At 43.7% G+C, this 62,500-nt stretch overlaps 4 protein-coding genes across 10 annotated transcripts in view; 2 read left to right on the top strand and 2 right to left on the bottom strand.

Annotated features, from left to right (window-relative positions):
• Positions 1-8,296, bottom strand: part of LOC105906638 (voltage-gated potassium channel subunit beta-2-like) — a 16,703-nt gene extending 8,407 nt beyond the window's left edge. Inside the window, exons 1-2 of one of the 2 annotated variants that reach the window (XM_031572499.2) lie at positions 7,619-8,296; positions 6,835-7,538 (exon numbers count right to left, since the gene is read on the bottom strand). In XM_031572499.2, the coding sequence (XP_031428359.1) occupies positions 6,835-7,097 (263 nt within the window). In that variant the 5' untranslated portion in view covers positions 7,098-7,538; positions 7,619-8,296. Of the gene's footprint in view, positions 1-6,834 lie in introns of both variants that reach the window. The other variant, XM_031572498.2, reaches the window with a different exon arrangement.
• Positions 8,297-20,677: 12,381 nt separating this feature from the next.
• Positions 20,678-44,300, bottom strand: kif1c (kinesin family member 1C). 3 transcript variants are annotated; one of them, XM_031572497.2, is made up of 24 exons: positions 43,709-44,300; positions 39,092-39,223; positions 37,826-37,899; positions 37,435-37,614; positions 36,557-36,622; positions 35,594-35,772; positions 35,040-35,151; positions 32,454-32,531; positions 32,200-32,265; positions 31,759-31,837; positions 31,462-31,540; positions 30,901-31,088; positions 30,467-30,639; positions 29,739-29,818; positions 29,489-29,564; positions 29,189-29,268; positions 26,815-26,909; positions 26,577-26,660; positions 26,065-26,245; positions 25,363-25,435; positions 24,872-24,970; positions 23,519-23,831; positions 23,233-23,435; positions 20,678-23,000 (listed from the first exon to the last, which is right to left on the bottom strand). In XM_031572497.2, the coding sequence occupies exons 2-24, from the start codon at positions 39,195-39,197 to the stop codon at positions 22,074-22,076; spliced, it is 3,591 nt and encodes a 1,196-aa protein (XP_031428357.1). In that variant the 5' UTR covers positions 39,198-39,223; positions 43,709-44,300; the 3' UTR covers positions 20,678-22,073. The 3 variants fall into 3 exon arrangements, 1 of the variants encoding a protein (XP_031428357.1); XR_006152549.1 differs by having other exon boundaries at positions 22,747-23,000; positions 23,233-23,831; positions 39,092-39,218; positions 43,709-44,299; XR_006152550.1 differs by having other exon boundaries at positions 22,747-23,000; positions 23,233-23,831; positions 30,940-31,088; positions 43,709-44,298.
• Positions 44,301-46,442: 2,142 nt separating this feature from the next.
• Positions 46,443-49,997, top strand: LOC116221375 (protein INCA1). Of its 2 annotated transcripts, none has more exons than XM_031571249.2 (7): positions 46,443-47,496; positions 47,585-47,676; positions 48,155-48,277; positions 48,371-48,416; positions 48,569-48,792; positions 49,206-49,404; positions 49,598-49,997. In XM_031571249.2, the coding sequence occupies exons 2-7, from the start codon at positions 47,633-47,635 to the stop codon at positions 49,760-49,762; spliced, it is 801 nt and encodes a 266-aa protein (XP_031427109.1). In that variant the 5' UTR covers positions 46,443-47,496; positions 47,585-47,632; the 3' UTR covers positions 49,763-49,997. The 2 variants fall into 2 exon arrangements, with proteins under 2 accessions (XP_031427109.1, XP_031427108.1); XM_031571248.2 differs by having other exon boundaries at positions 48,349-48,416.
• A 1,116-nt stretch (positions 49,998-51,113) lies between these two features.
• Positions 51,114-55,536, top strand: tnfsf13 (TNF superfamily member 13). Of its 3 annotated transcripts, XM_031572494.1 has the most exons (7): positions 51,114-51,269; positions 51,359-51,445; positions 52,085-52,178; positions 53,106-53,153; positions 53,374-53,492; positions 53,810-53,942; positions 54,463-55,536. In XM_031572494.1, exons 2-7 carry the CDS (start codon positions 51,383-51,385, stop codon positions 54,570-54,572), a joined length of 567 nt encoding a protein of 188 aa, XP_031428354.1. In that variant the 5' UTR covers positions 51,114-51,269; positions 51,359-51,382; the 3' UTR covers positions 54,573-55,536. The 3 variants fall into 3 exon arrangements, with proteins under 3 accessions (XP_031428354.1, XP_031428353.1, XP_042564504.1); XM_031572493.1 differs by having other exon boundaries at positions 51,114-51,445; XM_042708570.1 differs by lacking the exons at positions 53,810-53,942; positions 54,463-55,536 and adding an exon at positions 53,626-53,700 and having other exon boundaries at positions 51,114-51,445.
• Positions 55,537-62,500: the final 6,964 nt, after the last annotated feature.

Raw genomic sequence — 62,500 nt, 5'->3', positions numbered from 1 at the left:
ACAAGGGGGGGGAGTGAATCCACAGAGCACATGACATGAGGGCAAGTATATAAAGGCAGTGACACGCCAAGCCCTTTGCCTGTCGAGTGGGCGCACGCTCACACACCAGGGCATTCATGTGTGAGAGCGTTCATGTATGCAAGCGCTCACATAGAAGGGCGCACAGGCACCGAGGCACGGAGCTCACACATTAAGCCCTGGTACAGGCGTGTGCATCAGGGCATGGAGTCTAAGCACAAGGATAACAGTGACAGAGCAGACATTATAAATCAAGCCACAAGTATACAAACAGATGATTCTTAAAAAAAAAAGAAAACATATCGTCGCATGCAGACGTGTGCACACACACACACACACACACACACACACACACACACACACACAGGCATGTCAAACGCTCAGCTGAGGGAATGCTGCAGTGCACCACAGTTGTGATGGAAGGGTGTGGAGAACGGGGTAGAGAAATGAAAGAAACAGTGTGACGAGCGGAAAGGCTTAAATGCAGAATAAGATAGAGAGAGAGAGAGAAAGACAGAGAGAGAGAGAGAGAGAGAGAGAGAGAGGAAGAGATGATGAAGAGAAAACGGGGAGGCACTGAGCAATCATGTGCAAGAGGGAGCGATTCAGAAGACGAATGGAAAGAATTATAAAAGACAGAGGAGAGACACCGACTACATCAGAGATTAATGTGTGCGTGGATCGGCCGGGGTGAGGTGGGGTGGGGTGGGGTGGGGTGGGGTGGGGGCAGAGCACAGGAAAGACAGGGAAGGGAAGGGAGGCACTACAGGAGGCAACAGGGAGAGGGTGTGGAGCCTCGTCAGGGTAGGCTGCATGGGAGAGAGAGAGAGAGAGAGAGAGAGAGAGAGAGACAGAGAGAGAGAGAGAGAGACTGACAGGAGAGAAGAGACAGACAGCCGCCAGTGGGCACGGGAGAGGAGTGTGAGTGCACTCGCCCAGAGCATCACCACAGCCCTGGCACTGACAAATGCCCCATCTAATGAGTTAGCATAGGCAATTACAGAACGCGCAGAAGAGAGAGAGAGAGAGAGAGAGAGAGAGAGAGAGGAAGAGTGAGAGAGAGAGACAGAGATGACGGTAATCAGAAGCAGTGGGATAAAGGGGGAGAAACGACTAACTCTAGCTTCCGTCCCCACCCGTGTCTAATGCACCACCATAGATCAGAGCCCCTTGTTGCGCCCAGCGGTCTCCTATAGAAGCGGGGAGGAGAGGAGAGGGTGGAGGCAGCTCTGGATCAGCAGAAACAGAGACCATTCCAAAACAGATTTTACAATTCAATCTACAAGGGAGCAGTTTATTTTCTAAAGTGCAAAATATACCGCAACATCTGTTCCATACTTGCATCCACACCCCACAGGATTAGCACTGTTTTTATTTGTATATATTTTTATTTGTAATTATTTTTTACTTGTAACTGCTCTTTTGCATAACTGGTACAGTTAGCATGACAACTGGATATGACCGATAGGTGACCTGCGAAACAAACCGTTGCCGTGTTACATACGGGAGGAATGTGACGGTAAAATCAAGCCGGTGATTAATGAGACATTAATGAGAACTTGACATTTCAAATGCAAACAAAGAGTGGTGTTTGGTGAGTGCTCTAACCTCCAGTTTAGTTGTAGGTATGGCTCTGCGTGTCACTGGCCCTGCAGGCTTTCTGCTGTCATTATGGTTAATCTGTTATGCAAATGAGTGTTAACAAACAACGCACAAAATACCCAAGAGCTCTTAGCCCCTAAAGGAAATGGAGGATGTCACACTCGGTCAGGTTTACACTAGCCTGTACCGTCTTGGCTCCCCCCCCCCCCCCCCCCCCCCCCGTTCAGGTTTACACTAGCCTGTACCGTCTTGGCTTCCCCCCCCCCCCCCCATCGGTTTGTTGTCTCTGCACATCACAACAAGCAAATACGTATGTTCTACCATGTTTTGCCTTCTGTTAGTTTCAAACAAAAAAACTTGAAATGACTAAATGCACTAAATCTGACGCAGTTTGTGTTTGTGTGCTTATCTTCCATGTTAAATGCTCACTTTGAGGGGTCTGTCTGAAAAGCTCTGGGGAACATGAGCAGGAATAAAATGCATAATCACTTATCTCAACAGCCAGTCATAAGTGTCCCTGCAATGATTGATTTATTACCGTCGCATACTGTGACTGAACAAAAAAATCCACAGCAAGGTCAATAGTTTTGTAACCTTGACCCTGCTAACTGACATTCACAGCATGCAACATATAACAGACTATTTCTGCTTGTGTACATGCGTGCGTATTTCTGTCTACTTTCCCTTTTGCCACAAGCAACCATTGTCTCTTGTCAAAATGTGGACATTTCTTCAAGGACATCACAGCGCTCTGTGTCTCACTGTCTCCGGACCCCTGATTGACATGTAAGGTGCGCCCAGGGTCCACTCAACTCAGCCCGGAAGCATTTTACAACTGCAAAAACACGGACGAAAGGGAATGACGACGACCCGGGGCTGTTTTGAGCCTCAGCTCGCTGAGCAGTCAAACCTGGATTACCATACGAAACAGCCCGCGATCGGTCGCGACGAGCCACAGCAACTGAGGCCAAATGAAACAGAACAAGAAAAAAAGCCCCACAGTGTTTGTGAATGGACATTATGTGCTAATGCAATTCAAGCACACGTTCAGGGCCATGCCGTCACGAATCAGCCTCAAAAAAACACCACAGCCTCTGCGTTTATGTGTTCAGATTCACCGACGCTGGGGGGTTGGATATGCCAGTGTTTGGGAACAGGTGATTGCTACGCAGTGAGAGAATAATAAAAAAACCTAGTACATTCATCACGGTGTAGTTAATCTGAGTCCAACTGCATGCAACTCACAAACAGTGTGCAAAAGGCGGTAGTTATGGAGACAAGTTTGCAAAGCGCAGGCCCATTCAATGTCAGGTCAGCCACGATGTTACAGGCCATCACACAACACGCCTAATGCATTTCTATAAATGGCTACTGCTCAGCCAGTCCATTCTGTATATAAGATTATCTTCACGTTAATGTGCGTAAATGTGTCTAAGCCTATATGCCTAAGTCTATATGTGTGTGTGCTCGTGTGTGGGTGTGTGTGTTTGTGTGTGTGCGTGTGTGTGTGTGTGTGTGTTTGTGTGTGTGTGTGTCTGTGTGTGTGTGTGTGTGTGTGTGTGTGTGTGTGTGTGTGTGTGTGTGCTCATGTGGGTGTGTATTGCGTGTATCTGTTATATGGTGTATGTTTTGGCCTTCCCTGTGTGGGAGTACAGTGTATGCGAGTGACTACGCGCATGTGCATGTATGTGTGTGCACTTGTGCATGTACATGTGCATGTGTGTGTGCGTGTGTGTGCGTGTCTCTGTGCATGTGTGTGTGTGTGCATGTGTGTGTGCGTGTGTGCGGCGTGTGTGTGTGCATGTGTGTGTGTGCATGTGTGTGTATCTGTGCATGTGTGTGTGTGTGTGTGTGCGTGAGCGAGCAAGCAAGCGAGAAAGCGAGGAAAGGCCTGCTGCCTCTTAAATAAGGCAGACACGCACTGCTGCACCGCACACACACACACACGGGGCTGCATCAGCCTTCCAGCCCTCCAGCCAGCCAGCGAACAGCCCTACGCAGCCCGTTACCATCGGCAACCAGCTCTGACCGTGCCCCTCTGGCTGCAGCATGTATCTCACAGCTTTGTTGTGTTTTTTTTGTTATTTTTCTTCTCGAGATCAAGACAGCTCAAGAAATGGAATAGCCAGAAAATTAGACACGACACGATCTCTAAGATCATCTCAGCTTTGCCCCAATATCTCCTCTCTCACACACACACACACAAGCACACACACACACACACACACACACACACACACACACACGCACACAAAAAAAGTCTTTATACTGAACACCCCCCTCTAGCTTTCTGGTTTCTCTCCACATATCCCATTTAAAACAGGCCTCTTAAATGAAAACTTAATTGACTGAGGAGAAATGTGTCAAGGCTGAGCTAAGGGGCGTTTTCTTCCCCCATCCAGAAGAATGGGGACACTGGGCTGCTACAGAGGCTTCTCCTATGATGGAGATCTCAACCCAGCCCGGCACACTCACTTTATGTATCGCATTTCTCCTCCACATTCTGGCTGGATTAAAGAAGCAATCACTTTCGACGCCTTTACCTTTTAAGATGTGAAATTGGACAGAATAATCTGAATCCAGAATCCAGACTCTTAAAAACTGTCCATATAGAATAACCTCTAATGTCCATGAAATGCTTACCCACACGGAAATGCAAACACAGTCAGACAGAGCCTCATAACTAGGCACACACACTGAGTCTCTACAACACACACACACACACACACACACACACACACACACACACACACACACACACACACACACACACACACACACACACACACACACACACACACACACACACACAGACACACACACACACACACACACACACACACACACACAATGCATGTCTAACTAGAGAGTAAACACGTTCTGTCTGCTAGTTAGGTTCATACAGTATACAACAGGAGTGAGTACACCCCTGTGCAATATCACTTCAATGTTAAATGATTCAAGACTGTACCACCTATCAATGATTGACATGTCGAGTGTTTCATTTTACGAACAATCAAAAGCAAGACTATATTGAAAACACAGGCCTCAAAGTAGAAACTCAAGGCAACAAAAGTGAACACACCTGTGATCACCGACACACACGTTAGAAAACCTGTGATTATTGAAACAAAATGGAGTACGCCTGTGATTTCCAATGAGCCTGATTGCATGAACGTGGTTAATGGAATGACCCGTGAACACCAGAACCTTCTCAATGTTGGACCTCTGGGCTGTGTCTCTCTGAATGTCTCTCCACCTGTCTATCTGAATGTCTATCTGCATGTCTCTCTGCCTGTCTCTCTGCATGTCTCTCTGCATGTCTCTCTGCATGTCTCACTGCATGTCTTATTGCATGTCTCTCTGAATGTCTGTACCATACCTCCACATGGAAAAGAATTGCCAGTGATGGAAAAAAAGGATACAGGAAGATCATTGACCAATTAAAAATCAGTCAAAACCCAGTTTTGCAGCGGTAATCATTAATAGAACAAGCCATGGTACCACCCATCTGGAGCCGCAGTGGCTGTCCTCCTAAAATGACGCCACAGACGATGCGCTTCTAGCTCTATAAAAACGGACGGGCAGGTGCTTCAGACTTGGCAAAGGGTTATCAATGGAAATTGCCGTTTCCGTGACTGCTCAATCAGTGCTAAAGGACATTGCATAACATCAATCTCCATGAATGGCATCCAAGAAAAAAAATCCTCGCTTGCTCTACGGCACAAAACTGCCAGATTAAACGTTACTAAAGAACACGAAAAGAAGCCTGATTACTATTGGAAGCACATTCTTTGGTCAGATGAGACCAAGATAAATTGGGTTGGCTCAGATGGGGTCAGGTATGTTTGGCCTGAGCCTGGTCCGGACTACCACAGCTAATGCACAGTCCTGACAGTGAAGCACGGAGGTGGGTGTGTGGTGATCTGAGGCTGCAGGAGTGCCAAAGGTGTTGGGGGAGATGACATTTATAGATGGCACCAGGCATGCTGTGGACTGACGTGGCTGAGAAGAGGAATATGCCAGCAGGGTAAATGAGCCAAAGCACACTGCCAAAATCACACAAGAGTTCCTAAACGAGAAAAAGGTTAACTATGGCCTGGCCTATAGTATGTCACCGTACTTGAATCCAATAGAACACCTTTAGGGTATTTTGAAGAGAAAGGTAGAGCAACACAACCCCTCCAGCAAAGAGCAGCTGAAGAACATTTCTCTGAAGAATGGCAGAACATCTCCAGAAATGTCTGCAACACTAGTATCGGCAATGCCGAGGAGGACTGAGTCTGTTATCAAAAATGAAGAAGGACATACGAGGTAAAATAATAATAATTATTCATTTTGTTTGATTGTTTTGGCACTATATACTGTATATATATATGAATAAAATGGAATTGAACCTCAGTAATGAAAGGTGTACCGACTTTGGTTGACTTGAGTTGCTACTGTGGGGCCTGTATTTTTCATATAGTTAATCTAAACTGTTTTTTATTTGACATGCGAGCAAATACACTGTTAAACCTAGATTGTACAACTTTGATTTACAATTATACATTTATTTGATACTGCACAGGGGGTGTACACTCTTCTATAACTGTATGTTATTGGGCTAATTTCTTATGTAATACCTGAAGTAGCAGTGAGGAAAATTTGCCAACCTTGCAGTTTTTATCCGTAACACAAACACACACACACAGACACACACACAGACACACACACAGACACACACACACACACACACACACACACACACACACACACACACACACACACACACACACACACACACACACACACACACAGGTACAAGCACTTCAAACCATCTCCTCCCCTTCTCACTCTATCAAGTATGCAATATTTACATGAACAGCTGCAAGTGATCCTGCTGTAGTATCCCCATGGTGATAGGGAATGACTCCCTGTGAAGTGAGAGTGAAAGAGGCAGTGGCAAGGGTCACTGCAGGAGGGGGGCCCTCCATGTGGAGTGGCCTTGTCCTCTGCTCCCGTCCGCACTCGTTATCCCTCAGACACTACACTGTCAGTCAGTCATCCCATGGGGCACTGTGGTAAAGTGGATGTCAATGAGCCTTCATAAATCTTTAAGCACGTCATGGCTGGCTCATTCACTGGATCAGACAGCGCTTCAACAGGTCGCCTCTGCTACCCTGTGTGGTCAAAACTGCCCACAATCCCAACCAAGACCAAGACTATGCTCACCGGTATTTCATGCTGCTGTGTCGGCCGATGGCCTCCTTCATGTGGGCGTGGCCTTGCGGAACAAGCCGGGACCCCGACATCTCCCGGACCTGGGTCTTGGGTCCGCTCTGAGAGTTGTAGTTCCCGTTGTTTCCCTGGCCGCTCCCCCCTCCCCCTCCACCCCCACCGCCACTACCTGGTGGCGGGGCGTTGCGGAGGCCACACAGCCGGTCCTCACTGCGGCTCTTAAGGTTGTGTTCGGTACAGGCGAATGACACCTGCATCCTGATGTTTTCCCTTGTAAATGTCTGCTTCTGGTCTGTGGGTTGGCTTCAGGTCACGCACCTGCAGACACTGGCTTGTTACTGCTTGTTGCCGCGGAAGAGGGATGCCGTCCAAACAAGCAGTCCCCACACGGCGATGGTTTGTTTGCTGGCAGGAGCCAAGAGTCACGATTGGCGCAGGTCCAGGCCTTAACCTGCCGGACGCAGAGTCAGCGTCTGTGCCGGCGACTAGGGCACTCCTATATACGTCGCCACGGGCTGAGTGAGTCTCTAAAGCTTATTCACACACGCGCCTTCCAAGAAAATAGCTTTTTCTTCATAGAACACGGGTAATGGCACTGTAACTTGGTTGGCACAAGTCCTCGTCTTCAAACTGCGTTACCTGCGGTGCCACCCAGGGCTCGCCGGGTCTTTCGATGCGCAACAGATTCTTCACCCGTTCTGACTTGCCAACACATTGAACACAAGTTAACCCTGTTCAACGATTATATATATATTCAGAAAACTGAATGATTCTCTACCTGCGCGATGTTCGAATCCCTCCGATGAACAGGGCGACGGTGACTGCCCCGGCGAATGCTGTACCGTTGACTGTCGAGCTTTACGGGCATTGAGCGTGCATTTCCCCTAGCCTCGCCATCTTCGGTCTCGAACCAAATGGACACAAATCGAATGACAGCTCACCAACTCGCCTTGACACAGTCACTTACTGACACACTCCGTACCTAAAGCAGAGCGCAGAATATTGCGACCAGACGCATCAGCAGACCTAAACAGGAGTAACACTATCTGACACAGTGTTCGCGCTCACGCAACATGGAACTGATACAAACAGCAACATGAGCGGCGCCAAATCTAGTGTGGTTATTATTAACAGTAATTGCCATCGTGATCATTACCGGGTATTACTGATAAGATGGAACGAGTTCGATTCATTGCACACATCTTTCGCTGACAAACAGAATGACATGCTCAATTATCGTTTAATAACATCACTAACGGCGGTAACAATGTTATGAATTACTTGCCATTCGATGCATACTGTGATAACGTTCCGCAAAGGTTAAGAAACACTCCCGTTTATGTGGCGGGCAATCTCATACATGTTTACTCAACATATGCAGAGTCTGATTCCGCACTCCTCTCCGCCTTCTCTCTCTCTCCCTCACACACCTCCCAATCCCACCCCACCCCCTTTCACACATAGGCACACATACACTGTTATTGGATATTTGTCTTTTCAGTATAGTTTCAGGTGGCGTGAGGTGATAAATGGCAAAGATAAATGTTCTAATCTGTATTTCCCTTCGCTCACATTTTCTCCTTTTAATATATCATGTGTAGCCTACTCGATACACAGATAGATCGATGAACTTGACCAGCGTCGCATGACTTGGGTAGGATTCACTCGATTATTCCGAGCGTAAGTAGTGACCCTCGCCTTCTCTCTCTCAATAAAGGCTAATGACCACTCCCTTTTCAATAAACACACACCGTGCGCTGGGCCCCCTCCCCCTCCCCTTCATCATCTCTCTCTCCCTTTCTCCCCCTTCCCCCCTTTTCACTGCACTGAGCACTTCACTGACTAAGCACAGCAGCCTGTGAGATTAACTGAACCAACTAAACTCGCGCGCGCACACACACACACACACTTTTGGCTGGACCCCATAGCAGGTGTCATGAAATGAAAAGTTGCCAGTGCCTGCGGTAAAATCCAACTTTTTAATCCAAACTTTCACCATTCGTATGGGAAATCCTGAGTGGAAACGCTTACAATGTGCATAAAATCTACTGAGTCGAATAAGAAATGAATTCATTAGAGGGGTTGGATTGACTCTCGAATCGCATGTAGTGTATGCAACAAAGTATATCGGAAACGGGTTTATCCGCGTCAAATCTCATTTGTTAAGCTTTTATTTAGTGTTTCCGTTAAAGTGACCCTGACACACTCAAGGTTTGAACCCACAGTTGTTCACATCTCATCCCTTCATTATTTTTTAAGTCAATTTTCAATTCGCGTAACACAGCGGATGGAAATGTGCACAGACGTTTTCATAAATGTGCGAATGCGCTGGTGATGGATTGTAATGAACCTGTAGTGAACTGGCTGAATAAGGAGACTGAGCTTAATGTAAGTCTGGTAATAGAGATCGTTGACAGATACTGTGGTAAGTTTTAAACATTATTGTGACATTTTGAAAAAAACTTAAATAACTTGTAGTTTTGACAAAAAGGCTTACTAAACGATGTTTGGGATAGATGGAACACCTAGTACATTTTCTTCAGTTTAGGAGTTTGAGAAGGACCAGAGATTTAGTGTGGAGTAGAGTAGGCTACACAATGTAGCAAGGAGACAAAGTAAGGCAGAGGTGCTATTGATATCATACAACTCTTAAGACATACTGACTATATTTTCTTTTAGAGAGAAGTGAACTGGTGCTCTCTTGAAACTACTGTCCAGGAGTGCTCAGTGTACCCTGCCTACCAATCACAATGACCTGGAATGGAAAAGTGAACCAATCAGGGTTCAGCTTTTCTGTGCAGTGAACACAGGGTGCATCTGTGCCAGTGATGACAAAAAAAGCAAACAGCTGCACACATTAGTCAAACAGCAAAGAAGGTAGAGAAAGATGGATGGACAGAGAGAGAGAGAGAGAGAGAGAGAGAGAGAGAGAGAGTGTCTGGGGCAGGGGAATTAAAATACTGATGTTGTCTGTGGTCACTGAAAGAGACAGAAGAGTCACACTGTTGTCATCACAAAAGAGATGAATCAGTTTTCATAATAATTACCATCACTGAACTAGGACTCTGGGAACTGCATGCAGTCTTGGTTATAGGGGTGTGTGCATGTGTGTGTGTGTGTGTGTGTGTGTGTGTGTGTGTGTGTGTGGGAGAGAGAGAGAGAGAGAGAGAGAGAGAGAGAGAGAGAGAGAGCATGCCAAACTAACTGTATGTTTACTGTTTATTATTTATTTATTTTTAATCAACTCTGTTCATTATATTTGTCCTTCTGTATGTGTATGTAATATGTATGTATTGAATCAGCTTTGGCAATAGTGTTGAAAACATTCATGCTAATAAAGCTTCTTTGAATTGAATTGAATTGAATTGAGAGCATGCCACTGGGCTAACAGAAAAGACAGAAAGTGAAAGGGGACAGCATCTTCCAAGATGATTCACATCACACACGCCAGACTTCTTGTGACCCTGGTGCTGAAGCACGGCACATCATCTTGAGAAGATCTGATCCTGATATCTGATGATGTGATGATTCTGTCTGTCATTTTTCTTCAAAAGCTTGTGGTTATGTCGTTCTGCAGCTGCTTCTCCTCGCGATCTGTAACGGAGTCCAACGTGAAGCAGCAGCTCATCCCCTGGTCCTGTCTGCACTGCACTGATCTATGCTATTGACCACCGGAGCCTCACTGTGACCCAAACAGCAATTAAAACCAAAAAAACACAACCAAGGACAGCCGCAGAGTATGTAAGGGCAAGTTAGTCTTCGTATCTTCAGAAGTGTCTAATTATGCTCTGTCTGTGTGCATGTGTGTGTGTGTGTGTGTGTGGTGTGTGTTCATGTGTGTGTGTGTGTGTGTGTGTGTGTCTCTCATAGCATTCACAAATGTAATGTTTTATGTGGAACCTCTTCACAATGTACTCAAAACACAGTACGTGAAGGCAAAAGGAAGGCAAGGAATGTAAGGAGACAGAATATACTCTCCTCACTCCTCACTCCCCATTCACACACACTGCAGGTTGCACAGCGTCACATGTACTTTTTGTCGTGCCCAGTCCATTATATCTCTCCTGATCCCTCCCTGTGAGGGACGGTACCATGTGATACTTGGGAATGCGGTGCTTTAAAGCATACCATGGACACACAAGGACAGTGACACCCTCAAGGACAATTCTATAAGTGAACACTTGACTTTATAGTGACCTGTGACGCCACCCGTGGCGGTTTTGACAAGACAAAAGAGCAGAAGGGTTAGATTGGGGACCGGGTCACTGCTCCAACATCGGAGATCTATGTGGAGATGCTCATGAGTGACTGCTAATCTTGTGAACCTATAGGCAGTGCTCTTAACGCCAGAGTGATGCGCTTGAGTAATGGCTGTTGGATTGATACTTAGTGAAGGTTAATGATAGCTCAAAGTTATAGCTCACTCTGACACGGTGTTCATAAGTCCTGTGGAAAGTACACATTGCCCCGTCCTGTACACTAGAGCGATTCATTTTACAATGTGTGTGTGTGTGTGTGTGTGTGTGTGTGTGTGTGTGTGTGTGTGTGTGTGTGTGTTTGTGTGTGTTTGTGTGTGTGTATGGACGTGTGCACCAGTTTTTTTTTCTGCATGTGTGTCCATGCCTTGAAGGGTTGTTCTAATGAAGTTATAATTATGAAGTCAAACCAAATTGGTTGTTAGACATTGACAAAGTAGGTCTGGTCAGAAATAGTTTTCTATTTTCTTTTGCAGGGAATAATAGATGAATTAGGTACACTGAAACTAAATTATAAATTTGGTTTCTCATTCTCTCTCCCTCCACATACACACAGACACACAAAAAGTGTCTGTACACCCACACACATTGAGTTACACACACACGCACAAGGAACACGCTTCAGAATCCTGCTGCTTCTGATTCCGTTTTGTTCAACCCTCTAGTGGAGAAAATGGAAATTGCACCTCCATTATTTATGAGGATAAGTGTCTCTTTTATTCATAGGAAAAATCTGAGAAAAGTATTCCTCTCAGGGGACTTAAGCCTTTTAAGTGCATCCATTTGAGGCAAACACAGCTCCAACCCTGAGAAACAGGCTTTAGTTTCCCTGACATCACAGGGAGGCAGCGCTCCAATTTAAAAGTTTTGCCTGTGGATCATCTGCATATTATGAATCTCAAAGACCTCTTCTTGCTAAATAAAGATTTTATTTCCTGGCATCACTGACCATCTATCCTCTCTCTCTCTCTCTCTCTCTCTCTCTCTCTCTCTCTCTCTCTCTCTCTCTTTGCAGAGGTGATCTGTGTTTTTTTTTGTTATACACAGGTAAAGTGTATTGGTTGGGGACTTAGTACACATGCCCAAGCCTAAGCCTATGTATTGTGACGACAGGATGCACTACAATCATCATACTTGACTTGACAACAACAACAACAACAACAACAACAACAAAGATGCCTTTGTGAGCATTTTATTGGTTGTCAAGTCGGCACCTTCCTTCATCAGCCCACTACACCTCCAGAAGACTCAACAGTGGCGTCTGGCGTCCCAGACCCACCCCTCTCCATACTCACAATGGTTTAGAACACACCAGGGACAACAACAAGTACCCTTCAAGATGCTTCTCGAAAATATTTCACATGCATATATCTCATTGTCTGAATGATGCCCTGCCTAAGTACGTAAACATTAGTCTCATACTATGGCATGCCACAGGCCATCCAGAGTAAAGGGTGGGAGGGTTGTGGGGGCATAACCCCCTCAGGAGTAGGGTAAAGGGAATCACAGAGGGTAATCCCTTCTCTCTGCACAGTCCTACACACAGTTTATTACTATTATTATTATTATTATTATTATTATTATAATTATTATTATTATTATCATTTTTCTTATATCTGAATTTATTTCTTGTGTTTAGCAAGATGTTGCATGTCTTTAACCAGTCTGTTTTGTATTATCTTGGCAGACGCGGCAGCATCAGGCCAGCGACACTAAGAAGCTGAACAGGCTGATGAAGTGAGCCGGCTCTGGACTGGGGAGCTCGCTGTGGAGCCCACGGAGATGGTCGCTGAGAGGAGGGAGGGATGTTGTGCAACCTGCTCACCATAATGGACACTTCACATCCACTCCAACACCTACTGGTCAAACAGCAGGGTGTTTTCAATGGGAGGCTCCTGCAGCTCCTCTGTAATAAGGACCGCTACTGGAAGTCATTCCTGCCCTCTGCAATAACAATATCGCCTCTGTGGCAGGAGAGGAGACCTATCCTCTGGCTAGCAATACACAATGCACATTCTACATTTGAATTAAGCAGTTAGAGTTTTATCTAAAATTCTATTTTTATTTGATTTGTCTTGTCTATATAGTATATAGCAGTTTGTATGTATCCATATTTTTGAAGACAGTATTTTGACCTACCTCGTTGTGTGTTTTTGTGTAAGTTATGTGTGGTGTGTGATTTATATGAATTGCTGCCGCGCTGCACGGCAATTTCCCTTGGGGATCAATAAAGTAATCTATCTATCCTATCTATCTATCTATCTATCTATCTATCTATCTAATCCTGAAATCTTATTCAGTTTCCTGTCTGAGCGATGTTTTCATGACTACCAAGCCTTTCACTCTTTTGGTTTATGAGTCTTGAGACCCAGCTTGAAACTGACACTGACACAAAGCATGACACTGTGTGTGCCATGATATTTCTGCTGTGACAGCCTCAGCAGTGGCACACACAGTGACAAGTGGGTGAGGACAGCGCGTCCAAATGACGACAGAGAAAGATGCCTACACAAACCAGAACTGACCAGATTGTGAGAAAATCTCATGGAAGATGAGGTGCTAAGGGAGAATGTATGAGACAGAGTCTTAAAATAAATAATTTTGTCCTAAGGAAAAAAACGACATCTTATTTGTTGACGAATGCTCACGGAAGTATCAGTGAAAGGCTAAATTAACCTCAAAAGAGTGAACGGCCTGGCTCCCAGTCTCTGAAATATTCAATAGCTTCATCGATCTGATGTACACATTAACTACTGTAAAATTTGTAAAAAAAAAAAACTACAATATTTAGTTTTGTGATGCAAAATCTGTAAACAAAGGCTGTGTTGCAGGATCGCCCTGCCGAGTCAGACTACTGCACTACTGCTTGACCTCACTTTTCACTATCTCACTCGCTGCCCCTCCCCTTACTCACCTGTAGAGCATGGGTTGGCATTCTGATTGGCTGTTGCTCAGACTGAGGCCGCACTCTCTCAGGTAGAGTTCCAGACGTCGCCGCTCCACCAACCTGTGCGCCGCCTCCAGGATTTGCGAGGCTAGGGCTTCCGACTCGTCCCTCTGGTCCTGCCCACGGGCACGCGCGCCCCCTTTCTGCGCGTTGGCATTGCTGGACGACGCTTTGGGCTTCTTGCTGATGCCGTACAGGTCCTCCACAGTCATCTTGCTCCCCTTCCCACCGCGACCCCCAAACATGCTTGCGGATTGTGGATCTGTTTGACTTTGAAGGATGTCACGAGATAAATATACACTACTATCAGTTTCTGTCCTGGATCAATAAAGTACCTCCTGGAGAGGAGCCAGTCACAACTTAGGGGGATAGGGTGTCCCTCATTCCTCGTTGCAGTTTCAGTCCAAATACCAAACAAAAACTAATGCACAAAAAAAAATAAGTAAAAATTGAAAATGTGAGACAATTCCAAAATGGTACCATAAAAATTATCATTTCCCCCAAACAAGAACCGCAGTTTCCTCCCTGGCTCCTTATCAATGAATTGAATGCCCAGTCTTGCCAAGAGTCTTCTGACTGGACCGAAGTTAGGACATTGCATAGCGTGAGAGACTTACAACCGTCTTGTCAGACATTACCACACTCTCATCTGATGGATGGAGAGCCAGAATCTCTCTCTCTCTCTCTCACACACACACACACACACACACACACACACACACACACACACACACACACACACACACACACACACAGACGGACAGTCACTGACATGAGGGACAGAGGGGGATTTATGTTGAAAAAAAGAAAAACCCTCTAATGGCACAGCTTTCACTGGCCCAGATTAAAGGAAGGCCCGGATGGCACAAAGAGAAGATCAAGAACCAACATGAAGCTTCTACGTGTAACATCTCGCATTCTTAAACTGTCCAGCTACTTAATCAACGAACCCATCTGAACTAAATCATATTTGTGGCCTATGCTGTGGTGTCCACGCAACTATCATGATTATTTGCCATACTGATATAAATCACTAAGTTACTTAGCTAAGCGATATAGCTACTTCATCAAGCAGGTATCCAGACCACAGTAGTCTCTTTGGTATATGTGTAGACAGGTAGATCAGTGGTTGTGCTATTGAGTAATGACCTGATACATGCCAATAAAAGTAAATGCTAGCATTGTGGAAGTAGAGTTGAATATGAGATGGATGAATCATGTATGTCAAAGTGAGGAAGAATTGACACAGGGGAGGTTTTATATTCCGCACTTCCGAAAGGTTAAAATCAGATTTCCAAGAACTAATCCTTTGACTGCCCTTTCCTTTTGAATCCTTTTTTCTGTCCATCCCTCGAGAGGAAGAAAAGCCTCTTAAAGATCCCTCCAGACTTCTCAGGTCTGACCACTGGTGGAATAGAGTGGAACATCTGTGAGCTTGAGCCACTGAGAGAGGGGGTTGGGGGGAGAGAGGAGAGCACAACTATAATAAAAAAAAAAGAACGTGACAGAAAGTGGCGGACAGACGAGGACAATGTTTTATTTTAGGATCCCAGCTGTTTTTTTTACGTAATCCGACTAGAACCATGTGTTGATACCATCGCCCTCTCCACAAACGTGGTGATGCGCGCTCATGAAAACCATAAATAAGAAGAGAGTGGACAGAGAGTGGCCCAGAAAACGATTCGGACAGATAAGGTGACTGCGGATGGACAGTATGTGCCGCCTGCTCCGCCAGTGAGACCTGCCTCCTGGACAAACCCTCGACGGTGAAGCCGGAGGGACCTGAAGCCATCTCTCTGAGTCTGCCTCCACTGCTGCTGCTGCAGTGGGCAGTCAGTGCCTACCAGATTGGGGGGGGGGGATATTTTCAAACAACAAGTCTGTTTAAGATAACTAATTTTAGTCTTTGGAAAAACATATATTGTATAGTATTCCTTGGGATTTTATTAAATGGTTAAAAAATATGATATAACAAAATAACACATAATGTATAAAATACTATTAGAGTTCAAACAAATGAACTTGATCATTTCTCATGTGTTCTTGGTAAGATTGTACAATTCTATCTCTATTTTAGCCATAATATATTGAATGGCCGCACTACAGGAGTCATTTTAATGAATGAAACCCCTAAGAGACAGAGACATTTGATTGGCTCCAGTAAGCTACTGGATCAGATAATGGGCTGAAAGTGGCAGCGCTGGCAGAAGCCGTCATTGATTTTTTTAGTGGAGTTCGATGATGGTTCCTCAAGAATCTATCCAGAGGAGCCGCACTGATGTTTGGGCGGGGTGTGTGTAATCTGTTTATTTTTTAATCTCAGCTGGAAGTGATGGCTTTCCAGCTGACTGGCGGGCGTGTGTGTGTGTGTGTGTGTGTGTGTGTGTGTGCTTGCAGGCTGTTAAGGTAACCCCTTCTCCGCACCCCTCTGAGCCGACGGTGGCTTTGAGGAGCCGTGATTATCTGGGATTAAGCTGCTGCGCTAAGCATTCTGTTGATTGACCACGCACATGCTGGCAGCTGGCAACGACAGATCACTCCCCCCCCCTCTCTATTTTCTTTCACCCCTGGCTCCCTCGTTCTCCATCATTCCCCCTTCCTCTCTTTCTCTCTGCGTCAATCTTACAAATGAGAAATCCCGGGTGTGCAGAGTTCTCCCACATTCTGGCACTTTCTATCTGTGGAAACCATGGTTACTAAGGGTTACTAAGGGGAAGGGGAGAGAAGCTGACAGGGGAGATGCCTGCTCATTAGCTGGTGGCTGCAATAGCCGATTCCCAGTCGCTCCTAATGCAGAAAAAAACATTACACTGTATACTTAACCTCCAAACCGCAAATTAGTTTGAGAATACTTGTATGTTAAAGGATTCATTTCAACAAATAAATGTTGTTTAAATGGTTATATGATTCAGAGGAACCTAGCCGTTTCCTAATTGGGGGGTGCAAGCAAGCATTACTAAACATAAAAAGAAACACTTTTTTAATGTCTCAAAGTTTTCTTAATGAATCGAATGGACAAACCACTTTAGACTGATGGGACAACTCCTGCAGTTAAACAATAAAAGACATATCGAGGACAAAATATGATTGAAAAAAAATGCCTGCCAGTCTGCCCAAAGCAAAGATACAGCGATGGTCCTCTTATGGAGAGCCTCTCCAGTGCTAAATGGCTAACAAGTGCAGATTAATTAGATGAACAGGCTTTCAGAGCTTCCACACCACCCATCATTACCAGCCCAGATGGATGGCTCCTGTCAAGGCGCAGGAGGAACGCCAGGGATGACATCACTTATCCCCCATCTCACCTGCCCCAGGAAACAAAGCCAGGACACCGTGGGACCAGGAGAAAAAAAAAGCCCCTCATTGCAATGCGTGACCAGTAGGCTTACTGTTCATTCTGCTTCATCCAGGTGGGCATCAGGTTGAATGCTTGTTATGTGGTCGTGGGGCTGATAGGGGTAGGTACAAGAACTGCTCATGAATGACTATTCACTTGTCATATGTTTCTGTTGAATGCTTTTAGCACATGTAAGTAAGAGATGGGAAAGGGAGAGAGAGAGAGAGAGAGAGAGAGAGAGAGAGAGAGAGATTTACCCCTTTCATCCCCAATCTGTTGCCCTCAAATAATTATGCAGCATCAGGAAGTGGTGGAATTGCAGGTTTCCAGTAATCTGTTACATAACTCTGCAAAACATGTGTGGCACTTTAATAATCCCTGGCGCTAATGGGGAGGAATGCCACCCGTGAGGCACTCAGACATGAAACGCACAGGTCAACATATGCACATGCACACTCATACACAAACTCACACTCTATCTCTGTCTCGCTGTTATATATGCACACACTCATAGTGTACCTTTGTCTAACACTGACTCACAGACACACACGTACACACACCAGCACGCAAGCCCTTTCACACTGCAGTTCTGTTTATGCATGCATGAGGGAAGAGTGTATTTCCCCCTTGTGAGCTGAGATAAAAACTGCAAACCAAAGGACAGGCTGCAATCGGTGTAAAGGACCAACACTAAAAAAACGGCCCCAAAACCTTTCCATCTAATTCTGTTTAAAGCTATGAATCACTCTCCAGGGTATGTGCTTCAAAGTGCCAGTATGATAAGACAAATCATCTTAAAATGAACTACAAATCTCAAAAGTCATTCGAGTCTATATTTATGTTCCACCCTACCCAGAGGGGCTTTTTTGTTTGTTTACCCACAGTTCTTTTGGGCAGGCTTAGGTGAACGAAAGAGATGTCATCCCCTGCTCTTGCCAGCATCTTGAGTCATCCAACACATGCAACTCCTTCACAAAACACCAGCACGCACAGGATTTACTTTACATTGCCGTTCAAATCGATCGATAATACGCCATCACCACTGAGGTGTGGAGTTAAGGTTTTTCGCAGGGTGTCCCACATGAATTATACAACACTTTCCAGCATCCAAAGATCGATACAAATGTGCAGAAAACAAGCTACAACTAGCAGATACGTTATTAAAGGTTCTTGGCGAATAAACACGCACTTTGTCTTTTGCCTGGCTCTCCCCTGTGTGGAGCAGCGGCTCTACAAGCCAAGTTGTCAGTTATCGTCCATCACTCGTGAGACACAAAGGTAGATAGTTAATCTTTGACACATGGTTAAAAAAAAGTTCTCGAACTGTAGTGAGGGCAGAAAGCGACACCACTTCTGAACAGTAGATGTCGACATATCATTTTTTTGTCAGACCATTATGTGTTTGGAAGTTGGGGGATCATAACTCTACACACTGGTTTGTATCAGTTGGAATGGCGATGTTTTCTTTTTTCACAGTAGGGTAGCCTACCATGATTTGGTTCCAGATTGGACAGTCCAAGAAGTTAGCAACGGAGTGAGTTAAACATTCTCAGGAGTCGTTCATGGATAATGTTTGGGCCTTGTTTGTTTAATGTCACTTGGTGCCTATGCTATCTAGTGTTAACCGGGTCACCCTTTGTAGGGTAGGCTATAGCCTACGGTGTCTTTACGGTAAAACTTCCAAAGATAGACTTCCTTGCATGCCAGTTATTTTGTGTATGCAAAGCACATTGAAGGTAGGGGGTGGACTCTAATGGTGGCTAATGTTGGAAGTCAGCAAGAAATGCGAATATCGCTGCTTATAGCAGGCAGAATATAATAGCTAGTGCCCCCACTTCCTCTAGGGCACCTCATAAAAGGACTATCTTCAAAGTTCACTGGTGGAGCTTAGCCCTACAGAAAGATAAAAGGGACCGTTGGAGTTCTGCTATCATTAGTGAAGATAAAGGCAAAAAGATGAATGGAGGCCTCTGAACAGTGTGATAACCTCGATCACTGACTGCATCATATCAATGGAAATTAATTTGGTCATTTTCTCTTCCCTCTCTCAGCATTGGCCTTGACCATGGAACTCAGTGGTTCCTCAGGGGGTGTGGCCAAACAGGCGGCCATTACGAAGGCGGGGCTTGAGAGCAGGATCATTCTATCATCTTAACCTAAAATACCTCAGCATTCAACCAAGTCATATTTTTGGTCTATATTGAAGCTTTCAGATAATAACGTATGTTATTTTTTTGTTATAATAAAATTATGACTAAATAAAAGAATGTGTGCTATTCCATGTTGATATCAGGAAAGTTCTGGAAACAATTTAGTCAATTATAAGAAAAAGTGTATTATTTTCGTGTAATTCATATAAGGTTGGATTTGAGAACTTAACATAGCTGCGCTGCAAACAGCACAGCGGTTGTTACCTAGCGACCCCAGTGGCATGAATGGTGATTGGTCCTAATCATTTTTAAGTAATGCAGCCCAGTCATTTCTGGCTTGGCAGATACCCTGATAACTTGCCGTCACTGAGGAACACAAGCCCTTCACCGCAGTATCATGACACATGATTTTGACACCATCTGTCTCCCGTCAGAGCGGTTGTAGCGGTTCCACTCTGCACTCTGGTTAATAATTAAGTGATTGCAGCCAAATAGTGAGGGAAAGTCCTTCATCACAGACGAGAGCTTTTCTGTCGATGTAGATCTTACAACTTTTCCTTCACTACACTGGTTTAAACTTCAGTCCTTAAGAAAGATAAACATCCCACCATATGTGAGACTTGCAAGTTTTAACATGGATTAGACACATTTCTTCCACCATTAATGAGACCACTCACTCTTTCAGATCAGGTGAAACCTAAACCATACTTATCTTCTTCAGACCAGAGTACCTCGAGCTCTTATTTCCACTTGAATTCATATTCAGCTTCAAACTGAAAATGACCTTGGCAAACTGTTTTAGCACTATGGCTTAGACATCACAAGTTACCAAGTATGCACATCTTTGTGGCCAAACCCATTAAACAGCAATTTTGAAATAGAAAGCTCTTAAAACATTCATGTTTATTTTATACACAATTTCAAAGTCTGTAACATCTGGCATGGTCAGAAAGCATGTTGCATATTTCCCAGTTAATTGGATGATGATGATGATGAAAACAGGGAGAGCACATTATTATTTGTACCAACACAGACAAACTCAGCTGTACTTCCCTCTCCCTGCATTCCTTCCTCTATTAATTCACTCTATTTCTCATGTCAATCCATTTCCCCTTCTCCAGAAGAGATGTACCAAAGACCACTGTCATTATAGATATCATTTTTTTTATTATTAATAATATGAGCAAACATTATTCATGTTTTGTCTATTTTCATCTTCTGCAGGTAGGGGTTGAGATTACACAAGTCACATCACACAAATCTATATTACAATCAATTCTCTTTTCCTTAAAATTACAATATATGTCCTCGGGATTGTATTGCATATTGTATTGTACAATGGAAAAGAAACAAAAAAGATTGTTAAAAAGTAAAAAAAAAACGACAACAACTGTAAGCCCTTGAACACACCATCAGTCACTGCTTCACGATCGTTCGTCCTGAAAGAAAAAATCCTTCCTTTGCCATACTGCACTGCATACTAATTCATTTCTCCAACAGTACATCATGTGTTTAGCTTTTCCTCATTGCTCATGCCTTCTTGACAGATTTCAGAGGCTTCGTCTTGTGGAATGCTGCCATTATTCACCCACACAATGAAAGCGGGGGTTGGGGGGGGGCGGGTGGGCAAAAATTATTTAAATGGTGGAGAAAAAAAAAAAATACAAAATATACAAACCATCATTAACAACCACACTTAAGCCTTCTCTCATCAACCCCCCCAAAGTCCTCGAGGCACAGCATTCCGACCTGACTGACCTATGCATTCCTGTGCCCGACCTGGTGTTCCTCCTCGTTTATGTGCAGTGAGGGTCTCTCGCCTCTGGGTTCAATTCTTTGGCTGTTTCAGCAGGTAAATATGACAGTTTTAAATGTTCTCACAACTGCAGCGGCAGTCAATCATAGCAGCTTACGCCTCAATATATGCTGTTTATATAATCAGATATACAACCTAACGATACTCCAAATATATAAAGTACACCCCACGTTTTATATGATATTAAAAACCTATGGCAAATCCATTCCTCCATGTACAAACTTTGAATATGTACATACACAGTATAAAATGTTCCACTATATACCAGCAGAAAACCCACTGTATAAGCATAAATACAGGGAACAGTTGTGGGTATAGAGGCTGCAGAAAGGCACAAACATATACAGCATAGTGAGTAAGGTCCTGTCATGATCCTCTAAAGTGTTGTGTCGGATCAGGCACATTTATCAACGCAGTCAAGAACACAGTGATTCTGTCAAATGTGGTATAAAATCATGCTCAGTGTTATTGCACTAAAAGTGTTTCCATGTCAAACCCCCCCCCCCGAGGAGGTTTCCAATAAGTGCAAGTGCTGGCCTGTGAGCACATACTGCTCTCGGAGCCAAAGTCTTAGCACCTAGAACAGAGTGATGTGAGTGTGTGTCTGTGTATGTGTGTGGTGTGTGTGTGTGTGTGTGTGTGTGTGTATATATATCCCAGAGAAATATTTGTGGAATCCTGTCCAATAATGAAAACACAAAATACAGACGCCTCTTCCTTTTCTTCATCAAGCCTCCATGGGCTCCTCGAATCTACTGTTCCTCCTTGCTGCCATCTCCTGCCCCGTGTGCTGCTGAGGGGGGTGACCTCTTAGGCTCACCCCGCTGCGGGGCCTCTCGTTGGGCCGGTGCTGGCCGTCCCCTCCCCTCCAGTTCTGGTTCTGGTGGTGGAAGCTGTGCTTGCCCTGCGGGGGCCCGTCCTGCAGGTGAGCGGGGGGTCCATCCGGGCCTGGGTTGTGCCAGCTGTAGCGCATCCTGCCCCCCTGCTGCGGTAACCCCTGGTTGGGGTTGGGGTTGGGGTTGCCGTTGCGGTACTGCCCGGCATGCTCGTTGGCCCGCTCCACGAACCCGTCGAAAGGGTTACGGGCCTTCTGGCGGGAGCGCTGGCGGTTGTTGCGCTGGTTGCCGTGTTGATTACGGCGCTGCTGCTGCTGGTGGCGGTAGCTGTTGTGCCCGCTGCCCCTGGGCACGGAGTCACTCTGGGCATGGGATGCCTGGAACGAGGGCACCGAGTCAGAGAGAGAGACATGCTCCCCGGGGTCATCTTCGGGCCCTTCTTCTGGCCCCTGGGGGCCCATGGAGGGCCCCCAGATGAAGGCTCTGTGCTGGGGGTTGTTCTTAAAGGGGAACTGCAGCTTTCGCTCCAGAGGGGCGAGGAAGCGGCCCGTGCCCGGCAGGAAGGGGGCGTTCGGGGGGGCTCCACAGGGGTTGCCGAAGGGGTTCGGCGGGCCCCGGTTAGGAGCAGGTACGAAGGGAGCATTGGCGGGGCCCCCGGAGACCCTGCACATGCGCTTAGGGTCCTGATGCTGCTCAGGATGTTGCCAGCGGTGACGGCCACGTCGGTAAACTCCGTCCTCTGCCTCCACCCGCCTGCCCGCTAAGCCGCTCCCCTCCTCCCCTCTGATTGGGCCAGACTCCTCCATGTCAGTGTCACCCTGGCGACAGAGAGGGAGAGAACTCAGCAACAGCTCTATGCAAATGCAGTCTGTGTACATTTCATAACTGCCTGCCTCAAGTCTTATATTACACTATGTCTGTTATATGATTTCTTTTTATTATAGGATAAATATATTCTGTCTACACGAGGCATGTGTGATTATGTGGGTAAATATGTGCATATCTATGTATGCTTGTGTGTGCCAGTGAAAACGGATTAATATGGCTTACAAAGACAGGGATGATCTTCTCCATCTTCACCATGCGGTCCCTGAGCGAGCGGATCTCATCGTCCTTCATGTTGTTCTGCAGCTTCACCTCCTGCAGGATGTCCGTCAGTTTGTCGATGTGCGCCTTCAGGTCCACCATATCGGCCTTCTTCGGTGCCACCTTCCCCCCTCCTCCTCCTCCTCCTCCTCCTCCTCCTCCTCCTCCTCCCCCCCTACCACCCCTCCCCCTCCCATGCTCCCCTCCACCATCTCCACTGTCCTGTCTCCTCCGTCCTCGTCGCCGATGCCCACCGTGTCGCAGACGTCGCGCGCCACGCTGCGCCAGCTGTCGCGCTCCTGCGGGTCCCGCTGGCCGTAGGTGCGGCACAGCTCCTTCATGCGCACGATGGCCAGCGCCTCGATCTCCTGCCGCGTGTGCCGGAAGTCGCCCAGCGCCACCTCGTAGCAGATCTCCTTGACGGCCTGCGTGCGCAGGTCGTCCAGCGTCAGGTTCTTGGGGTCCAGGGTGATGCGCCGACGCTGGGGGATCTGGTAGACGCGCAGGGGCTCCCGTCGCTTCCCACTGCTGGGGAGGCCACACTTCTTCACGATGGACTGGACCTGCACACACACACACACACACACAGAGAGAGAGAGAGAGAGGAGCACGCTCATTAGGAGCCTGGAGAGGAGTGAGGGAGAGTGGGCTTGTGTGAGTGTGAACGAGAGAGAGAGAGAAAGAAAAAGAGAGAGAAAGAAAAAGAGAGAGAGAGAGATATTTTTGCTTTTAAAAACATACATAAATAAGAGAGAGACTTTTGCTTTTAAAAACACACATAAACATAATGTCTTACAGTCATTATTAGTCATAAATACCTCCCACCTAGTAATATGTAGACTCCACCAAGGAAATAAATATAGATACCATGCTGAGCGAGAGAGACGGGGGTGGGGTGGGTCTCCAATATATCAATAGCTGATTAATAAACACTGACAGAAACATCACAAACATTTGGTTGAAAGTGCAGCCAGTGAGTTGGAAATGTATCAAAGGGCACAGCACGACCAAAAGGCCTATTCAGCCACACTGCATATGAATACCCCCCCATCTGATAAGGTGAAATAATTAAATCTCTAACTAACGCCACCAGCAAGGCGAAGCCTTATCATTCAGATGCAGCCCTGACACAAACAGAGGGAGAGCGAAAGCAGCTCCCAAACACAGTGGTGTGTGTGACCTTCAGACAGTGAGTCAGATAGAGGGAGAAATACACTCAGGCTAAAATGTGTGTGTGTGTGTGTGTGTGTGTGTGTGTGTGTGTGTGTGTGTAGGTGTGAGAGAGTACGTGTCAGAGAGAAATAGAGAGAGAGAGAGACAGAGAGAAAAAGGGGAAAGAGTTTATCAAAGTGAGTGGGAGTCGCAACCAGCCATGCGTAAAATGGGAATGTTTACCAGGTTGGTAAAAGCATTTGATGAGAGGGAGGTCATTGGTGAGAGTGACAAGGGAGAGCATGAAGCAAGTAGTGCTTGTGTGTGAGATCCAGACTGACAGAGAGAGGGAAAGGAAAGGAAAGGAAAGGGAGAGAGAAAAAGAGGAAAAACAGAACCACAGAGAGAGAGAGAGAGAGAGAGAGAGAGAGAGAGGCCGTGTGTGTCTGACCTTGTTGGCTGGTAGCTTCTCTCGGAGCGAGGAGATGAGCCTCCAGCTCTCCTCACAGGAGCGCTTGTCTGAGTCGTCCCCGCTGTCTGAGTCGGCATACTGGGGGGGGGGGAGACAGAGGAGATGAGGGAAGACAAGGTCACCGCCAGGCCAGACAAAACACTCACTCGTCATGTGTATGTGTGGATGTGTGGGCATATTTATTCCCATATGCATCTGCGATGGTACTGTGGAAGTGTATGAAGCTACACTGATAGGAGAGGCCTCAGCGTTCTGCACTATCTACACATATCTGCAGCATGTCGGACTTCAGCTTTCAGTATGTTGAGGTGGTAATATGGTGATTGGTTTGAACAGTCTCTCAGTCTCACACACACACACACACACACACACACACAGACACAGACACAGACACAGACACAGACACAGACACACACAGACACACACACACACACAGACACACACAGACACACACACACACACACAATTACCAGTCTCTGTTGTTCCAGCAGCTGGTCTGCCTCCTCTTTTTCTTTACGGTACTGATTCTCCAGATCCTGAAGCCTGATGGATGAGGGGGAAAAAAGAAATCACAGATGCTGACTGACATGAAAGGGACAAATCTGAGTGGAAAAGTGCAAAAACATGAAATAAGAAAAACAACAAAAGGAAAAAGCAAGTAAACAAACAAACCAAAAAAAAAGCCAACAGATCAGGTTTTAACGTGTCGCACTAAAAGTGAGCCCAATATCATGTCTTCACTGTACACAAAAACAAAATGCCTCCAAGCTGCATGCTAAAACGCCCAGGGTATTGTGAGGGCATCCTTGAGTGTGCTGATTTATTTATACGGTTGCCTGATGTCAAGATGAATGCATTTCAACTACCCTAATCCACACGGACATGACATTCGTGGCTGGGGAAGTGCTATTTAAAAAGGTGACAATAACACTGTTAGCTATATTTTTAACAAACATTTCTGCACTTCTTATATTAGATTTATATTCAAAGTCTTCAAATTTTGCACAATACTGACATCACAACACCTTGTTCATCTTATATCTGTTTTCTTGTGCTGATTCCCATTCCTTCCATGACATTTGGCTGGATGTTTTCAGCATAAAATACCTGTCTGATTTGAAACAGTCAAGAGCGTGGCGTGAGTCAAGAGAAGTGGTCTGGCTCCCACTAACCTTTTCTCCATCTCCTGTTTGATGTCTATGCCCTGCTTCTCCAGGAGCTCTCTCTGGGCGTAGCTCCAGTCTGCCGGCTCCCCCTGCTGGTCCTGGGCGGCGTTGCGCTCGCGCTCCTGCCGTGCCTGCTCCGGGTGGTTGAATCGGAACACATGATTCTTACCCATCACCACCCTGTTGCCTAGGAGACAACAGAGAGTGAGAGCGAAAGAGAGAGAGAGACAGAGAGGGAGAGAGACAGAGAGAGAGAGAGAGAGAGAAAGAGAGACGGAAAAAAAAAAACAACAGGATCGTCAAAAAGACGTACAGCTGAAACTTGCCTGCAGTGAGTTGTGCATGTATGGGCAGATACATGCGTGCGTGTACACATGTTTGTGTGTGTGCGTGCGTGCGTGTGCGTGCGTGCGTGTGCGTGCGTGTGTGTGCGTGCGTGTATGCATGTTTGTGTGCGTGCGTGCGTGTGTGTGTGTGTGTGCGTGTGTGTATGCATGTTTGTGTGTGTATTCTGGTACCTTGTTTCAGCACCACCGGCTCTGCAATTTGCTTGCCATTGACATACGTCTCCGCCCCATCCAGAGGGTGCACCGTCACTTCCACTAAAAGAGAGAAAAGGTATGTCTGGTATGACAGTCTGCACAGGACAAACAGCACATACCGTACTTGCTCATAGGAGAGCCTTGGGTACGGTGTGTGTGTGTGTGTGTGTGTGTGTGTGTGTGTGTGTGTGTGTGTGTGTGTCGGGGGTCTTACCTTCTCCAGATTCAGTAACCCTGCTGCCGAAGATGCAGTGCTGCTCTTTGATGAACTGACCAGTCAGGCGAATGTCCACCTCCTCCTGCCCAACCCTATTCAAAACACACACACAACCCTATTCAAAACACACACACAACCCTATTCAAAACACACACACAACCCTATTCAAAACACACACACACAACCCTATTCAAAACACACACACACAACCCTATTCAAAACACACACACACAACCCTATTCAAAACACACACACAACCCTATTCAAAACACACACACAACCCAAATCATATAACCCTATTCAAAACACACACACACACACACACACACACAACCCAAATCATACAACCCTATTCAAAACACACACACAACTCTATTCAAAACACACACACAACCCTATTCAAAACACACACACAACCCAAATCATACAACCCTATTCAAAACACACACACAACCCTATTCAAAACACACACACACAACCCTATTCAAAACACACACACAACCCAGATCATACAACCCTATTCAAAACACACACACAACCCTATTCAAAACACACACACACAACCCTATTCAAAACACACACACAACCCAAATCATACAACCCTATTCAAAACACACACACAACCCAAATCATACAACCCTATTCAAAACACACACACAACCCAGATCATACAACCCTATTCAAAACACACACACACACAACCCAAATCATACAACCCTATTCAAAACACACACACAACCCAGATCATACAACCCTATTAAAAACACACACACAACCCAAATCATACAACCCATATTTAAAACACACACACAACCCTATTCAAAACACACACACAACCCTATTCAAAACACACACAACCCAAATCATATAACCCTATTCAAAACACACACACACACACACACACACAACCCAAATCATACAACCCTATTCAAAACACACACACACAACCCAGATCATACAACCCTATTCAAAACACACAACCCAAATCATACAACCCTATTAAAAACACACACACACACAACCCAAATCATACAACCCTATTCAAAACACACACACAACCCTATTCAAAACACACACACAACCCTATTCAAAACACACACACAACCCAAATCATATAACCCTATTCAAAACACACACACAACCCAAATCATACAACCCTATTCAAAACACACACACAACCCAAATCATACAACCCTATTCAAAACACACACACAACCCAAATCATACAACCCTATTAAAAACACACACACAACCCAAATCACACAACCCTATTCAAAACACACACACAACCCTATTCAAAACACACACACAACCCAGATCATACAACCCTATTCAAAACACACACACACACACACACACACACACACACACACACAACCCTATTCAAAACACACACACAACCCAAATCATTCAACCCTGCACACTGGGAATAGGCAATATGTGTAGTTAATAAGAACTGCATACTGGATTCATTGTGATAATGACTTACGGAGGAAATCTGTCACAGATTGTGATCACACAGAATTTGAACCGTTCCAGACTGTTCAACTGATCTGAACTCAGTTTTTAAGCCAGTGTAATTAGACCAGCTAATGACAATCCAATCTAGATCCACATTTGCGCAATACCAATAAAGACTACTGATTCGGAGGATTTACAGGAACCACTGCAAAGCTATTCTACAACTTTGTCTCGCCAAATACCACTGAATGATTATATCTAAGAATTTCAACTGGCTAGTGGCAACAAAATAATACAAAATAAAAATTTTAAACAGAGATATTTAACAGAGTATATTTGTCTTCTTTCTCCATTAGGTATCCTAAACTACAAACTAAACTATTTTGTTTAAGTTACTATTGTGCTCTCTTCAATACAAAACTGGTTGCCGGTTCAAACGGAAGCAGTGGTTAATTGCACTGAGGTCTTTGTAGTCTGTCGACCTGTTCAGCTGCACAGCCGGTCATGACACATGAGCCTTTTATGATCACGTGTGTGTGAGGGGTGGGTGTCGACATGCTAAAGTCAACAACCATATTCTTTTGCTCTAATACCATTTTGTTGACTGACTGGTCACACTAACTACACAAAGTCAGTGACTGCAGCACCATGACTGTGGCCCTGTGCCTGTAAAAGACTAACCAGCGCCAGTGAATTTAATGTTGTATCTCTTTTAACGAATGCTCTGACATTCACCTGCATAAATAACAAATGAACCAACATCTACGAAGAGAAAATCATTTTGGAAGTAGCACAACTAACACTCTATCACAAATGTCACTGAACATTTTAGGGGCTGGCGATTTTTGCAACTTGAACAAAGTGGTGTTTCAACATACAGATAAACGTGTATCCATGTTATGCTGTTTACCTGGTCAGTCCATCCTTAATGTAGTATATCAGACACTCTGACATCAATGGGTCTTCATTCAAGTTCACAATATGAGGCGTCTGAGACACACACAAAGGAACACACACAAGGCACAATGTTGACACAATAAACATTTAATTAGTTTGACTAGCCTCGAGGGACTAGCCCTGAGGCTGCGTTACGTAAGGTTCAGCACCGTGTAATTACACTTGGAAAAACAAATTATGGCACGTTTGTGAGAGTGTTTGTGTAAGGGATTCTGTGGGGGGGTGGGGAACGGAAGACGGGCTGCTGACTCACTCTTTTAGGAGAGAAGACCCCCACCGTCCCCCCGTCCTCTCGGATGGACACACCCATCTCTGCCAGCAGGGACTCTCTGCACACACACCAGGGAAACAAAGCTGTGAGCCACGCCAACATCCACACTACTGCACTGATGAAAGGAACACTTTCCACTGTGTGTGTGTGTGTGTGTGTGTGTGTGTGTGTGTGTGTGACAAAGAGAAAGAGAGCGGGTGAATGAGATGAGAGACGGTTGGGTGTGTCTCACCTTTCCTGTCGGATTGCCTCCGTCTTCCTGAGTTTCTCCTCCCAGGTCTCGTTCATCTCAGCGATGATCTTCTCTGTCTCCTGTAAAAGGAGAATTGAGATGTAAGAGATAGATGAAAGATGCACTCACTGCACAAACAACCTCAAGCCAATGTTTCTATCAGTCAATATGACGTTGTAAATACGAACAGATAAATCTGCACATGACTATTGTCTCCAACAAAAGCTTAAATCTTGCCTGGTTAACCATTACTTAAAAAGTAGGACTATCTTAGTGAAAGTTAGATAGAGAATACAGAGAATCCTGTCAGACATCCAATCTCCTGTATAGTGTTAGTTCAGAGGTAGCTTCCAGACGTACCCCTTCTCCACCAACAGGGAAGGGGTTCTGTTCTGGTTCGTATATACCACATTTTGAACCATTTGGAGCATTTTGACCCAAAATAACTTGGTTCGCAGCTGGAACCAAAAGATAGTTGGCTTTTCCAATGTGAACTGGGACGACTTGGCTTCGTTCACTCAACACGATGTGGCATCTTGCTACTACTTCCGGTGTGCATTGTGCAACGCCCTCCGTTGATGACATTTTCTTGATTACAATGGTTCCGCTCGAAACTGGTGCAAACAGGCTGGTTTGCTAGATTGCACCAAGGTCCAAATAATCCTGAACGGAACCGGTTCAAGAACCCTGTTGTTGTCGAAAAGGGCTAACCGAGTGTTATTTCCTACCTTCAGCCTCTCCACTGCCTCCTCCTTACTGATGGGTCCATTGGGGCCCTGCTCTTCTGTCGGGTCATCGTGAGGTGACTCGGGGTCCGAGAGAGGTGGCCGATGGGTAAGCGATACCTCCATGGCACTGGTGGAGCCTGCTATGACCCGGGCCAGACTGTTACCCTCGACTCCTGACAACAGTAGGAGATAGGGAAGGGTGAGTCTGTGTGTGTGTGCGTGACGAAGTGAGCAAGAGAGAGAGAGAGTGTGTGTGTGTGTGTGTGGGGGGGGGGGGGAGGGGTGTGTGATTGCAACCAACTAACTCGGGGAAACAGAAATGTACCGTCATTAGTGTGTGTACTAACCATATCTACGAGTGGTGTCTCTCGTCTATGCGTGGAAGTAAGTTCCTAGTCTGTCGGCATGCGTGTCTGAGAGCATCTGTGTGTTACCTGGGGCAGTGATAAGCTCGCCGAGGTCCTCTGTGTTACCTGGGGCAGTGATGAGCTCGCTGAGGCCCTGGGCGAGCAGCAGCTCCTTGAGCCTCTGGACCTCCTCCTTGAGCTCTCGCACCAGGCGAGCGTTGGGGTCCTCGTTAATGACGGCGTTGCAGCGAATCTGCTTGGCCCTGTCTGCATACCTGAGAGGGAGAGCAGGACAGAGACATTCACTTTTACATTTAGTCTCCCCATCCTTTCCATTAGGTGAGCAAGCTGTGGATGAAAAATCTCTAAGCCCAATTGTTATTGTCCTGTAGACTGTCCTCTCCTCTGAACTCTTTCCTTTTCTGTGGTGAGAAATGGACTTGGAATTGTGCATCACAAACAATCCAATTTCTCTGACATCAGACATGGCACTTGTAGAGTTTTGCGTGTCAGTGTGCGTATTGTTTATGTCTGTCTGTCTGTATATGTGTATGTATATGTATGCATGTTTGTATGTATGTATGTAAGTATGTCCGTTCATGGGTCTGTGTGGAGACGTGTGTGTGTATTTCTGGGTGTTGACACTACCTGAGTGTGCTCAGTGTTTCCTCATAGTTGATGTCAGCTGGACTCAGAGCAGCAATCATGGCTGTGCGCGAGTTTCCACCTTCAAGAACAGAAACAGTCTATGGATCAGTATGGATGAAGAAAACTAACAAAACACATAGCTAGTTATGCAGCTACTCACAACACATCATACAAACTTATTTGTACAAATGAATTACCCCCCACCACAAGTAGTGTCTCTGTCTCTCGTTCAGACAAAAACACACACACACACACACACACACACACACACACACACACACACACACACAACTTTACCTAAATTTTCCCTCAGCAGCCATGTTAGCACAGAATCCCGGTACGGAATGAAGTCAGATTTTCTCTTCTTGCTGCTTTGCTGCGGAACACAAACGCAGATGTGGCAAATATGAGTCACGGTAATGGAACACTGAAATGCTCCATCACAGCCGCTGCCGTCGCAAACCCCAAATCAATGACACTTGACATAAATCAATACTCCCATCAGTGCATTAGTCTGATTAAGCCCCAGAAGCAAAAACAGGACCAGAGTTCAAGTGTAATATGTTCCCGAGTGACAGTTCCACACAGGAATGTTGGAGGAGGGTGGGGTGCGGTGGAGTGGTGTGGTTGGGAGCGAAGGGAAAGAAAGGGGAGAGAAAAAAAGGAAAAGGGGATACAGTGTACCAAGTTAAGAAAGCGTGGGAGTGAAGGTAAGAGAGACAGCTATATGACAATCACCATTTCAGCCAGAGCAGAGATAACCTTGCCCAGTGTGGTCAGCGACTTGTTGATGTTGGCACCTTCCTGTGGAGTCACGCGACAAAAACAAAAAAAACAAAAAAAAACACACACTTAATTACGTAACAATGGCCTATAAAAGTCAGTGTGTTTTGATGTAAGTGACAAAACATCCCGTCTGACATTTACTGTGAAAGTGTGAAATATGACACGAAAGCTGCCGGGTCTGGTGTGGTGTCTGAGGAGGCTCTCACCTTTAGCCTCATGCCCTTCGCTCCCGTCGAGTCGGCTCTTTCACTTCCCGCCAGGTCAACCAGGCTGATCTTACTCACCTGAGAACATATGTACACAAAACCTTGGTTCCACTTCTTCTGTCTATCCAGAAACGCTCTGCCACTGACCATCCCATAATAGCTAGAGAAGCCTCTTTACACGTTTACACAGCACGATTCATATCAATTAATAAGTGTACTCCAAAAACTACTATTTGCATGTTTAATCCTTCCATAGTAGTTGACAGGTAGCCTATAGTACACAGGTAGCCTATAGTAGCCTATAACAAACCTATTTGGTGATGAGTTTATAGCCTACTTTGTACTTATATAATATGGCCAGGGCCTACCATTTAGCCTATATGTTAGAAGGGATAGCAAGCCTAATTATTAACACAATTGATGCGTGCCGGACATGTGCCTAGCATTACAACAGTCCATTTTGGAAGATATAAGAGCGTGGACCACCTGCTCACATCTTTAGGGAAAAGGAAATTCTGCACTTTAGCTATTGCTCTCGGTTGGCCCTAACCACAGAATTTAAACACGCCAAGGTTCATTATGACAGGCATTTGGCATAGTGCAAGTGGACCAAGCACAGTGCAAATGTCTGCATTGGTGGCAAGGGGAACAAAAGAAAATAACCTCACTCTCGCTCACATTGAGCTTCAGGAAGCTATTACCCATCTAGAACTTAATACCATCTAGGCAGTCAAAAAGAGACTGTAAACCATCATGATGACTTAAAAGGGAAATAAATCAGCGGCATAGCAATAACAAAAAAATCCCATACTTCCTGAATATCTGTCCAAGAGGCAATAAATAGTGAGAACAGAAGGGAACCTAATATCGTGCCCTGTGGAACCCCACATGAGAGGGGGGGCAACATTCGAGAAGATGCAATTTACAAGAAGCATTTACCACTCAAGTGCTTTCCCCCTTATCCCAACACAATGCTCCAACCACTCAATTAACACTCTATGGTCCACTGTATCAAGGGCAGCAGTCAGACTAAAACTGAACAGCCCTTTGAGTCAGCAGTCAACAGCAGATCATTTGTAACTTTCAGCAGACTCAGTGCTGTGCTGTGCATTGCACGAACCCAGATTGATACATCTCAAGGAACCCATTCTCAGCTAGATAACTTTGTAATTGATTAAAAGCCCTCTCAAGTATTTTCAATAAAAAAATGGAAGCTGGAAAAGGAAAATAAACACTCACTCTTATAAACAACAGTATCGAGAACTGAGGTACATGCTAAGTTAAAAAAAAGCAACTAGCTCATCCACGCCTGCCTGAGAGTTAGACTCAGAAACAGGTGTGTAGGAAACACAAAAGCAGCTGGCCGTAGAGCTCTTAATCTGTCGACTAACACTGGAAGACATGTGTCTGATGGTTGGATGCGGCAGACGCACATTAGTCAGTCGGTGATCATATATATACATATGATACCACAAAATCACAAGTAAAACCATGCACTAAGTCCCCCAGTATGTCCCCATTCTCGAGTAGGATCATTGACAAATTGGACTACACTGAAACAGTCGTAGTGTTGAGGTGCACTACGGTAACAAACATTAATGTTAAAATCTCCAACAATTAATCAATCAGAAATTCTACCCACACTCAGAAGGAAAGTACCCAAGAAGTCAAGTAAGTCATCAATGAAGTTTTGGGAGGCCTATTCACTAAAGACAACGTTTTGAGTCCGACGGTTTAACTTCAAAGAGCTGATGTTCAAAGCTAGTGTAAGACGTGGCAGCTAATTGACGGCAGCTAATGCGCTTTATAAAGACAGTCGCAAGACCTCCGCCACGGCCAGATGATCTGGGTGAACTACAACAATGAAGACGGACAGAACTCAAATAGAGAAGATGCATCACCCTCATGTAACCACGTCTCAGTGACAAACAGAAAATCTTAATCCTGTGATGTGAAAAATATTTATTACTGACTGAGCTGACATTAACCAAAGCCATCCGCATGAAGGAGCCATCCTTACATGAGGCCGATGCCCGACCGGCTAATGCGATTCGGACGCTTGGGGAACGGGAGAGATACAGTAATCTTGAGGTTTGATGCTACAACCACATGACGTTGTCTATGCCTGTATCGTCTCTGTGAAAGGCCACTAATAGAGGAAATAGTCTGTGGCCTGCAGAGGAAGCTAACACAGTGTACACTACGAGGAGTAGCCCTAGGTTGCAGTTCAATTAGTCTTTGTTTGCCTAGGCCTAGTTCCGGTGTGAGTCATCCACACAAATAATAAATAATAAAACTTTCAATGTTAGAAGACAGCATCATAGCACCAACCCCGATTTGGATGGAAACCGTCTTTCCTGTAAAAGGAACAATGGTCCCAAAATAGATTGAAACGGTCATTTCGCATTTCGCTTTCTACCCGCAAATGTGATCCTCGAAGACTACTAAACATTTTATCTCCACGTCCCAACGTGGGAATTGGCCCAAAGATAAACCTTGTGCGGGAGCATGCATGCTCTTGCACAGATTCACTGACAGCACTCACCAACCACACACACATAAACACACACACACACACACACACACCTTCTCTGTATCTAAGTTGGTCATCTGGTCGTGTCTACGCTGCGTGAAGAGGATGGTGAAGACTGCATGCGAGCGACTGCTCGACTCATTCATGTTTGTGGCCGCCACAGTCCTGAGGAGAGGAAGACAACAAAACCAGTTTAAGTTGGATGATTAACACACACACACACACACACACACGAACACACACACACACACACACACACACACACACACACACGAACACACACACGAACACACACACACGAACACACACACGAACACACACACACACACACACACACACACACAACATACATACATACATAAGACAAGAGCACTGCCTTTACAATTAAGCTTTAAAAGCACCAATAAAACTATAATACGGATATGCTTACACTCAAAGTCCATGTTAATGTATAACCACTACACTGGGGATGGATTTTATTTGTGTAGCACACTGACATTGATACCATCGGTGCAGGAGTACCTCAGGGAGGCATTACACCAGCAAAGCATCATGGGAAACCAGCAGCAGTAATATCATAATCAACCCTTTCTTCAGTGTGGTGTACCTGGCCTTGTTGCCACAGTCCATAAGGTCAGCGATATCGCTGTAATTGGTGACGGCCATCTTGGAGAGGTCCTCCACGTAAGGCCCCATGATTGGGTGCTCTCGCACGCGCAGCGGCCCTTTGCTCTTTGGGTTCAGCAGGTCTCTCACCCGCTCACAGTAGATCTCCATGTAAGACACCTACACAGACAGGGAGGGAGGGAGGGAGGGAGGGTCAGATGTTTTCCATACAATATAATGCCCCAAAATATGCCCCAAAACACTAATGCCTCGAACAACTTAAAACTAGAACGAGCTTAAGAAATCTTTGTAATCCTCATTCCTTCCACAAAAAGAACAGGTTTCACTTTGTTGTTGAACTTTCTTCTTAATTTTAAAACCTCTGCTCTACCATGTCAAAATACTATTTCCAAATCTTACACAAGTGTGACCTTTGTAAAGTTATTTGGCAATGATCTGAGTTCACGACCCATGACACGGTACCAAGAGAATGTTCTCAACAAGAAGCCAGTGGGCAGCATGGGTAAACATCAACAGCAACGATCCTGAAGTCGACACCAACCACAGTGAACAATCGATAGAGCTCGTGCTTGCATGGAGCACTGCCCCAAAACAGATCTTTAAGGCAACCAGGAGAGAAGGGAGAACTTGACCGGCAGACAGGGGACGTGTGAGGAGAAATACTGATCGACTTGTATTTAAATGAGAAAAGTGCTACTGAGCAAATGCCAAATACATGTGCTTATGCACAGAAAACGTGTTGTACAGTGCTTGCAACATGAATTAAAAAACAAGACACTGGGAACGCCCATTGTGTGCAGTTGTCACATTCAACACCTCATCCTGAAACTCAACCTCCCCCCCCCCCCCCCGCCCCAGCTGTAACTGGCTGAGCTCACTTCCTGTTTTTTCCTGTCACGTGGGAGCGGAGTTGTGTTGTCTGACGCCCGCGGCCGCCTCTTACCTCCACTGAGAAGGACACGTGAGGGTCGACGTTGTCCACGATGCGCTTGAACAGATCCTCACAGAGCTGCGAGGGTACAAACAGAGCACCGTTACAACAGGTCTTCACCAAAACCATACCAGCTGAGGACAGAACACGAAGTGATTTAACACAGGCTTTTTAAAATGACCCATCACTGAAATCACTGTGAAGTTATAATAGCTTAAAAGAAGATGTTGTTGAACAAGATGATTCGATCTTGAAATATCAAATGTGCCGATACACAGGAAGTCCTTGTGCGCAAGATGGCACTTCACAAAGGATGGCTTCACGAGACTTAACTTAATATAGACTCAAGACATTTCAGCATTAAGTAGTCACGTCATGTCTGCTTGAGCTGTTCAGATCATGTTCCCATAAAACATGTAACAATGTGGCTTTTGCGTACGGTATTTCTCTAAAAATACATCTGCACATCTCTCATCTCGCTTTATATATCAGTTACTACACAGCTGCATGGCTCTACATAGGCGTGGTTATTTCTGTGCTATGTGAACTACACTTCCCATGATTCCCAGGGTCAGGGAAGTTGCATATTTCCAAGCTAAAAGTCAACACACTAATTGCTTACAGACTTTGCCTACTTCCCTAGCTGCCTAAATGCTTTGATTCTATTTTGCATACAATTCTTATTCAAATAGATCCTGTGTCACCTTATTTACAAACCAAATTTAGACCCCATCCACCCATACACTTACAATATCGTTGTATATTCACATTTAATATTGTATGTAGCAGGCATCAAACTCAAAACTTTCAAAAAATCTCGGCCAACCAAGTTAAAGTAAATCTCCTTATTTATATTTCTGAATGATGCCCTGCCCCTCGTGTTGAGGTACCTGTGGAATGATGCCCTGCTGGCCAGATTCCTGTTTGCCCATCATGGTGTAGGACTTCCCCGACCCCGTCTGGCCATATGCAAAGATGCACACATTATAGCCCTCGAAGGCGTGGAGCAGCATCTCCTCTCCGATGTCCAGGTACACCTGCCTCTGGGAGGCAAAGCATGGGTCCTCCGTCTATGGGCAGCAAGAGGGAACGTCAGCAAAAAGACTAACAAAGGGCACTTCACAAATCACAGGTCTTGCAAATTCAGTAAAATGTTTACTTTCACAATTGAATGAGTCATTTTACTCTCAATACCCCAGTGACAAACAACGCAACATGTGAGTCACTGTCAAGTGTGAGGAGACGACTGACAAATGCAAGGAATGTCAACTGTGAGCTCACCGAGGTGTGTGACCAGTAGGAGTAATCAAAGGCGAAGGTCTTTGTGTCTTTAGGCTGCTTGGGGTTAGAGATACCTGTCCATGGGAATAATCTGGATTATAATCTCAAGTGTAACACCAGTTTTAAAACACATTTAGTACAGTGGCTAAATAAACATTTCCATACAGTAGCTCTACAATCTTGTGGATGTGCAAATCACAATTCTTAAAACTGAGACTGAAAAGTAAAAATCCTCACTTAACTAGTATCTACATGTCTTTTTAAGCAAGTGCACTTCAAAGCTTGAAAACCAAAATGGACACGAAATAAAAGTATAAAACACTAAAACATCAGGAAGACACAGTTCATTATAGTACGGCCATCTACAGAAGGTCTAGTCTACACAGTTCCTTTTTCCAGAGGTTCCCATAACAAAGGGCCTCTCTCTGCACACTATAATGGGACATGCTGAGTAGGAGGGCTTGCTGGGCCTCAGTCCCACATCTAAGGGTGGCTAAAGGAAACCCGGGGCGGCGGCAGCCTCCACCGAGTGAGAGCGGCCCGCTGAACAATGGCGAAACCCCAGCCTTGGCCTGTCAAACATCAGCGTGTTTGTACTGGAGGCAGGTCAAGCCAAACAGACTGCCAGCTGAGCAGATTCTTTAGATAGAGAGAGAGAGAGAGAGAGAGAGAGAGAGAGAGAGAGAGAGAGAGAGAGAGAGGCAGAGGAGGGGAGGGGTGGGAAGCTCTGGATGGAAATGTTGTGTAACCTGAACAAGAGAGTTTGCACAAGAGCTGCTCGCGTGCATTTCTGACAGCTCCAGGCCTTGGCTTTGAGGACAATAGATGCGAGGTTAAGCAGAGACAGGGGGGAAAAAAACATCAGGTAGATGTTGGTTGGAGAAGAGACTACGTGTCTGCATTCATTAGAACTGAGGGACGAGAGTCATTGCGAGAGAGAGTGTGAGCAAGTTTGAGAGTTCCCAAAGAAGCTCCAAAGAATAACTATGTTCAGTTTAGCTTCATAGTCATATGAGTATCAGAACTCTTTCTTCTCAGAGGACTTACTGCTGTTGACAATAATGGTGCTATATTTATACAATCCACAATGCATGCTCAACACAACACCCACATTGTGATCTAATCTAATGGGAAAGTAGGCAAACAGCTTGGGAAGCAAACCAATGCCAAGCACTGCACAAAGCCGATGCAATGTACCATGTGAGTATGTGTGTGTAAGCCCCTTGTGTGTAGGTCTCTTGTGTGTGTGTCCTGCATTTCACTCACATGTGGATTTCTCCTGCATCTGGATGACACACTTGGCCCCTCGGTTGGTTTCACGAGAGTTAAAGGGCCGGACGCGCACCGCCACCTTCACAGAGGCAGACGCCATGCTGGCCTCTGGCGTTCCTCTCTGATCTAGCGGGGAGAGAGAGAGAGAGAGAGAGAGAGAGAGAGAGAGAGAGAGAGAGAGAGAGAGAGAAGGCCTCTAATTAGTATGGCAACATATTAGAGAACAGAAATTACAGATAAACATTTCACCACATAGCCAAACAGAATATGTTTTATATAATCTTTTAATCAAAATCTTTTGCATTTTCAGAAAATCTACTCGACACGCCCAAATGCTCAGCCTTGTGAGACAGAGAATGATGGATAAGGCACTTCCTTTGGTCTTTCATTCTAACCTGAGGCAAGAGCAAAGCCAATGCAGACTTCAAAGTAGCCATGCCAACGCAAGGCTAAACTCATCCCCCCTCATTTTTTCTGACTCTCTGTGTTGGCCTCTCACTCACACCCTTATCTGCTCACTCAAAACAAAATAACTTCCTGTCACCCTCTGACTATCCACCGGGTGTTCATGCAAGAGGGCGAGAGACAGGTGTTAAGGTCAGATCAAAACTCCACTGCAAGAATGGGATACAGTAGTGTGCTCAAGGAACGTGTCATGTAACAGGTAGTGCAGGGGTACGACAACATATACAAAAGCTCTTTCTAGAAACTTCCACCTGCACAGAAATGTGTGAACTTCCTAAACAGATGATGTTAGCATATGGCTACGTGGTAACGATTTTGGGCCTTGTGTGACAGTAGTGTCATCATTAAGTTAAGAGACACTTAGAATGTGCCTGAGGGGTCTGCTTGTCTCCTTATCTCCAGTCGGTGGAGGAGACAAGTAGCCCGGAGAGAAGCCGGCGTCTAAAACTAGTCCGGCTACGCCCTCCATAATTCAGACAAGACGGTCTGTCCACAAACAGAGTGTGCCTGCATGGCTGGCATAACAAACATAACAGGCATAGCTTCCACAGGCTGGAGCAACCACACAGCCTTACGCAACCACAGCAGGTGACGGAGCAAATGACTCGTCTCCCCCATGCACACGCCTCCCCGTCCTTTCATTCCACTGACAACTACTCAGTCTGATATGTGAGGAAGGTACAGCACCTCCGCGCTAATCCCCTTCATGTGAGGAAAAGTCATGAGGAACTTTGATCATGCAATGCAAAGTCCCTGCCTTTTGTGTAGGTTAGAGAAGTAGGACTGGTGGGTATGAGCTGTGATGGTGGTTAGCTAGTGGTGTGACCGGTCTGTCGAGGAGGACCAGATCAGATGTGATGTTTACACTTCAGTAACACAGTAAATGTTTACGAAGGCAACTGCTAATATTGCTAAAATGCTAAGTTCTCATTTCATTGCTTTTGGGATGTGGTGTAAAAACTTTCATGTCTTCTGATAGTTACAAACTTTTATATACACACAAATCACATTAGTTATTGTAATTGCTATCATTGTAATTATTGATTGTGTACATTCAAATTATTTAGGAAACCACCTTTTTTGGAAAAGGTGGCCCAAACCCTAGCCATTTATAATCCCAACTAGTGGGCAGGATTATCCAGGTCTGATTCATTCAGATTAACAAACATCCATGCACAACCTCAATAACATCGTCTTCCTTCAGCGGCTATAGACAGAACGCTACCCTGTGCATAGCAAATCAGCCACATACTTAGTTAGTGTTTCATTCTAGATCCACAGGTCTGTGATCAGCCACACACAGACACAGAGGAAGAGCATTCATTTGAGTTTGATTATGTTCCTGTCTTCATCTTTCACCCAAGTGTCATCTTGGCACCGGCCACGGCTGCTCTGCTTTCATAGGAGAGCGCGCTTGGTGGAGTGCCTGTTTGTTTACCACTGATTCAGATGACTGGCACTCGCTGCTCTTTGATGCTTCTGCCAGCGCTTGTTCTCTGCCATCCGTGTGGTGTTGGAGACATATTAGTGATGAAGTGTGATGAAAACAAGAGTCGAAAACACAGCAGCCAATTACATGAGGGGGAGAGGGGTCATCTGAAGCTATTTGGAACGTATTGATGGGTTTTAACCACTGGGTGAGGTTAAAGTACACAAAACGTATTCAGCAATGCCAAAAGGAAGTGTTTCACTTGCTGACACATGGAGGTTTCACTTTTCTTTGACGATGAGACATAAAATAAACCTTTGCTAAAAATATCCAACATTTCAGTGATTCAAGTGTCTACCGAACTTGAAAAAGGTGGGACCAAAAACAACAGCCAAGTGCAGTTCAGAAATAAGAGAACAGACAGGAAAGAGAACTAGGAATCGACCAATGAGCATTTTTAGGGCAGATACCATATCAATATCTAATGACTTGGGATGGCCGATAACCAATATTTGGCCATTATTTTGGGCCGATATTCATGTAGCATATTTGGCTGATGCAATATCAAAACACAAAAAAGGGAGTTAATTTGCAACTTAAACAAAAGCTGAGCTATTGGTACGCTTTTGTGTTTTACGCCTTAAATTTACTAAAATAAGATGTTAAAGTATATAACTTGAATTATATAATTATAAATGTAAATGATTAACCAACCTGTGCCAGTAAAAGTGCAATTGAATGTCTTCCCTCCAGCCCAATGTGACTCCCTAGTGTGTCATTTGTCTTTGCTTCAAATGTTATTGTTCCCAACCAGGAGTTTCCAGAAATGAATGTTCATTTAAAATTTTAAATATATAGAATAGAAAGAATAAAATATTAATATTTGTAGTTTAAAGCAGCATTATGGAGTTTTGGTCTAAAACTAGTAAACTACGTACTTTAAAAAACCTTGCAAACACCATTAGCAGCAGAGATGGTATTGATAACAGCTCGCTAACATGCTAACTGGCATATTTTGGTGATATTGTGAGTGTTGTGGAGGCTTCTCTTTCATTTTCGCGTGTTCCGAACCAAAACCAGAAAACTATACAGTGCATAGCCTGGATGGATAGTGGAAACGACAGGTGTGTTTATCTGTACTTCACAAGACCATTTGCCATCAACACTAATTTGAAGCAGATGACACCACAAGTAGTTGCTCATTAAAAAAGTGGGACATTGTTGTACCTGTGTTACTTTAACTCTGTATGCAAGTAAACCTGCCATATGTAGCGTAAACACAAGATGGCACATTTGGACAAATATCAGCAACACCTATATGAGGAGGCTGATACCTATATGAACCAATAAGTGTCAACAGGGGCCAATAGTGGCTGATATATCGGTTTATCTTCGGAGAGAACTAAAGATGTATGTTACAAAGTGATAGAATAATGTGTGGGAGAGAAAATAGGTTGAGGGAGAAAGAGTGAGGCAGAGAGCGATACTCTTAGTCAGCTTGTGGAATGTGCCTCGTGTCTGTCATTATGTCTACCATGTAATAAAGCCTCTTCCAGCAGTGGAGACCACAAGACAGGGGAAGAAGTTCACACACAAGCCTATGTTCTAAAGCCTGAAAATAATTCAACTGAAAACAGTTAAGAAAACATGGCATAACCACGGTTTAAACCTACCAGGGCAGACCAACTTGCAAGCGCCTTGTTAAAGGATAAACAGAATCACATGGAGATTAAATGACGTTAAATTCCACATTAGGACACCCGCGCGCGCACACACACACACACACACACACACACACACACACACAATCCTTTCCCTGCAACCGAGTGACTTTAGTACTTCACAGTAACTTTCATGTAACATTTAGGCTGCTTTGTTGTCTGTGGTTGGAAATCAGACTCCTTAAATATTAAACAACTGGTGAGAGTGCAATTCGTTTTTCACAGGGTAACCAATTGCATGAAAAGAAAATAGCTGAGAAACATTTCAAAGGGCTGTTGAACCACTAGAATACGGCTTTTATGGGGAGGAGTTGACTTACAAATGCCCCGTTAGAGACAAAAGGCCTCGGGGAGCCTATTGTACACGTGGAGCGCTATAGTTTCACATCACTATTTTCTGTTTAACAACACAAATAGCCGAAACTCTCTCTAACATATGCTAAGAGGAAAACGCAGCACAGGCCATGGATCAGAAAGGCCCAGTTTGACGACAGAAAAAAACATCAGACGAGATCACCTGTGTTGCCTTCAATCCTATCATCAGTCACATGGCTTTGGTCAACACAGAAACATCCATTCATGACCATGTAAACAAACTCAGACGTCGGCCAGCAGCTAGGTTATGTGTTGGTCGATGATACCGTATCTCTAAATTTGAACGTCTGAACATTTAACTTTGAAGGCTTCAAATGACAGTCACATCTGGGCTCACTTGGTAAACATACGCTACAGCAGTAACATAGGTTAATGAAAAGAAATGGGGCAGATATTGTGACACAGCTCTACTGCTTTGTAAAACCTTGACAAATCCATACAAAAACTTCTAGATGTACCACTGTGATTTAGTAGCCTACTTGAGAATCCTACTCACATAAAAAAAAAAGTTGAAATAGCTGTCGTGCCCTCCCTTGTATTACACGACCGACAGATAGAGGGAGAGAGAGAGCGAAAAAGATTCCAGATGGATGATGTAGGAGTTAAAAGTAGGATACTTACCAGTTAATTCAACTTATTTTCTCAGTCAGTTGATTGCAAAAGCATCAAATCCAGCCTCCAACTGATGAAAAGTTTCAAGGAGCTCGAATAGCTACACAGAAAACTTCTGAAAGTAGTCTAAAAAGCTTAGCCTACCACCTGCCCAGATAATTGGCAAGCGGATCGCTGCTCACGACGACGGAATAAAAAGTTACGTCCAGTCAGTTTTTTCCCAAGTTACCCAAGTATCAGACATGAAGTGGAAGTAAGCTCATAAGGCACTTGGAAGTACACGCCGTATGGCTTTATAAACTTTAAAAGACAGTATGTCTTGGGAAAAAAGCCGTTCCACGCCTGGTCACCAAGACAAAATTCCGAGCTGGTCAAGTCCCAAAAAACTTTCCTTCCAAGAGACTGACAAAAAAGTGCACCGAAGACCTTAGTATGAATAGGGCTTCGATAACTTGAATAGTTACCACGGCAGTATATTATGACTCTAAAATAATAAACCATAAATTAATTTAAAGAATAAGGTGATAGATAAAAAAGTTGCCGCTGCCCGCAGCCTCGCGTGCGGCCCCGTCACCCTTCTTCCCCTATAAGCTCCACCTCTTCACGTTCACGGGACAACACTGCCCCCATCTCCTGCATGACGTCGCTTTACAGAAAGCGATCGGTCACATTTTTAAGAGATGGTGAGGCAATGTTATAAAATTCACTTCTTAGGTATAACTTGAGAAAGTAGAAACTACAGATTAATGACATTAAATTAAAGTGTCTCAAAATATTACATACAGGCCAAAATATGCAGGCAAGGCCTAGGTCTACTTGAGTTGCACTAAAAGTAGCCAAAGAGTTTCATGTCATCTAATTTCAAATCTAGTTTTCATGTGTATTGTAAAAATACTCAAGTAAAGTCCCAAAATAATATATAAAGGGTAAACTGGCTCCGCAAATCGAAATCAAAATGTGTGCCCATGTGTAATGTTGTAATGAAGTAAAACTACTTATGTATAAGCCAGATTTAAAAATATTGCCTTATACAATGTATGTACTATACTATTTGCGCTTTACAGATTCAACTATAAAGCCTGAGTATGACTGTCTTATGTTTCTTGAAAACATAATATCCCTTCATATCTTAAAAGGCCCGTTTTAGGCATCCTAAGAATGCTATAGGCCTACTGCTCTAGTTTCCAAAGTCAGAGTTCTTATCTGGTTCAGTGTCTGGAAACAAACAAGGAAATCATAGAAAACAAAAGAGGGCGTGACACAGTGCAGAAAGGTTCAGTAGGCTATGTGCCAGCCCAGTTGGGCTTTGAATTGTTTGCACTTTGTTTTAGCACTAATTCATTCATTCATTAATTTAAAACATTTTTACTTTATCTATTTTTTATGTATCTGTCCCTGTCAGTGTGTCTGGTTCTACAGTGTTTTAAGGAAACCCCCATTGTGCCTATACCTTAGACATCTGTGTTTTGCCTTAATGATTATCGACCCATTGCTTTGACCTCTGGTATTATGAAGTGCCTGGAAAGACTAGTTATATCATATATAAAATGTAACATTCCTGCTACCCTTGATCCACTAGTTTGCCTACCGTTCTAAGAAATCTGTAGATGACACTATCTCTCTTGCTTTAGTACATACAGTGTATGTGTGCCACTCCAAAGCACTTTGGAGAAGGTATTACATTAATCGTACATTGCTACTTCATTGCAAATAATAATATGATAATATGAATAATATGAATAATATGATATCGCTGAGAACATGGAAGTATGTACAAGACAAAGGATAAAGGCATAGAGGTACAGGCAAGGCTGGAGGAGGTGTAGGAAGAGTTATCTCCTGTTGCTGACTACTTGGGCAAAAGCAAGGTCAAAGGGAATTAAATGATGATAACTGTTTAACTTCAACTTTAATAGCTGCTGGTTTAAAAGTGCAGTCTATAGGATTTAGGGTGATCTATTAGCAGAAATGGAATATAGTTTTCATGATTATGTTTTCATTAGTGTCTAATCACCTGTAACTACAAGTCGTTGCGTTATCTTAGAATGAGTCCTTCGTATCTACATAGGGAGCTGTTTGTCTTCCATGGAGTCCACCATCTTGCACCGCCATTTTTCTTCAGTAGCCTAGAATGGACAAACCAACACACTGGCACTATAGGCCTTTCATGTTTTTATGGCACCTGACGGCCACAATAGCTTCTCTTACACGCTTGGAAAGGGAGAGGTTTTCAGTTGGCTGCAATCTGCAGCCTCACCTTTAGATGCCACTAAATCCTACATGCACCTTTAAAATCGATCTCCATTTATTATTTATAGGTCTATGTAAACCTCGGTTTACCAAACAAAGGCATTAACATTGTTTTCTGATATCCAAACAGTATGATGTTCACATGAACTAATACAAACTTTGTAAATGTTTTTTATGGGTCACCTATGGCGATGTCCATGTCCCGTGTCAGTGTGACCTGGCATAATAGTGTTTTCATGGAGACAGGCAGTGTGGTATAATGATAGTAATGTACTATCTCAAACTGTGTGAAAATGGTGCATTTAGCTGCCAGGTTTTTAAACATTTCCCCCTACAGGTCTGGGCTAAGCTCCAAATGTTTTCAAATCCTACCAACGTCCCCTGCCAATGATGCTCTTCCGCAGGGAGAGTCGTTTGAGGGCAATATTTGGATCTTTATTATGGATCTGATTTTTATTATTATTATTTTATGCACTTTGAGCTTCATTGTTTTGTATGAAAGGTACTATGCAAACTAAGTTTATTATTATTATTATTATTATTATTATTATGGTATCTCTAAGCTTGTGTTTGGACAGGAGCGCAATTTCAGTTCTTGCCATATGTAGGCGCTATTTTCCATACGACCCTGCGTACAGGTTATACATTTTCAAAGTGATATAAACCGGTGATGTAAGATACCTATCCATGTGCTTCTGTGTAGGCCTACTTAGGGCAAACCCCCCATATGGCCCCCAAACATATGGCAAGCACTGAAACATGACAAAGTCCTGGAACATTCTACCAATTCTTATTCAAGAAATGCTAACCAATTTATATAACATTCTGTCTGTTTATCGTGTAAGCTACAGTAAGCCAAGGCTCAGAACATGCATTTGAAGGAGATCTGGGGAGACCACTGGAGAATTCTGAGTTTGAAAATGGCTTACGAAATGTTATTTTAATTACTGGTGGGAATGGGATATTCCAGTCCTGTCAATGCCTGGTTGATACTTTGGTTGGTAGAAAAAAAACATAGGGAATAAGTGATGCCTAGCCATCTGGTCAATTCATATTCCAATTTAAATAATTCAGTATTAATGGAAAGATTTGACTTCACTTAATCTAATTAAATGGTGAATTGAAAAAAAAGAAGAAAAAAAAAGAAAACGTTTTCTGACTGACTTCCCACATTGAGATTACTTGAAGATTGGGGTGGGCTGCTACTACTGTGTGAAGGCTCACGTGAAGTCAGAGGGCTAACACCAGCTCACTTAACTTTCCCTGAATTATTTGCTTGCTGTTCTATGTGTAATGTATAGGCACAACTCCTCTGGCCTTTATAGCCATACTATTGCTAATATACTGTACATGTTGTGACAACACGACAGATTTGGATATTTTGGGCCAGTAATCTAATTATTCCGTGTTAATAAATGAAATAAAGCATTAATCTGACAGCTACTAGCTGACTAACCTAGCTATCTACATAGGTTAGCGGTCAATACAATCAAACCAGCACTCAGCAAGCTAGCTAACAAGTAGACTAGGCCTACATTAACATCTAGGTATGTTTTGGATATGGAATTACACAGTCATTTTTCTCTTCGACCTGTTTCCCTTTGTTTAAGCCAATTTCTTTTAATGTTTTTCGAGGTCTGTGAAAATTGGACGGATTGGACTAGTTGACGTTACTACATTCGGATGGAGCTCCAGATTGACAATGATCAGTTCTTGTCCTTCGCCAGGTGAGTGCGTCGCCTCAATAACGCTAATTTAACTGAGTGGTGTTCAAAATAGGAAAACTAATACAATTCTACGAATGATTTATGAGGCAATTTTAACAAAGGAAAGTTAACAAAGTATCGATACATCTATAAGTATAGCATTACGTGACCACACTAGCGTTTACAGATGTAAGACATTTTAGCTAAGGTTGACTAGCTAACGTTAGTACTTTTGCACCTGGTAGGCCTGATGTTATGTGTTAATCCAATGTGTGTTGGATTCGCTTTTCTACTGCTCTTTTGACCACATGATATATTTTATTTAACACGTCTCAATAGTGTTATTAATCCAAACCAGTTTCCATGACCAGTTTCTCATTCCTCTTTACTTCTACTCTAGTGCGTAGATTAGGGAATACTTTTATTTGGCAGTAGTTAAAAAATTAAATTAATTCAATCATATGCAATTAACTTTAGTGTGTGTGTTACAATCCCACAGGAGGTCAAAGGAGGTGCAACGTACGTGTGAGGAGGATGTGCCACAGGCAATATCTTTCCAAGAGCACAATGATTTCCCAAAGTATGATGAGGAATTTTGGGATAGAATTGTACATCAGCCCAGGTGACTGTCCTAGTCCATTTTGTACAGCAACACAGTCATATAGTATTTCAGTTGTGTGAACATCACTGTAGTGTCTCTTCTGTTGACCACCAGTGATGAGAGTCTCCAAGTCAACTGCTCCACCTCCCCTAGAGGCTCTGTGAGTGTCCCGGACAAGTATGGTGTTGACATTTCTTGCTCTGTATAGAATTCACATTAATATTTCAGCCATATTTCAACCGCACCAAAATATGAACTTTTATATGCCTAATGATCAAAATCTTCTATCATAATGTATGTCACATTGATCAGATGAATTCAAAGGTAGTCACGCGGGGGCAAGCCTCAGGACGTCGACGGGGTGAAGCTCTGGGTCCAATAGTAGAGCAGCTGCCCTCCCCAGCGGAGCTAATGCAGCACAGGCAGAAAGGGAAGCGAAGCGCAGAGGTGCAGAGGGCACCAGCGTTACAGCCTAAAATGGCCGCCGTGTTGCACCACATAGGAGATCTGAAGAGAAGACAGAGCTCCATTGACCTGTGAGGAGAGCGAGGAAGAATGTGGGATATGGGCAGAGAGGTTGTGGTGCAATTGTAATCACAGGGGTATCCTCACTGATTTATGGTGAAGTTTAATTATTTACCTGCTTTGCAAAACATGATCTGTGTCATCTATGTGAAATGTTATCATCCAGTCACCTAAGATTAATCAGATATCTGATTCATTAGTCATTATTAAAAGTGCTGGTTTCATGGTGTCACACTCCCCCTTGTGTTCGTACTATGCAACTACTAGTGAAAATCAGCAAGGCCCTTGTTGACAAGAAGTGCAATAAAAGCTGCTCACTTCTGCAACTTCAAGAAATCCATGATCAATGTTATCAGTATTGTTGTAAAATTTTATGGAGCTCTACACTGTCCCCTGAAAGAGGTAACTCATGTCTGTTCTTCAGGCTCAAGAGAAACTCCTGGTGGAGCAATGGCAATACCTTTGGGCCAACAGAAGACGACGCGACTGGGCACAAGGATCTAACAGAGACTAGGGATGAGCAATGTCTGGAGTCTTTTTCCAGAGACAGTTTAAAGGAGACTCCAATGGAGATACAAGATATCCCCCACACATATACAAATGCTGCATTGTACAGCCACAAGGTACACATATAGAACATATTGTAATTATTTGTTAGATATTATGTGCAACACCTGTTGTTTTGTCCAAAGGGCAAGGCTTTCCTATAATGAACCATATACAAACAAATAACTTAAAAAACAAAGTCTTGTAAACTAAATCTAATCCTTAACATTCTTGTTTTTTGGCTGACTAAATGTCTGCTCTGTTCTGAAGAATGTGTTTCCTGGGTGTGATCAGATGCCGAGTCTTGCGCCAGGTGGAAATCCCATGATGGCTTTTGTTCTGGCGTCCGCGGACCGGCAGTCACAGAGGGCCTGGCAAAGCCCCGGGCTGCCGCAAGAACAATTATGGGGATTTGAGAACAGAACTGGGAAGTGAAAATGTTATTTTTCTGAGGCATACTACACTCATTTATTTCAGATGGTGAATTCTATCCTTAGTCATGTTTGTCAATGAATGTGGTCGTTCACGCATAGATCTGTAGTTTCAACTAGATGGTTATGTCCTCATGATACCGCCATAATCAAATCTTTGACATTTGGTTTAATTAAATAACATTTTACTCATTTTAATGTATTTAAAAAATGGTTTAAAAGTTATTGTTGTCATTGACCTGTTGACATGAATGTTTATAAGTATTTTTCATAACAATCATCCAATCTCAATATTTGAGATTGACATTTATTTGATTGAAAAAAGTTATTATTTTCTTTCTGCACTCACTATGAACAGTGGTCTTTGATAGTAATAAAAAATGTTGGTGAAATGTCACAGGAAGCTACTGACCTTATTCAGAGTACAGATAAAGACACGGCAGGTGCAGATAGCATTCAAACAACACCAGACAACAAAACACAGGCCTATTATTTATTATTTATTTAATTATTTCCCCTAAGGGGATGGTTTAAAACATGCAAAACCAGTACCATTGTCAATATAGTCAAGTTTGCCTAGCCTGAAGTTACAGGCAATGCCTCTGATTTACTACAAGCAGAGTAGTGTGCGGTGGGAGTAGGCTGGGCCTTGGCTCTCCAGAGGAGTAAGCATTGAGTGGGCATGGTATTGGCCTCCAGCTGAGAGCAATGTCCACCCTGCTTACTTGCAGTGGGTCACCTTGCCTGTGCATCCGCTCCAATGCCCCGAGCAGCGCTCAATATCTGGGTCCACTGCGCTACCTGGGCATTTGGCACACGGTTGAGATGTCAGGCCAGGGAAGCATTAGTGCTCAGGAGGAATCCCTGGGAAGGTGAGTGGACTTTGAAGTGCTGCAGACAAGTGCCCCCCTCCAAAAGCACCCAGCGGGTGATGCAGTGGATTTTCATTTTCAGGCCCTTCTCAGACTGACCACAGCATGCTACCACCCCCATTCTCCTTTAATCACACAATCCCTGCATATCTTGTTTCTGTTTCAGCAATACGAGAGAAGTTCAAGTTTACCTCAGGCCTAAACTAAGTCAGTCAAACATGAGTGCACACAGAGTTCTATCAATCCAATGATGAGATTGATGACCTGTTGGGAGAAGGTCGTGGAAAAGTCTCTAAATGATAAACTGATGCCTTGCAACTCATAGTAAAGAGCCGTGACATTGGCTTTAGAAAGGTAAAGATGGCTTGCTGAAGCTTCTTTCCGTTGTTAAAGTAACATACCCGGTGGACTATAATCTCTCATTTTAAATGAGGCAACCCAAAAATGGGAGCCAACAACTGATGACTAATATACTCCCACGCTGGCGCCGGTCAGTGGTCTTCCCGGCACATTATGATGACATCTCAAAAGCGAAAGTGAACATATTGGTACCAGAGACTTTGTAGAATATCCACCACAGTTTCACAACAAACTGTTTTTTAAAAATACGGGACTATATCGTCATGGTGCAGAGAGTGGGTGGGTCAACAGTCGTTCTCTTGTGTGCAGTTTCAGTTTTGACAACAGTCTGCATCTGCTTCAGTGTGTTACTTTTACATTCGGAGCAGATCAAGAAATTGAGGACTGATGTGATGGCTTTAAAGACGAAAGATGAGAAAGCGAATATCTCCGGACATGCCACTTGCTGCCGCGGGGTAGGTGAGTGATGTTCGAAACATATGACCTACTTTTGACAAGATTGTAATGTAAACATCAGAATATTGCTGAAATTTAAAGTGCAAGCGGACCCTAAAATATAGTTTGAGCTGTAAACTAATTGAAATGACGAAACACATCGATGCTGGACGTATTGTTGACAATTGGCTCAACATGCCATCTTCTGTTTAAAATGATCCTGAACCTTGCAAGGCGTAATCAACCGTTTCGGATTTCTCTACGACATGACTCTCCCTATAACTAAACTCCTCAAAAAAAGTTTGGAAACGTTATTTCGGTCGATTATTCCTCCCCTTTAATAATACCAATTGGTATTGTATTTTATATCGCTGGAAAGCCTGATTAGTCACCTTTACAACGAGGTGATTTCGTGGAATGAGCAACACAGCTAACCATGTGGGTGGCGGCCCAATTTTTTTGGCCAAAATCCCCTGCAATATTCTTCTTCTTGTCGAAATTATGCAGTGGGTGGAGTTAGGCTCACAGCTGGGGGTAAACGTACACTTTAATTGTCCAAAATGTTTCCTTTAAATTAGACTCATTGATTTCTTTACTGTGGCAGCTCCTTGATATCTTCAAGAATGTCAGGAGAATAACAAATGATATTGTCAATACAGGTATGGGGCTGTTACACAGATGCTAAAGGACAGAGTGCAAGTAGAAGCAGAAGAGAGGTGTCCAAACAGGGAAGACAGCTGCGGCAGACGCGGAGTGAGTCTCATATGTCAACACAAAAAGGACTATGGTCTAATATCACACATTCTCTCTCTCTTTGTAGCACTGTTCATTGCGAATCTGTTCATTCCAGAGAAGTGTGGGGAATCGAGCCTGATGTAGAAATATGACAATTGAGAAAACTGACACCACTCCTTGCCTGCTATTTCTAAGGCAATTGGAATTGGCCAGGACCGGCAACTTTTTTTTGAATGTCTGTGTAAGAAGTGATTATCCTTCAATTTGAGCCTCACTGAACCATTCATTCCACTCTTGTGCTTACCGATTGCCAATGTTTTAGACATCCATATTTTAGATGTTGTAAACGTTCTGATGCTTGACGGTTTGGAGTCAGTGCTGGTTGACCACCGTGTGTTGAGGAGCCAGATGTGACACTCTATGACACTTTATGACAAGAGTCCACATCAGGGAACAACTCATTGAGATTTTGCTATTGAAAGCAACTCCACGAAAGCATTCACCTTTGCTTCATTCCTTTAATTGGTTTAGAATGTTGCCAATCCACTAAAAATGCTAATCATTCCAATTTACATTTAGACCAAGTTCTCTCCACGATTGCTGCCTGAATTAAAACCTTACTCTATGAGACTAATGAATACCTTTGAGAACCAGTTCAGCACACACCGCAGTCTAATGATATTGCATTGCTCCTAAATGAGCCTAGATGCCAATTGAAGCTGGCGCTAAGACAGCTGCTATCATAAGGTGCAGTCGACCATCTGGTTGGCATTTAGGTACGGCTGCTGTTACATTATGTTCTTTATGTACAATTCCACACTATTCAGTGTAATGTTGTTGGTTAGAAAACAACATGGGTGATACCTTGGTCACCCATATGCATCTGATAATGTACACACCAGAATGGGTTTGGGTATCATCTGACATTCCAGTGTACTCCAACAGGACGCCGTACATTCATTCACCTGCAAGCTTTGTCTTCTCATTCACATGGTAAGTTACTCAAAAGCACCAAGTATTCATTACTTTTTGTTTTACCACTGTTTTTGTTTAGTACATTTACATTTTACATTTAGTCATTTAGCAGACGCTTTTGTCCAAAGCGACGTACAAGGGAGAGAACAGTCAAGCTAAGAGCAATAAAAAGCATGGTGTAACAATAAATACTACTTTAGGAGTGTCATTGACCCACCATCTTGTTCTTTTTTTTCAGATAAAGATGACAGCACAGTCATTAAATGGATGTCTGCATGGAGCCAAGGGGAGGGGCTACAGGTATCGGAGGAGAATGTGACGGTGATGACAGAGGGGCATTACTTCATCTACAGCCAGGTAGAAACCTGAAGAGGAAGGTTATGTGTCTATGTTGCCTAAGCTGTTGTAATCTGCTTTAAAGGCTGTAACTGGAGAAAAAAAAAATATATATTTTTCTGAGAAGTGTCGTGTTGTGCTTACACACACACAGGTACTTTACAACAGCCTGCTTAAAGGCTGTAACTGGAAAAAAAAATATATATTTTTCTGAGAAGTGTCGTGTTGTGCTTACACACACACAGGTACTTTACAACAGCCTGCTTAAAGGCTGTAACTGGAGAAAAAAAAATAAAATAATTTCTGAGAAGTGTCGTGTTGTGCTTACACACACACAGGTACTTTACAACAGCACCATATGGATCATGGGTCACGTGATCACAAAAAGCCTCAACGGCACAGGCACCAAACTTATGAAGTGTGTGAAGAACATGCCTAACGACATGGCCCTCAACAGCTGCTACACTGCTGGTTAGTATCCGTATACTCACAGTAATACAAAACACCAAAGAACAGCTAGCTTACTTGCAAGTTGCGTGTGTGTGTTTTCTTTCTTAATCACTGTGTCTGGGTAAGGGAACTCTTGGTGGAAGGAATATAATTAATTTATACCCACGGGTGGTGCAGTGTGATGTTTGTCTCAGAGTTTGTGGATTGTTTTAAATATTTATATTTACTTGATTTGATCAGCACAATACAATGGCAGTGTATATTTGGGCAGTGTAAGGAGAGGAATCTGTTTTTCAGCCAACAAAAGCTCATTTAGGCCTGTAGGTTTTCCTAGTGGCAACATTGGGAATTCAGTTTGATTTTTGATGCAGATAGTAATGCATTGTTTGGGTTTTTGAATGTGCTCACTTCATTTGAAATGAAATTCTGAAATGTTTAATTATAATAAATATATATTATTTTCAATTAATTAAAATACTTAATTATGATGGTATAATAATGTACACAAATAAAAATATAGTAATAATTTATAATTTTACAGGGATTTTCTTCTTGGAATCTGGAAGTGTCCTTGAGCTCTCTGTCCCACGAAAGTCTGCCGATCTCATCCTCAAACCCTACTCTACCTTCTTTGGCCTCTTCAGCCTCTGATTGTGGAGCGTGGCTTAACACTGGCACCCTTACACAAACACTAACACCACTGCTGCTTGCGAATACTCTATACTGCTACTGTGATCAGCATGCTCTAGCCGCCATTAATCTCACTGCCAGACATCCCACGGCATCTGAATATATTTTAGTTTTTGTAATTACCTTTTGAAAGATAGGGCTGATAGGGCTGGTAATCCCTGTGATTTGAAATATTCCTGAGAACGATGCCCTGCTATGTTACCCGCCTCATATTAACCTTTACATTATTATATCTGTGAAGTTTAGCAAAGCTTGTTATTGCCCACAGGGTCCATACAGGGGTGTGTGTCAGCTCTAGATTCACTTGGAAGTTTGTTGTTTCTTCCTAAATGTCATGATAACCTTTTCTACTATACAGCATGCCAATACTAACATTCAGTTTCAAAACAGCTTGAAGGGAAATTCTCCAACAGGGGAAATTTCAGACCAAAGCGGAGTCATTTTTTGTGGACATTACGGGGTCACTGAGAGCTCACTTAACATGGTTTTCACTGGTCAGTCATTGATGAAGGAGCAGTAGGTTAGAAGAAAAGAGTATATTGGCATCACCTCCACGATATCCCTTTCTCTGTCACGCCCCTGCGCCTCACCCTTCCACTGCACTCTTCCTCTGGGACTGGCCATGGCTTCTTCTGTTTTCTGTTCTGTTTAGCTTTAGGGGGCTAATTTAATGGTTTGTGCTATAGCAATGTTCCATGGCAGGTGGCGCTGTGGGGCTTTCTATGCACACACACACACACACATGCAATGGCAAGTAGCCAGACTATGACTCATTGTTTCTGGAGAAAGGAACAGTGGTCTGTGCAGGGCTGATTCATTGTAACTTTGAGTGTTTATTATCTGTAGTCACTATTGGAATAGTATATTTCAGTGAAGCACAAAGAGAGATGAATATGTGATTAAACGGTGGACATTGTTCAAATAATCAGTACGTGTGGACTCAATTTGTGAAAAGGCATGTTTTTATAATATAAGGCGTATAGTCGGTATACATGTTCAACAGATAAATGAAAAACAACTTGTTCTGTTCTATTTGTTTCTGAGTGCATATACATAACCCCCATACCCATTCCTGATCAGACCCAAATTCATCACAGAGAGCTATTACAAATCATCCCATCTCACCAAACGCATCAACACAAAAGGTTGAATGATCTGATTGCTTCAACATGGACCATTTGAATTTTGTTATTTAAAAAAAAAAAGTGTTCAAAGACAAAGTGAATTTTGAAGATAGACCAAACAATGTCTTCTGTATGCCATTACACATGAGCCTACAAAATAAGGTTGGCCATTCACACAGGCATGTACTGGCTGCTGAATTTGGATTGGCCATTTGCAGCCATTTTGTTGAGCGAGCCGAATGGAACTTTTGGAGATGTGAGCAAATGTAGCCAAGTATAAGCATACCATACCATAAGCATCAGTTTGAACCTTTACATCACGAGATCTAGGCTACTGAAGTGCTAAATGTTTGCTTTGACCATTATTCACTAGGTGGCATCACTCCACAAAGGAATCGTATCGCTCCAGGGTAATATGCCTCTTCAAGGCCAACCTGCCATAATTCATTTCATAATGTTTGGCAAAACGACTTTCGAGCTATTGCACGAAGACTGCTTTGACCGTACCCCACTTAAGGGGGGCTGTCACGAAGGGCAACACACGCCTAGGGACATAAACCTTATATTCTGTATCAGCCATGTGGGGCCACCACCATACCAAATTTCATGCAGATTGGTGAAGTGTACATATAGGATATCGTTGACCAAAAATTGGTGGGAAAAAAACAGAAGAAGAAAACTATGTATGTTTTCTATACTAAACGGTTTTCTATACTAAACTATATGACCGCCCTGCGTGGCACAGCGGTGGTCATAATGATTAACAAAAGTCATTTTGAGAAAAACATCTGAAAACAACCAAAATACAATGAAAAACCCTACAGTCCAAGTAAACCTTCCTCTTTTCTACTGTTCTCACACTCCCTCACATCACACGCGGGGAGAGGGCTTGCCGGGGGTCAGCAGGATAATGAACAGCAGGAAAATGTTACTCAGCGCCTCGGGTCTTGGGAGACTTCTGGGGTCGTGGGTAAGCTCTGCCACTGTTCACACCGGGCTGCCGGGTCCCCTCCGTCTCTGCTCAGATGAGCACCAAACACGGCAGAGGAGGAAAAGGTGGGCACAACCACAACAACGAAAGGAACGTGTCTAAATGTGATGGAGCAGTCCCTTCTTCCTCTCATTTTCTCTGCCTACTGAGTGCGCTAACCTTTATTGTGTGTCGGGGTCAGGTTTGTGCTCAAGCATGTTAACAATCATCACTTCCACCGCCGGAGAGACTCAGAAGGGAGGGACGGCTTTCCGAGCTTTTCCATTAACTAACTACATTTGCCCAGACTGTCTCCAGCAGTGCATATGTCTGTGTGTTTTGAATATTATTTGCTCATTAACAGAACCGCGTGAGCAGGCAAACAGAGCGACCAGAAAATGCGAGCAGATATCAGGAGGCCGTATCAGAGAAATGGAGTGGAATAGAGGTGGCGGGGGGGCAGAAAGGAAAAGTAAACAGATAAGGACAAATCCGCCTGATTATTTCACACGCTCTGCATTAAGAGAATGAGCAAAAGGTCAAGATGGAGGAACTAAGGAGATATACGTAAATGAAGAGGTTTAGAGAGACAGAAATGAAGAGGTTAAGAGAGATAGAAATGTTGAGGTTAAGAGAAACAGAAATGAAGAGGTTAAGAGAGAAAAGTTTCTGATGATGGTGATGTGAGACAGAAAGAGAGAGAGAGAGAGAATCAGAGAGAGAGAGAAAGAGAGAGAGAGAGAGAGAATATTTGTGGAAAGTGGCAGAAATGAGGGGAAGGCAGGTGAGAAGGCAGGAAAGGCGCAGATGTCAGATGAAGTGCAGTCGTGAGAAAAGCAAAGAGAAGGAGATTGAGTGAGAGCTCAAGATAGGCCGGCTGCCAACTCAGTGTCACCACATCGGGACTAAGTGTGTGCTGCCTGCTTGTGTATTATTTGAAATCCTGTATTTGGTTCCCATGCCGAGTGTTTCACCCTGACCCAAATGAAACTCACTTTCTTTCACTCTTTCACACACACACACACATACACATACACACACACACACTTACACACACACACACACACACACACACACACACACACACACACACACACACTCACACACACTCACACACACACACACTTACACACACACACACACTCACACACACACACACTCACACACACACACACACACACACACACACACACACACTTACACGAAAGGCTGATGAACAGCTACAGGGCGGGCACCTTTCCCACAGAGAATAGAGCCAGTCGTGTCAGAGATATTTTTAAGGTTCGGCGACTCAGCAGAATCGGTGACAATGCTGAAGGTTGCCTCCTTTTTGCCCCCTCTCTCTCAGTACATCTCACCTCACACAGGGAACAAAAAGGGACATTAACATTGTAACATCAGTGCCCCAAGGCAAATGATAATGAGACACAGACACAGCATGACATCATGTACTTCACAGAGTTCAACTGCAGGGGGCAATGCAGAACCAGCCCTGGCGTCCACTCCAGTCCTTGAACATCACTAAGAGACAGACAGAAGGGCTGTTCAGTCACTTTTTAAAAGCCCCCTCAACAGCTACTGATGTCTGGGGAAAGCAGCTTGAGACCAAAGCAATAAATAAATAAATAAAGAAAGAAGATTTTAGAAAAATCGTTTTTTCAATCATGTGCTCACATTCCTGCTAGTTAACATTAAACAGATTGTCAAAAGGACTCAAGTCATATTAAAGCCCAGTTTCTGTTGATTTTGAAGATTTATTCTCACTTTGGGGGTGTAATTCAGAGATGTTTTTGAAGATCCCTTCTGTCTGTCTCCATTTCAAGGATCTTGGCACAGAACAGAACATGAACTTTCTTTTCTCTCGCTGGGCCTCTGTTCAGAACAGAATGTCATATGGAAACATTGATTCAAATCTCCAGTCTCACAAGAACACAAAAAAAAGAAAAACTTTCAGAAATGATTTCCCTCAGCAAATGTGTCTTTATATGTCTAAAGCCAACACACTCGTCGTGACACTTTTCAAGCACACAATTACACACTCACACACACTCACACACACATACAATGTATATAATATATATATTATATAATATATACTCACACACACATACAATGTATATAATATATATATTATATACATTGTATGTGTGTGTGAGTGTGTGTGAGTGTGTAAATGTGTGCTTGAAAAGTGTCACGACGAGTGTGTTGGCTTTAGACATATAAAGACACATTTGCTGAGGGAAATCATTTCTGAACGTTTTTCTTTTTTTTGTGTTCTTGTGAGACTGGAGATTTGAATCAATGTTTCCATATGACATTCTGTTCTGAACAGAATATATATATATATATATAGTAGCGTTCTCTGCTATTGAAGGACACACTGATGTAACGCTCAGGTTGTCTTTCTCCTACATTTAGTGCAGACCAGTGACGTGTGGTGAGGTCAGCACCTCGGTAGGCTGTGGGCATTCACAAATGTAAACACTTTCGCAACGAAATGCACATGTTACTGTGGAGCAGCACAGGATCGCTAATCCTCAGCAAGCCAGACATGACAATGTAAGCAGTGCACACAAATTATGACAGAACTATATTTAAAAACCTCTACAAGAACATTAACAAGATAGAAAGCCTGTGGGCGAGAACCTCAGAGTTTAATCTGATTAACAGGGAGTTTTTCCCTTGCCCCAGTCGCCATTGTGCTTGCTCCAAGAGATTTCAGGCCATGGGCTCTGTAAAGTGCCTTGAGACTATTTTATTGTTTCGGCGCTATGTAAATAAAATTGAATTGAATTGAATTCGGCCTCCAATAAATAACCTCGATGGATTACAAGAGCCATTATATCATTATCATTGCATTTGCATACTGATGCAGTCCTGTAACACCTGCCAGCATCCTCCTCTGCATCTCTACTAAATTTAGATTTTAATGTATTTTTTTATTAAGTTGATGTAAAGGCTAGATATCTGGATTAACCCTCATGACAGGGTAGTCACGACCACACGTCATTGGTGCAGACACTCATATATCCAACCTCACACATCAGACAGACCGAAAAATACACACACACACACACACTCCCCATAAGGGGCGGGCCTCTCCTTAAACTAATTTAACTCATTCAACATTTGGCCCAGGCAACAGTGCACCATTCTTTAAAACTGTACAACATCTCATAACTAAACTATGCACATCTGCTATGATTGAATTACAGAATTAGTCTCATTATTTCATAGCCACACCTTGTGTATATATATATATATATATATATATATATATATACCCATTTACATACACACACACACACACACACACACACACACACACACATACACATACATATATATATATATATATATACTGTATATATACATGTACCCATAGTGTCCCAAAGTATGCTTTCACAATAAATCTGTTGACTGTTGTGTACTGTGTTGTTTCACTACATAACAAAGGCAATGTAAGGCTTGAATGGCAGTGGAAGGTTAAGGAGCCGCGAGTGTGTAAACATCTGTTTATTATTCCGCAGCAGGCAGGACGGCAGGGGTGGGGAGTTCCCTGCACTCCTGCATCCTGTAATGAGAAAGTGGGCCCTGCCTTTTCCCCTGCAGCATGACCCCGAGTGTGGACTCCAGCCGCCCGGTGCGTGCTGACAGCCACTGGACATTACCTCACTGGCCAGCACCAGTCTCGCGCACAGCCAAAGGGGAGTGGTGGGCTTCACTGTACATGCCAGCCTGCGCACTGGAGTTTATGTACATGAGGGGGCCTCTGTGAGGGCTGGAGGTGGAAATGGGCATTTTGTGTAGTCATGCTGGTTGGTGCATGAGAGGTTATGAAGCTATGTTTATTATATGGTTGGTGCATGAGAGGTTATGAAGCTATGTTTATTAAATGGTTGGTGAATGAGAGGTTATGAAGCTAGGTTTATTAAATGGTTGGTGAATGAGAGGTTATGAAGCTAGGTTTATTAAATGGTTGGTGAATGAGAGGTTATGAAGCTATGTTTATTAAATGGTTGGTGAATGACAGGTTATGAAGCTAGGTTTATTATATGGTTGGTGAATGAGAGGTTATGAAGCTAGGTTTATTAAATGGTTGGTGAATGAGAGGTTATGAAGCTAGGTTTATTAAATGGTTGGTGAATGAGAGGTTATGAAGCTAGGTTTATTAAATGGTTGGTGAATGAGAGGTTATGAAGCTATGTTTATTAAATGGTTGGTGAATGAGAGGTTATGAAGCTAGGTTTATTAAATGGTTGGTGAATGACAGGTTATGAAGCTATGTTTATTAAATGGTTGGTGCATGAGAGGTTATGAAGCTATGTTTATTAAATGGTTGGTGAATGAGAGGTTATGAAGCTAGGTTTATTAAATGGTTGGTGAATGAGAGGTTATGAAGCTAGGTTTATTATATGGTTGGTGAATGAGAGGTTATGAAGCTATGTTTATTAAATGGTTGGTGAATGACAGGTTATGAAGCTAGGTTTATTATATGGTTGGTGAATGACAGGTTATGAAGCTAGGTTTATTAAATGGTTGGTGAATGAGAGGTTATGAAGCTATGTTTATTAAATGGTTGGTGAATGACAGGTTATGAAGCTAGGTTTATTAAATGGTTGGTGAATGACAGGTTATGAAGCTAGGTTTATTAAATGGTTGGTGAATGAGAGGTTATGAAGCTAGGTTTATTAAATGGTTGGTGAATGACAGGTTATGAAGCTAGGTTTATTAAATGGTGGGGAAATGAGTGTTGTGGAAAGCAGTGAATGGGTTCCATATTGAAGATGTCTGCATCTAATGACGACAATGGAGTGAGATGTAATTAGTGTAGGCGTGAATACCATCTCATGTAGGATCACTGGAGTGATGTCATAGCTGCTTACACGAGACAGTTGGTTCTATTCTGTGGTTAATCTGTGGTATGTGTGGTTGTTCTTTTCTGGCTGGGGTGGATTACGTAAAGCTTCTTCAATGAGGTCGTGTAAATCTGAAGTAAGACTACTAACTGTTTGATATTGTTGCCTTATTATATAGCGTGTGTATGGGGATGCTGACATCAGTTGGTCTTACAGTAATGATACCTTTACTTGTTGATGCACGCTCCATGACTTTTGGTTAGGAATAATAATGGCATATTTACTTATGAGGCAACATCATGTTGTCACCAATGTCAGGCTCAATGTTTGACACGTAGTTTGAGGTGGAGGGAGCTGATAATGATAGAATTCTTATGGGGTAAGGTGCTGATGATGTGGCAATAGTGTGTGAGTCTTTGCTGCTGGTATGGTTACAGTACAGGGGTGTATGGTGGTAGTGTGGGAAAAGGCGTGGCAATAGTGTGCTACATGGTAGCCCAGGACGCTGCGCTCGTCTAGTGAGTGTCGTTTGGCACTGCCGTCGGTGCAAGCACGGCAATCCAGACTATTCTCATTTGTAGTTTCACGTTGGTGGAACAAACTGCCTAGTACTACCAGAGCAGGGGCGTCCCTCTCTACCTTCAAGAAGCTTTTGAAGACCCAACTCTTCAGAGAGCACCTCCCTTCCTAACTGGCGCCTGACTAGCGCTTAACTTGCACTTCAGCAGTTACATTCCTGCACTTCTTTTTCCTTTTTTCTAGGTCGTTGTTTTCTAATTCTCATGTAAAGTAGTATTTATTGTTACACCATGCTTTTTATTGCTCTTAGCTTGACTGTTCTCTCCCTTGTACGTCGCTTTGGACAAAAGCGTCTGCTAAATGACTAAATGTAAATGTAAATGTAAATGTGGTGATAGAGTGTGAGGTTATGCTGGT

The sequence above is a fragment of the Clupea harengus genome, chromosome 8 (assembly GCF_900700415.2).
Source record: "Clupea harengus chromosome 8, Ch_v2.0.2, whole genome shotgun sequence".
NCBI classification, from domain to species: domain Eukaryota; kingdom Metazoa; phylum Chordata; class Actinopteri; order Clupeiformes; family Clupeidae; genus Clupea; species Clupea harengus.
Note: the sequence above shows the minus strand (reverse complement) of the source record. Positions and strands in the feature narration are given on the sequence as shown.

Excerpts from the sequence above, each read along its gene's own strand:
- kif1c (XM_031572497.2), bottom strand. The coding sequence starts at position 39,197 with ATGGCGTCTGCCTCTGTGAAGGTGGCGGTGCGCGTCCGGCCCTTTAAC. Across the intron at positions 37,615-37,825 it reads CCTACTGGTCACACACCTCG|ACGGAGGACCCATGCTTTGC; the intron begins GTGAGCTCACAG and ends TGCTGCCCATAG. Across the intron at positions 29,269-29,488 it reads GGGTCTTCTCTCCTAAAAGA|ACGCCTCATATTGTGAACTT; the intron begins GTGAGTCAGCAG and ends TGTGTGTCTCAG.
- LOC116221375 (XM_031571248.2), top strand. The coding sequence starts at position 47,652 with ATGATCAGTTCTTGTCCTTCGCCAG. Across the intron at positions 47,677-48,154 it reads CAGTTCTTGTCCTTCGCCAG|GAGGTCAAAGGAGGTGCAAC; the intron begins GTGAGTGCGTCG and ends ACAATCCCACAG. Across the intron at positions 48,793-49,205 it reads AGACAGAGCTCCATTGACCT|GCTCAAGAGAAACTCCTGGT; the intron begins GTGAGGAGAGCG and ends TCTGTTCTTCAG.
- tnfsf13 (XM_031572493.1), top strand. The coding sequence starts at position 51,254 with ATGGTGCAGAGAGTGGGTGGGTCAACAGTCGTTCTCTTGTGTGCAGTT. Across the intron at positions 53,154-53,373 it reads TTTGTCTTCTCATTCACATG|ATAAAGATGACAGCACAGTC; the intron begins GTAAGTTACTCA and ends CTTTTTTTTCAG. Across the intron at positions 53,493-53,809 it reads ATTACTTCATCTACAGCCAG|GTACTTTACAACAGCACCAT; the intron begins GTAGAAACCTGA and ends ACACACACACAG.